Raw genomic sequence first — 72,089 nt, 5'->3', positions numbered from 1 at the left:
AGATAATTTTAGAAGGAAATACGGTAATCTGGAGATCCAGTGATGTAATATTGTTGTGTGGCTTAAAAATACAAAACTGACATGAGTCATTAGTCTTGCTGCTGTCTGAATGCTGTTCCTGTCTGTTGGAGGACTGATTGAATTTCTGCAAAAATCAGGGCTATTTTGCATTTAACAAGTTTTCAATCAGTATATGATTAAATTATTTTTGCAAGGGGAGAATAGGTGAATGCATTTCAAAAATTATTTAAAATATTGTTCTGTTTCAGTTTATTTTACTTACATGAGTTAACCAACCTTGACATTTCCTAACAGAAGGGAAATATTGCTGTCAGACTGGTAAACTGATTAAGGAATACTTTTCTCTTGTGTTTAAAAGAGTTTGGTTTTCCAGTTGTTCAAATGATAATTCTTACCATTTGTGTTTTAAACTTATGCAACAAAAATGTTTAATGAAACAATACACAAAAGCAGGAATAGAACTTAATGCATATAGAGTTAATGATCTGCTAAATAAATCAAACAAAACATGAAGGTGGAATTGTTTAACAGGCTTGTGTCAAAAAGAGTATCATGCAGGGCTGGTTAACACATGAATTTCTTGTTCCTGTACCAGACAATGTGCTGGCATTTCTCTGTTATATACAGTATGGACTGGAAGAGATGGGTGAGGAAGCGGGGCTTGGATAAAATCACAGAGCTCCTCTGGTTTGTCAATGTCCACCTCACTAAAGGTGGTGGTGAAGAGACATTAGGCTGCTTTGTTGTACTCAGTTTCTTTCCCGCTTGTACTCTACACCAGCTTTTCCTAACCTGACTGCCATGGAAGCAATGCAGGTGGGCCTTGGCTGGGCGTGAATGAACCCCCCCCCCACCGCTTATTTAATTCACACTGGCAACATTGCAGGAAAATCGCAGCCAATCCTGGTCAACCTCTCCAACCCCAGCTCTGACAATCATGTTTGATTGACCAAGGAGGAAAATCATTGACATTCGAGTTTGATTCATCTAATTCACTGATGCAATTGTGATCATGCAGGACCATCCCCTCGGCTTTGATGATTGTGCTCAATTCACCCTGGGGGAACCACCCCGTTGGGTCATACTAAATTCAAAGAAGGTGAAATTCCTCCCCCAGCGGGTCGCTAAATTCATAAAGGGGAACTGTTCTCCCAAGTGGGTTGTAAACACACTGGCATGTGAAAAACTAGATCATGACACCCCAAAGTTTGGGAAACACCCTAGACTCCACAAGAGACAAATTATACTCACAAGTGTGACAACTGACACTGTGAAATGATCGGCACTACCGCCTTATATCTACCAGGGAACTGCTGTAAATATCGGATGAGTCACTGTCAGTCTAGAATTTGTTGCCTCATGTTGCTGACTGCTCTAGTTTTCATTTCACAGCAGAAAGACATGTATACTAAATTAATGACAGTAAAATGACACGATGTGTGTGCCCTGTGAAAAACCGATGATCCATCTGGAAATGGCAATAGGAGAGCTTTCAGATCTCTGTGACCCTATAACTGAATTAAGCTGGTTTGGCAAATGGATGAATGGTCAGATATAGACCATTACTTATGAAAATTAAATGTATCATTATGGTGAAGAATAATAATATCAAAGTCTTAATCAATAAAGTAGAAGAAACCACCAACCCATGTACAGAAATGAATTTAGTGGATATCGATATCAAAAATGCATATTAAAAGAATTTTTTATATGTATTATCACTCTAGAGTTACTGTACAGTGTTAAAGATGAAGTCATCTGATGTAGTGATTTTAGGATTGGAGCACAAGGGTTTAGAAAGTGAGTGAGTGTATGATAAAACGATTATAACAGAAAATGCTGAAACATTCTCCTCATTGGTACAGTTTTCACTTCACTGAACTAAAACTTTTTTGGCACCTGAAACATTTTTATCCAGGCTTCTAGAAAGGTAAACTTTTTGGGTAATACTTAAAATTGATTTTTTCCATCAAACATAAACAGGGCAGTTCAGCTGGTGCTTTACCACCTGCATTCCCAACAGCTGGCTGTTTTTTAAAAGTGTATTTTAGTTCAATAAAATATTGATCAGTCTTCATACATTTTCAACTTTAAAAGGGTCAGAGGAGTCATATATTTTCTGACATTAAGAATAAATAACAGAGGCACAAAGATCTGTGAAATAATTTCAAATAAAATCAAGGTCAATTCAACAAATAATCTGCATGTGCATTTTTAATCATTGGAGTCCAGCCGTTAAAAGAGAAATACTCGGCGCAGGCCTCCAACCAGTCTATTGAACCTTAGATCATGTCTTTCATAGAAAAGAAAATGAAAGCATAGCAGACTTTAGACCTAAAAAGGTCACATTGTATACTATAGTAGACAAAAAATTAGTAGATAGATCCCTGTTCCTTTCTTTCAAAGAAATCTAACTAATATGAGGAATGTTGTTATTCTTAGTTTTAATGTCAAATACTGTAGTATTTGCAATCAGATAGCAAATAATAAAGAAGTTTAACCTGTTTCAGGGTCTCTCATAAGCATAATGTCTCATTGACAATATTATTTGTAGCTAAAATAAAATGGTTTTGGAATTGCCAGCACGAAAACCTTTTACTTGTATTAATCTCCTTTCTCTGTCATGTTTAACATTGAATGTTTATTGTTGCAGAGCAGAATAAAATATAATAGATGAGTTTTATGGAACCTGTGTACCTAAACACACAACACATTTCCCCCCTGCTTTTTGTGGTTTTGTATAGTACAATTGCAAATGTCTTATTTTTTAAGACATTTTTGGCATTCTGCTTACGGTTTAACATGACTCCAAAGCAAATGCTGACATTTCACAGGTTGTGAACTAATACTGAGTATGCATTTTAAAATATTAAAATAAACCTATTTGGTAATGTTTTAATTTGCTGTACACTGAGCAGATTAGTGTATTTTAAAAACAGATATTACCTTTGCATATATATATATAAATAAATCAAACCGTACAATATATATATATTGTACGGTTTGCGAGCATAATTCGTTCCGGAAACGTACTCGTAGTCCAAAGCACTCGTATATCAAAGTGAATTTCCCCATAAAAAATAATGGAAACTCAGATGACTTGTTCCAAATGATTAAAAATGATTAATACAAAATATAAAGTATAAATACATAAAACAAATTAACCTGCACTTTACCTTTGAAAAGAATCATGGCTGGTGTGAGTGAGTTTCTAAACTCTTGTGGGATTGCACCCAATGGGACGACACGCGGAAGAGCATCCCAAAGCAATCGCAGTCTCCCAGCGCTGTAGCAGTTCACCGTAAAAGCGAATCCGAAAAGATCGCGGACATGCTATAAGCGCCTGCCATCGATGGGTGATACAAGGAACAAGGAACATTATAAATGCGCAGGGCCTGCCTGACTGCTGTGTCTGTGTATAGGAGAGCGGTAGATCCCGCTACAATAAATAACCGCGCTGTTGCTGTTTCAAGCTGAATAAAGCTGGTGTTGCTAAAGTACTGAGACTCAGCTTTGTGTTTTATGGTGCAAGACGGGGACTCGCACGTCACAGCACACACACACACACACACACACACAAACACAAGCACACGCGTGCACACACACACACACACACATGCGCACACACAGTCACAATCCTAATGCTGCAGTAAACAGTATACGCTTGTACGGATGTTGACTATATGAGTGAGGCACGCCGACTCAAACGGAGAATAGGAGACGATTGCCCACAATTCTGCAGCAAGAGAGAGACAAGAACCATCAGCTCAGTTGTGATCGCATGACGCTCAGCAGACAAAGCGTATACATACTACTCGTACTGCAAGACCTCGCTTGTTTATCAAGTCAAAATTTATTAAAAATTTTTGCTCGTCTTGCAAAACACTTGTAAACCAAGTTACTCACAAACCGAGGTTCTACTGTATATATATATATATATATATATATATATATATATATATATATATATATATATTATATATATATGTATATTTTCTTTATACTTATTTATCAGATGTAAAGTTATTGTGACAAAACAATATGTTATTTGTATATACACTCAGTAGGTACATCTAACCTTTACTGCAAATAGCTCCATTAAGCCAACCATTACATATAATATGCAGACATGTTCAAGAGGTTTACCTTTTTTTTTTAAATTTTATTTGAAGACAATAACATTCCACTGTAGTGTTTAGATCTGGCAGTGCCATGCTGACGGTGTATATGCCCAAAAAGAAGAAGCCTTTGATTTCAGTCTGTAACAGCCGGTGTAAAGTTTGTACCTGTAAAAGATATCACTGAAGGGGTATATCCAGACACACAAACACTGGTGAATCATGTCTTCTTAGTATCTTGTTGTCACTTGAATTTTTTGTTATTCAGTTTTATTCTTGAATAAAAGCATATTTCTCTCTCGCAATTAAAGTCTCCAGCTATTATAATATTGTGAGTGTTTGTTCATATTGGGAATAGATGAAAATACATTTGGATGAAATCTCTGTCATCCACATTAGGTGCATAGATACTTATCAAAATTACTTTATATTTAAATAAATTACCCATCACCATGGCATATTGCCCTTCATGATCAGATTGTATGTCTGATACAAATAAGGTTGTTTAATGTATTAAGATTCCCACACCTCTAGTTTTCTTGGTGTAGTGAAAAATTTGGCCAATCCAATCTCTTTGCAATCAAAACTGGTCCTTACTTATTTAGTGACTCTCCTGTAAAAATACTATCTTGGTATTTAGACCTGTTAGGTGAGATAATACTTTTTATTCTTTATATCGCGATTGAGACCTTTGACATTCTTACATCTTACAAAGTTCACTGTTTGGTCAGTGAGACACTGCTTCTGAACTTTTGAAGACATTTTGTAATTTTAAGTAAAAGTAATAAGCTGTTTTAGAAAATAGCTTTAACCTTGATTTTATATTTTGCTTGGTATTATGGCTTAGGAGCCTATTATTATGTTGGCACTTAAAGTTGTTGGGGTGAAAAAGATAAATGTGCTCTCTCTCAATCGCTAACTTAATGCAATTGCTCAATTGCCCCTGCCTCCCCTTGTGTGGCTAGACCACAGTTCACAGAATTCTAGTCCTCTGACATGCCAAGAGACAGGGCACGTTCAAAAGAAAATAAACCCCCAACAGCGGTGTAGTAAGGATTAAAATGGAGATATCTTATGATAATACAGTCCAGATACAATAAACCTAGGGTATGATGTTTAACAGACCCCTTAGAGAAAAAAGGGACTATTTTTTTAATCTAATGACATTTTAAATTACTAGTTACTTAATGGTTACAAAAATATACATATACTTAATAGAATAAACTTCAATACAGTAACTGAAGAAAAGTGACCAAAAAAGAACTAGAATGTATAGTTACGGCAAATGTTGCAATACAAATAAACCAAGTTGCAAGTAGAATCTCTTTGGACACTAAATATGATTTTATATTCATATTTTAGATGATGTCGGGTTAAATCGTTTTAGCTGTTTTTCTGCTTCTTCAGTAGGACTAAAGAAATAAGAATTGACCATCAACAATCACTTTCAGTTTAACAGGAAACAAGAAGTTCTATCTGATTTCAGCTTGTTGAAGGAGAGAAATCTGGGAAAATATGAATACGGTTATTTTCAAACATATTCTCCTCTTTCTATCTGAGAATCACATAAAATTTTCTTTAATTTGTAATTTGTTGGATCGAACAATCAGTCTTCTTGGTTTTGAGTCATTTGATCCACTTATGCTATAAGCCTCTGAGATCTCAATGTCCAATTTAAAGTCCTCTCTAATAAATTTAGAGTATAATTCAGCTATGAATTTCACTGGGTTTGGACTTTCACAGTTTTTAGTGAGACCTTAGATTCTGATGTACGCAGCAAAAAAATCTACATAACACTGCTACCAGCAGACATGTGATTTGACCAACTTTGGCCATGTTATGACTGTTGGCACCAGATGTGATGGTTCAGGCATCCCTGAAACAGCTACTCTCCTGGGAATTTCACATACTATAATGATTATCATTCACATACAATACCCAGTTAGCAGCAGTTATGTGGGCAACTGCGCCTCATTAATGAGGAAAATGGCAAAAGACATTGAAACTAATAGAAAGGGTACACATATTCAAAATGCATTTTACAACAGAAGTGTGTGGGAATGGATTTATAACTATACATATAACACCATGTTATGTCACTTTCAGAAATTCTCAGATGATTCTGTACTTATGTGGTGTATTGATGCAGGGGATGAAACAGAGTATGGGAGTCAAGTGGAGAACTTGGTTTGTCTGCACTTTAAAATCAGCCAAACCAAAAAACTGATTATTGACTTTTGCCACATCAAAGAGCCCTTATGTCCGATCACTATTCAGGGAGTGGATGTAGAGATGGTGTACTCCGACAAGCACTTTGCAATCCACATCAATGACAGGTTGGACTGGTCTTGTAACACAGAGGATCTATATAAAAAGGACAGAACAGGCTGATTTTTCTTAGGAGACCTTTAATATTGGTAGTAACAGCCTTCACATCTTCTACAGTTCTGTGATGGCCAGTGCAATCTTCTGTGTTGTGGTATGCTGGGCTGGTAACATCACGTCAACAGAGGCCCATTGAATTAACAAGCTGATTAACACTAGAATCCCTAAAGCTTGCAAAAATATTCGTAATGCCGGGCCACCTTAATTTTACTCGCTTACATTAAAATGGCAAGCTCTGTAATAGATGTACTATTGACCCTTTGCGGTAGCAGAGTAGAGAAGTGAACAATGCTTCAGATCATCTCTCTGACACACTCACACTAAGTACTTTTAGTCAACAAATTATTCAGCAGAGATGAGTCAAGAAACATTACTGGGACTCCTTTATACCAACAACAATATGCGTGCATAATGCCTCACTATGAATGTCACAGCCATGTAAGAAGTTTTTTTTTTCTTCTTAATTTCTTCCAATTTTGTCCTTCTTCTTTCTGGTGTGTGTTCAGACTACAGTGTGTGTGTATATATGTATTTTATCTATTTATTTATTTGAAGAGCTTCTGTAAAAAGCCACAATTTCTCCAGGGTACAATTAAAAGTTCTACCTATCTGTCTATCTCCTAAGGCAGGTAATGTGGTGTAGTGATTAAGGCTTTGGACTTCAAACCCAGAGGTTTTCAGTTCAAATCCCATGACCATGGTCTTGACCTGCCTGTGTTCCAATTGCAAAACCAAAAGAAATGTAACCAATTGTATAATAAATGTTGTAAGTCACCTTGAATAAAGGTGTCAGCCAAATAAGTAAATGTAAATGTATCTGTATTTCTCAACACACAAAATGTCAGACTTTGAAGAAGATGGGCAATGAAGACTATGCCAGGTTCCACAGGTTTAATTAAGAACAGTAAATCAAGGGTAGTGTTGGCATGTGTTCACCCAGCTTTGTCACTGAATATTGGAAGAATGTCCCCTTGTCTGATGAATTTTGATTTCTGCTGTGATAAGAAGATGATGAGTCCAAATGTGATATTAATAGCTCAAACAAAATGTATCTATTATTCCTCCATGTCTCATGTCAACAGTGCATGGTGGTGGTGGATATGTAATGGCTTTGAAAATATTTTCTTGGCACACATTAGACATCGCAATACTAGCTCTGAGCCATTTGAATACTTTATTATACTTCGGCACAGTTAATAACCATTTCCATCTCTTTATGGTTGTAGTCAATCCATTTTTAAATGATTATTTCCAGCAGGATGAAGTGACATGTAAAAAGGCTACTGTAGTTCCACAGACATGGCCGTGACTTCAGTTTACTCCACAGATTGTACAGTCCTGTGATCTTTATCTAATACTGCACTTTGAAAATGAGATGAAACAGAAACTGAACAGCATGAAATTGTGACTGTAAAATCTAAAGGATGCTATCAAGATGCATGGAAAAAAATGCCTATGGAATGTTTCCAGCACCTTCATGAATCCATTCTTCAAAGAATTCAGGTTGTTATTTAGGCAGAAGGGGGTCCCACTAAGTACTACACACCTAATAAATTGGTAACTGAATGTGTGTACTCCATTATCTGGTTTATGATTTACACAGAGTTTTGAAGTTTATTTTTAATTTAAAAAAACATCACCCTGAATTGGATTAAGTAGGTTTGAGAATATCTCATTATTTTAGAAATTGTATAATCAATGACTAGAAAAACCTTAACAAAAATACCATGAATTCTGACAGCATGCAGAATATGAACATTTACACATACAAATGTATTATGATAATTAGCCAACAATCACATAATAGGTGAAAAATATAATACAAATAGCTATTGTACAATTTTAACCTATGAAACATAAACAAGGCCTTTCCAGTGTAATGTATACAGTTTTGGTAACAATATTACAAAAAGAAAAAATATAGCAGCAACAGAGAAAGTCCACAGAAGGGTGACTAGGCTGATTCTGGGACTGAGAAGTATGGGTTATGAAGAAAGATCAAAGAAGATTAACCTTTTCTGTTTAAGCAAATAGAGAGTAAGAGGTGACATGACAGAAGTGTTTAAAATTATGAAGGGAATTAATAAAGTAGAGCCCTGCTCTTTTTAAAATAAAATTCTTGAAAATTCTAGGACACAGTTGAAAACTTGTTAAATTCATATTTTGTGCAAAATGTTAGAAAGTTTTTCTTCACACAAAGAACCACTGACACTGATGGAATGCATTGTTTAGTGGCACATTTTGTGAGTCTAAATTTGGCCACGATAAGTGAGTTTGACTTTGTGCCAAGGTGTAGTCAGCAATGGACCAGCATCCTATGTAGGGTTAAAGGATAATTTCAGTTACGTATCCTTACTATCAGAAAACAGGACCAAGAATCTGTGATAAAATGATTGTTTCCAGTTTCCTTCCATTATCACATGGATTCCTCATGAAGGCAGATGGTATGTTTTCTTAAATCAAAACCTTTGCAGCTTCAAAGTGGACATATTTGTTAAGTTTTGAGGCTATTATTTATGGACGTGGGGTTTCATTATTTTTAAAATTTATAAAAAATGATTCACTTCACAACACAATTTTAATGTGGAAAATTAATAGAATATATACCAAGATTGCAAAGAAATGACTCCAACTTGAAAAATATCAAACTCATCACTTAATTTCATTTAGGACCCAGCAATTGAAGAACTGAGTTTAGAACCTGAATGGAGGGATAGACATTTTAATAATTGTTGTAGTCATTATTGTAGTCATTTAATCATTGTTTGTTTATGAGGGGATTAAGATCTGCCATCCACAAAAGGGGCAAATTCAAGCTTTGTCAATTTAAAATGATATTCCTGTGGTGTCTAGAAATGAAATAGCCATTAATGCACAACAAATAAGCTTAGCAATAACATATATAAAAATGTGTTTAATTCTTCTTTTCAGATAAATCAACATGCTCATAAGGAGACTTCAAAGCCTAAGTAAGGGTATTTTCCCACCAAAGGCAATGGGAAGGATAAATCTTCTCTTTTCAAATACTGTATTGTTTTGATTTAGCAAAGGTTGGGTTTCATGTTTTAGAGCAAACATCACTTCTTCATTATCATTGCACAGTGTTTCATTAAATTTCATTATTTGCATGCTCTTTCTTGATCATATTGCTTTCTTTAGTGCTTAGTTATTACTTGAATACAGGCAGGCGATGTAAATTGGCTCAAAGTTTGAAAAGCACACTTAACATTTATTCTTGTAATCAATTCATAGCAAACACACAGCATAAGTATCTTCTCTGAAAAGTTCATTGGTTCAAAACTTTAGCTTGCAAAAGTCACCAGCAAAATTATGAAATGCATTGAATTCTAGAGGGTGTTTGTAAACTTATATAGTAATGAAATTCTATAGTGCCCAGAGTCTAAAAAAATAAGGAGACTACTATTTTTTATTTCTTGTAAAATTTGGATGTGTTTGTTTGTTAATTACTTAAATGTCTTTGTATTTATATTAGACTTTATTGTTAAGCGGTGTAAAGTAATAAATATCATGCCACATAGCACACAGGCCTGCCATCTCATTGCATATGGACCCCAGGCTAGGCCACAGGATCTGGAGTTTAATTGTTTTCTTCTTTGTTGATATGGCCTTTCTTTGGAGACTCTCTAGTTCAAGGCAGAAAAAAAAAAAAACTATTTTATTAGCTGCAGTTACATTCAGGAATTGTTCCTGGTCCTCTGCTGCCATGGCATACTCCAACGCAATATGACACAGAACTGGATAATTAGAATAGAATACAAGTCCAAGTGGATAATGCTCAAAATTACCATTTATTAATAAATGTGATATTATTGCTGAAAGCCAAGATAAATAATTTCTTATAAGACAGTTCTGTCTGGGTATTTAAAAGAGGGACTTGGAAGCACTGTGGATGTTTGTGGAGATTGAGGCACGTAAAGGGCACAGGCTTCGCCAGAGACTGGTAGATGCCAAGTTATGGCAGCTGGGTGTGGGAGTGCAGGACTATCATGAATAAGGAGGATGGAGAACTTCAGCGATTATCCCCATTTTGTTAATTTATCTGAGCAGGTAGTGGACACAGATTGTTTTGCTCCCATTTGGTTATTAACAACATTTTTAGAAGTAACACCAGTTGAGATAAGATTATATAACAGTAAAGAATTGTGATCTCCTTTACTACATTGTTTGTTTTGGTAGAAGAATACTGAACCAATGAGAAAATTGTGTGTTATACAGTACTATTTAAAACCTAAAGAAATGTAATTTAATTTTTAATTATGAAGAATTTAGCATGAATTTAATAATGATGTTCTAAAATAGTCTTCCAGGCCTCTGTTTCTGATTCTTTCTTTTTCTGTGTTGTTTTAATAATCATCTCATAATATGAGTTTCTTGTATATATGGTGCGATAAACTGAGTAGGGTGTTAAGTGTTGATTACGTTTTAATTTATTTACTGTATTTTTTTTTTTTTTTTTAAACTTAAAATTAATAAGATTTATAGTGTGGTGGACCGCTGGGACCCATGCCTGGCCGGGATGTCCCTTGACACTGGGACCGAGGGAGCAGCCATGGGATGCACACTCCATCCCACGGAACGCATGGTGGCAGCCCCCATGGGTTGACTCAAGGGCTCAGCCCTGTTGGGCTCCGTGACCACTACCGGGAGGAGCTGCACGGCTTAACGAGCCTGTGTGGGCTGTAATGCAACCACACCCAGAAGTGCAGCCTGAATTAGGTTAATTATCACCTGAAGCACTTCTGGGTGGGCTATAAGAAGACCCTGCAGCCACTACTCGAGTTGGGAGGTGGAGGACAGAGCTTGAGGTGGAGGTGGAGGTGGAGGTGGAGGTGGAGGCGGAGGCGGAGGCGGAGGCGGCAACGGCGACGACTATGATGATGATGATGACGACAACGATGATGGTGTGTTTTTGGACTTTTGACCTCTGAGTCTGTCTGTGCCCGGGTATGAGGTTCACAATAGTGCACAAGCATTCTCTTCAACACATTGGCAATAATCACTAAGGATAAGAAAATTTTCAGGCTAACTATTAAAATGGCTCTGGCATATCATATAATGAGTCAAAAACAATGAGGCTTGTTGTTGAATACTGAGCTGGCCTCTATATTACTGTATTGCCACGCAAATTATATACAGTTCATGTTCATGAATGTAGCTTGCTTGCCATTGTGCACTTTTGTGAAGTGTCTACAACTTTAACAGAAAATGGTACCTTTTTCATGTGAATTTTGTGTAATAACACAAGGATAATCAATGTTATTCTTCAATAATTTCCATGCATTTTCTACAACTGTTACAATATAATTGTTTAGAACTTTATCTAGTATGGTTGATCAGGTTGGTCATCCGGCACAGTGGTATCTTATTGCAAAACAAAGTCTTTCTCACTGGCTATTTTTGTAGGACTGCCTCAGAGCGTATAGTTTTTCAACAGATGCTGAGAAGCTGGATTAAGATGGTAGTTTTCTTCTTTAAGTCTGGTTTTAATAATCAAATATTTGCTGAGGCTCTTTTCACCAGCACATATTGCAAGTCACTAATATGAGCATTCACATTACATCTACTTTAACAGTTGGCAAATTTTGTTTTAATAACATTACCTAGGAGAGAGAGAGAGAGAACATAAAACTATAAAACCAAAATAATTACTTATTGGCCTTTTCATCATTGTTCACTTATAGACTATAAGGATTCCATTAACAACATTTAATAACATACAAAGATGGCAAATAATTCTTCAGTGCCATAGGATAACTAGGAAATTTCTACAGAATACCGGATACAAAATAAAAATCTGAAGAAAATGTTTTTTTGTTTAATTTTAATACACAGTTTTTAATTAACTAGTAAGTGCAATGGACTATAGTCCTATCCAGGGTTAGTTCCCATCTTGTTTCACTTTCTGCCGGCATAGGCTCTGCACCGCTGAACCTGAAGTGGATAAACTGGTTTTGAAAATGTTCTTCCATGTTATGTTTTAAAACAATTTCTTAAAACATACTAAAAGGTTAATTTCATTATACTGAATCAAAAAACTATGGAAAAAATTTAAACTATCAGAAAACCAATAGGGGTTCTGCACTACACAATATCTAGACCAATATGCTGTAATGTTTGTCTGTATGGGGTTCAACTTTTAGTCTGGGCTCAGGTGTAATAAATTCTGTAACAATCTTACTTTCATACAATAACATAAAGTACCAAACTTCCTGTTATAAATTACTCAATTTTAGAACAAAATATATTAGTTTATTATTTCTGGTAGAATATCATTTTGAAACTTTTTACTAAATTAATTTAACTTGTTTTTTTTCTGTGCACATTCTCCTCGTGCCCATCATATCCCAAAGATGATCATGGTAGGTTAACTATTAATTTGGACTCATTTTAGTTACTGCACCCAATGATTTACTGCATCTCATCCAGAACTCATAAATGACTTGTACAAAATTCTGCCAGATATAGACTTCCCTCTGGTTTGTAATGGAAAAAAATGTATTCAGAAATTGGTGGATAGCTGCTTAAGAAGTAGTAATTGTGTCTTGGCCAGTTAGGCATGGGTGGGCTCTTTCATGCCTCCCTTCTGTCCTGAATCAAAGATGTAGTGTCAATAAGAATCTTCTAACCTATTCTTGTCCAACCCAATGCCATGCTGTAAGGAGTTAAACAGAAATTCTGCAAATTGACATGTCTGAACAATCTGAGGGTAGAGCCACAACATAAAGGTAGGTCTCACAGGGAAGATAAGTCAAAGCATTTACACCATAAAGAAGAGAATCATAAATTGCATGCACTGTACTCATGGTACTCTTCTGTGGACTCACACCATGTTCTGCGGCCCAGGTATGTTTCTGTGTCTCTGAACTTGATGAGCAACTTCAGGAATGGATGGATGTGTACATTTTGAATAGTGTATAGTTGGAATCTTCTGTTTTTTAAACAAAGTATACATGCAAAGTGCTTTCAGAAAAATCTCAGACCCTTTCATTTTTTTCAGTTTTGCAATGTTGCAGCATTATGCTAAATCTTTTAAATTTGGTCTTTTCCCTATTGAAAGTGTAAAGGTGAAAGCAGGATTTTACGAATTTTTGTAAATGTATTGAAAATAAAAAAGTAAAATATCACATTGAAACTACTATTTAAACTATGACACTTGAAATTTGATTTGGTTGCATCCCAATCTATTGATCATCATTAAAATGTTTCTATATCTTTTTCAGAGTCCATTTCAGCTAAATTCAATTGACTGGACATATGACAGACACACATCAGTCTGTATGAGGTCCCACAACTGACAATGTGTACCAGAACAAAAACCAAGCCATGAGCTTGAAGGAAAGGTGGGGCTTAGGGACAGGATTGTGTCAAGGAACAGAATTGGGGAACATAAAAAAAAAACATTGAAGGTTCCCAAGGGCACAATGGCCTCCATAATTGTTAAATGGGATAAGTTTGGAACAGCCATGACTCTTCCTAGAGCTGGCTACCTGGCCAAACTGAGCAATTAAGGACAAGGGCCTGGGTAAGAAAGATGACCAAGACCTCAATGGTCACTCTGGCTAAGCTCTAGTAAACCAGTGTAGAAACTAGAGAAATTTCGAGAAGAACAACTGAAACTGCAACACTCCAGTAAGCTTTATGGCACAGTGTCCCGGCAACACATAAAAGTCCTCTTGAACTTTAGAAAAAGGCACCTGATGGACTCAGGTTATGAGAAACAAGATTCTCTGGTCTGATGAAATCAAGTTTGAACTGTTTAGCCTCAATTCAAAGTGTCATGTCTGGAAGAAGTCAGGTGCTGCTCATCACCAGTGCAATACTGTTCCAATGATGAAGCATGTTGGAGGCTTTAGGAACATGAGATGAGTCAGTGTTAAAGGACCAAGGAATAGATATATCCTTAATGAAAACCTGCTTTAGAGCACTCTGGAACTTGGCAGAAGGTTCACCTTCCAACAGGACAATAACCCTAAGCAGAAAACAAAGGCAACACAGGAGTGGCTGATGGATGACTCTAGGAATGTTCTTCAGTGACCCAGACTTGAACTCAATCAAACTTCTCTGTAGAGACCTGGAAAGGGCTGTCCGCCAATGGTCTTCATTCAGACTGAAAGAGCTTGAGAAAATCTGCAGAGAAAAATGGCAGAAAATTCCCAAATCCTTGTCACATCATACCCAAGAAGAATTGCCACGACAAAGTACTGAGTAAAGGGTTTGAATACTTGTGTCAAAGGGATATTTCAGGTTTTTTTATTATTAATAAATTTGCAAAAAATTCTAAGATATTGTTTTTGTTTTGTCATTGTGGGGTATTAAGTGTTACTTGGTTAAGAGAAAAATTAAATTTAAATGATTTTAGCAGTCTGTGACATTACAAAATGTTGTTTCAATGCATTCAGAAGGCACTGTATGTTTTAGTACAAACTTTTCATCCTTGTTAATACTGGTTGATCTTTTTAAATTTTCTGTTAAAGTGCAGGGATGTCTTATTTTATTGTAGTTTTTAGTCTTAAAACTGTGTATATTTATTCACTTTTTGTTTGTGGTTATAATTTAAGAAGTACATTAAAGACTAAAAGTGCTAAACAATTATTAATGTGATGTGCAAAGCAAATTTACCTGCTGATGATAAAGGGTGTGCTATTTTTTATGAGACCATGATAGTTGGATAGCTTACCTATTAGCTAATCAAATAAATCGTTCGGGGCAACTGGGCGACAGACAACTTGGCGACAGACAACTCGGCGACAGACAACTCAGTGAAAACACAACTTGGTGAAAGACAATTCAGCGAAAACACAACTCGGCGACATCCTTTACCAGTTAGGTAATAGTTAGGTTCAAAGAGATTTTTTAATGATATTTAAATGACAACGTAGGGTGCCGGAAAATCCACAGAATCACCTGCTTTATGACAGTCCCAATACGTTGAGAGTAAAGATATTCCTTAAGCTGTACTCGTAGGTCACCTTTTGTATTCTAAGTAACATTATCATACGATTACAATCAATACAATTTATATAAAGAATTAACAATTTTGGTTACAGAAGATAATGTAAGATAGAGTCTGTTCCATCTGCAGAATAAAGTTCATTCGGCAATTATATAAATTTATTTTCAACATTTTAAATCACGTTGTCATTTAAATATAATTAAAAAATCTCTTTGAACCTAACTATTACCTAACTGGTAAAGGATGTTGCCGAGTTGTATTTCGCCAAGTTGTTTCTTCGCCGAATTGTCTTTCGCTGAGTTGTCTTTTCACCGAGTTGTCTTTCGCCGAGTTAACTGTCGCCCAGTTGCCACCAAACCCAAATAAATGTTATGTGTTGGATGGCCTCCTCATATGTTACTTTATGTTATCTACTAGGATGACACAGATACTGTATTACCATTACTGTTTCATAGCTGTAGAGTCCTGAACACTGTCAGCCTAGAGTTTTGCAAGTTCTCCCTGAGTCAGCATGTGGTCTCCTTTTACGCCGCAAAACAATTTGTATTAGACCAAACGGCAGCCCTGATTTTGGCCCGGGGTGAGGGTTTGTGCATGACTGTGCACAAAAGAAACACAAAAGATGGGCTCTTAATGGAAAATAAATAGCTGGATTAATCTTATTTGTTTGGAATAGTGACACTGTTTAGAACTTCAGTACGTTTCAACTTGTACAACAAAATGGAATAGTTATAAAATATCTATATGTATGTATATGTAACAAACAGAATACCAAAAATATATCAATGACAAGGAGATGTACACTTTACAAAATTACTTTATTATACTGTACCAACAGCAGTGCTCATCAATGAGCCTAACATGAAGGATGAATCTTAAAATAAATGTATAAAACACCTTTGTAAATCAAAATACTGAGGTGATAATTAAACATGTAACATTTTTGTTGAAATTTTTTTGTATAAATGCAGAAAAGGCAGTTTATTAAAAGTGACAAATTGCCCAATGTTTGTTCATGTGATTTTGATTATAATCTAATTATATTATTGTCATATCCCATCCTTCATATTTGGTAATAAATATAAACCTGATTTGACTTAAGCTGTCCAGTGCTGAAACAATGTAATCTTGTATGTTAGAGCTGCCCATTGCCTGTAAGGGTTTGTGGAGATGTATAAAGCTTCTCCAATCTCATTATTCTTTCTCTCAGGCAGCCTGGCCTTTCCACATCAACTGGAGACCTCTGCAACAAATTAAAACTATGTGCTGCCTTATCTACTTGCCTGCTTTCTTGCTGGCAAACGTTTGTCCCTAAGGTACTCCCGGCACACAAAGGTTCTTTGCTCTCTTTTGACAACACAAACCTGGAGCTGATCCACTTTTTAAGATGGCTAAGTATAATGTAGCTAGCCACTAATGCTATAAGAGACTCTTGAGGTGTTCCACAGATATGGTCAGGCTGTTAAACCAATCTACATCTAAAATGAGTATTAGCAATTCACATCAGATAGTGACAAGATGTACTTATTATACTATGCGCATGAAAAAGGCTAAAGCACTGTGCAAAGAATCACACACATCATAAAAACTTTAGTCATTCGGTCATTTTTTTTAAGATTTCCTTTTATTAAATCAAATTTCATCAAGCATTAAATGTAATCATAAATGTATCCACAAAATAAAAGGACTGAAATTCAAAAAGGCTTTTAGAAAGCACTAGTCAGAAAGCATTTCATGAAAGGAAGGCTTGGCAAATAACAACTGAATAATATAAGGTGGCTCATTAAACATCAAATGAAGGAATATGCCTTGAAAATGTGATGCTGATGTATGGTAAAAAATGAATATATTGTTTCTACATTGGCTTTCTGCTTAGAAATGTTATCCCCCCCAGCTTGTTAAAGGTGACAAAATGTGCTCTGCTGTGGTTGACAGGTCACTGAACATTGCTTGCTAGCAGTTCAACAGTCAAGGGTATTGTGGTATTGCAGTTCAAATATCTGTAGTATTCTCCTTTATCCCCTGCAGCAAGTAAGATTAAACTGAAACCTGTTTGGATTTCCCTGTTTGCCATGGATGTTCCTGAAGCAAAGCTGTGTCTCACTGATTTTCACGATGTTTCTGTTTCACTTCATGCTGCTAATATGATGAGGTGATGAAAATATAAAAAAGAATAATGGAAAACAGATGCATGTTCATTCAGTAATGTAAAAGACCAATATAGAAATAACCCCTTCACCAGATATTAATAAATACAGTTTGCACTATACTACTGAGTTAGACTCTAAGTGACTTGTAACAGCAGTCAATAAAAAAACATTGCCGTCAAAAACTATTTCTGCCTGATATCCAATACAGCACCTATCACATACAATTAAGATACATGTTTTTCATTGAAATGTATATCTGTATGATATCTTACAAGGCAAGGCCTCCCACTCTGGTCAAAAGCCTTTTCATTTAATGACATTGTTTGACTGCTGAACCATGAATATGAGAAAGCTCTCTCGCAGGACTCCTTTCGAGGTCAGTAAATTGGAAAAACAATGTTTCAGTGCTTAAAAATTTTCATTCACTTCAAACTTCCAATGAAGTATGTGGAAATACTCATGTAAGCAGTGTTATTAATGCAGTATTATACATTTTCTACAATACATTTAACATACACATTTTAAAAGTTAAAGCTTGTTATTTACTTATGCAAAATGCATTACCAATGCTTATGTTGACATACAAAGCTACTACGAAAATGCACAAAAGTTAACATCGCTGGCTATAAAGCAATAATAATGTAGTAGGTATGTAAAATGTTTTATATATACTGTATAATACATATATATATATATATATATATATATATATATATATATATATATATATATATATATATATATATATATGCATACACACGTGCACAAAAACACACATATATGTATAAAAGAAAATAAACAAAAACATAAAATAAGCTGGGGTTCTACAGCAGATTACCCTGTTTAATACCATCTAGCGCATGATAATTTTTTACAAATAGTTTACAAAACGACAAAGCTCATTGTTTTATAATGACACAAATGGTACAAAGGTGCTTTTCTTAATGAGAATAGGAAGAAATGTCAAAACTTGTAAATTATATTTTTTGCAGCAAAAACCTTAACAGCAAATATACAGTGTTACAAAGAGTTATACAAGCTGGGCGTCTTAACTTATAGTTCAGCCCAAATTGAAGTTAGTAAGATGATGACAACCCAGATAGCTTCTTTTCTTGTAGACTATGTGTTCTCAAGCAAAGCAAATATATACTATAGGAAGAAAGAGATCAAGAACTGTTTGGCAGTTGGGGGGTATGAAGGGCTTCCCTGAAAACTGACTACTTTCACAACATCAACAGCCTGCAAACTTCTTGCCCAAAAATAAACAAACACACTGGTACCTGAGTATGTTGACATTATTTTTGCAGTTTCCCACAGCAAAGGAAAATGTTTCAGACATTATTATCAGAAAGCTCAAGGCTAATTCTCTGAAAGATACATTAAGTAAGTGCAAAGTATTTTTAAAAGTATGCATCATGTTCTAACTTTCCCAGTAGGCATTGCACTCCTGTTCAGACTTCAGAAAAGGCTTATTACCTGTACAGTTTAAAGTATCTCAAGGTGGGGGTTGAATTCTGTTTTGTTAAGTTCGACTTGCTTGTATCTAATGTTCTTTTCTTCACTGTGTACATTTCACTTGATTGTATGGAATGTTATTTTCTTCAAATACAATTTATACAAAAAGAAAGAATTAAAAAAACAAAGTATCTCCTGGACACTGACACTTCAGCTACCCTGGTCTGCCTCCTTCACTTTTTTCAACTGGTGCATTCTTGGTTGATGTTCAGGGCTAAATCCTGTAAACATTGAAAAAGGTGGATGTACTAGTAGGTCAGAGGTAAGGTCACAGGAGTTCTTCCATTGTCACAGCTGTAGATAGAGCCCACTTAGACAATGGGAAAGAAATTCAGGGCATGTATATTTTGTCTTCAGTAAAGTAACAGCAGAGTATCCCACCTTACATATGTAGGATGTACTGTAGCAAAAGGAAGAAGAATTCCCACAACCATGAGAATGTCTGGGTGCTTCCAAACTGTTGAATGCTAGTATATATAGTGTAGGGTACAGGGTAAAATCAGAATTTTGCCAGGAATAGTGAACACTAAAGTTGAGCACTAAAGTTGACAAAAATAATATTCATCCAAACATCATTTTTTTAGATCTGCTTATCCAGAGAATATTTAAGCAGCTGTATTATGTTTCTCTCTAACTTGTTTTAAATATTCTTTAGTCTTCATTTTTACAGCTATCTATCGCTAAAAGACTTCAAGATTTACTAGTGCAAAAGGAGCCCTACAACAGTTTCCCAACTTTTTTGGTTACATGACTTAGTTTTTCAAATGGCAGTGTATATATATATATATGTATGTATACACTATATATACACATTGTAATCTAAGTTTAGAGTTTGCTGATATCAAAAAAGCAATAAACTCTGCTTTTTAAGCATCAAAATCTTGTTAAGTGGACTTATGCAACAAACTTCAAAGGAATATAGGAAAATGAATTTAAAACATGTCAGCCTAGATTTAATAGTAGCTCCACCAGCTATTGCTCTGCTAATGTGATTTCTACTTATTCTGTAAAATATATGAAGGTCACTGGAAAAAGGAACAATGCAACAGCTCTTTTTTTCAAATGGCATGATAGTGCAGGATAAACCAGAAAATAACTCCTAAATTATTCTCCTTATTATCCTTGTTGACTCTGCCTTCTGCTCCTTTCATAGCCTTCTGACAAGGATTCTGATTAGGTATAATAAAGCATAATATTGTGCCCAATTTTGCTCTCTTCACCTTAAAAGAGCCATATGCTTTCCAGTCTCTGATATTCACAGGCAGAAGTTGGAGTGTGTCAAACACCATAAACGGCAGATGCATATTGTTGTCAAATTCTAGAAATTTCAAACAATTGGCCGGAATACTGGGGATGTCATAAAGGGACAATCACCAGCACTATTTTGGGAATTAGGAGAAGATAGAAGTAATGAATGAAAATCATTTTGGAATTACTATTGGAAATAAAAGATGAGTAAAGCTTTATTTGACAATAAAAAATATATACAGTTAGGTCATAAATATTTGGACTGAGACAACTTTTTTCTAATTTTGGTTCTGTATGTTACCACAATGAATTTTAAATGAAACAACTCAGATGCAGTTGAAGTGCAGACTTTCAGCTGTAATTCAGTGGGGTGAACAAAACGATTGCATAAAAATGTGAGGTAACTAAAGCATTTCTTTAACACAATCCCTTCATTTCAGGGGCTCAAAAGAAATTGGACAAATTAAATAACTGGAAATAAAATGTTCATTTCTAATACTTGGTTGAAAACCCTTTACTGGCAATGACAGCCTGAAGTCTTGAACTCATGGACATCACCAGATGCTGGGTTTCCTCCTTTTTAATGCTCTGCCAGGCCTTTACTGCAGCGGCTTTCAGTTGCTGTTTGTTTGTGGGCCTTTCTGTCCGAAATTTAGGCTTCAACAAGTGAAATGCATGCTCAATTGGGTTAAGATCAGGTGACTGACTTGGCCATTCAAGAATTTTCCACTTCTTTGCTTTAATAAACTCCTGGGTTGCTTTGGCTGTATGTTTTGGGTCATTGTCCATCTGTATCATGTAACGGCGCCCAATCAATTTGACTGCATTTAGCTGGATTTGAGCAGACAGTATGTCTCTGAACACCTCAGAATTCATTCGGCTGCTTCTGTCCTGTGTCACATCATCAATAAACACTAGTGTCCCAGTGCCACTGGCAGCCATGCACGCCCAAGCCATCACACTGCCTCCACCGTGTTTTACAGATGAAGTGGTATGCTTTAGATAATGAGCTGTTCCACGCCTTCTCCATACTTTTTTCTTGCCATCATTCTGGTAGAGGTTGATCTTGGTTTCATCTGTCCAAAGAACGTTTTTCCAGAACTGTGCTGGCTTTTTTAGATGTTCTTTAGCAAAGTCCAATCTAGCCTTTCTATTCTTGAGGCTTATGAGTGGCTTACACCTTGCAGTGCACCCTCTGTATTTACGTTCATGCAGTCTTCTCTTTATGGTGGACTTGTATATTGATACGCCTACCCCCTGGAGAGTGTTGTTCACTTGGTTGGCTGTTGTGAAGGCGTTTCTCTTCACCATGGAAATGATTCTGCGATCATCCACCACTGTTGTCTTCCGTGGACGTCCAGGTCTTTTTGCGTTGCTGAGTTCACCAGTGCTTGCTTTCTTTCTCAGGATGTACCAAACTGTAGATTTTGCCACTCGTAATATTGTAGCAATTTTTCTGTTTTTGCAGCTTAAGGATGGCTTCTTTCACTTGCATGGAGAGCTCCTTTGACTGCATGTTGTCTGTTCACAGCAAAATCTTCCACATGCAAGCACCACATCTCAAATCAACTCCAGGCCTTTTATCTGCTTAATTGATAATGACATAACGACGGACTTGCCCACACCTGCCAATGAAATAGCCTTTGAGTCAATTGTCCAATTACTTTTGAGCCCCTGAAATAAAGAGATTGTGTTAAAAAAATGCTTTAGTTGCCTCACATTTTTATGCAATCGTTTTGTTCACCCCACTGAATTAAAGCTGAAAGTCTGCACTTCAACTGCATCTGAGTTGTTTCATTTAAAATTCATTGTGGTAATGTACAGCACCAAAATTAGAAAAAAGTTGTCTCTGTCCAAATATTTATGGACTTAACTGTATGCATATGATATTTATAGGGATGACTTTACATACATACTGTATACTATATATATATATATATATATATATATATATACTGTATATATATATATATATATATATATATATATATATATATACATATATATATATATATATATATATATATATATATATATATATACACCAGGCTGAGAGGTTGGAGTCCTAGGTGTTAATCCTATGGGCTTGATCAGCCAGGAATAACGATTTTTTTAGTTTTCCATAAGGTAGAATACAGTTAGGTCAGGTCATACATTTTCTCCTCAAAGGGTGATTGAGAAGCAGGTACATGTCATACTCGTTGACCTAGCTATACCCTTCATCCTCTTAATTTAAGTTACCATAAGCAAAACAGCATGACTACACTCATAATAATAGTAAAAAAAAGGAAGGCACCTTCCTGGCTTGCCTCCACCCCTGAGATAATGTGAAGAAACCTAAATTCGCTCAAGTTGAATGTTTGTTTTGAATTAAAAATCCATTTTATAAACAACACAAAATAACAAAGAAATTCATGAAGAGCATACCATTTCAGTTGAACAGCTTTGCAGGCTTGCTATCTGCCATTTTATTACCTCATATGTACCACCAAACACTGACCTCCTCAGACCTACACTATGTTGAAATAAGTGATGTGCTGTGAACAAACTTCACAATTATGTGATGCTGATTTGAAGTGGGGAGTTGAACCCACCACAGGTGCCCAATTAAACAGACAATGAAAAGTCTTTGGTGCAACTTGGTTATTTTCATTACAATTTCATACCTCCGTTCAACAAGTAAATTATGAACAATTCAGTAGTTGTTACTTATATATTTGTAATAATACATACGTACATGAGTGTGAATGTGTGTGTGTGTGTGTGTGTATATACACTACTGGTGAAAAGTTTTATAACACACCTTGGGGGTATTTTCCGTACGTCGCTTAAATCATCCGAGATCAGATGCCTCATCTTGGATGAGTTAATGCTGGTGAAACTCATCCGGGATAAGTCGGTTTTTCAAACGCAGCTGTGTAGTAGATTAGGTTTAGCTGGATCTAATCATCTGAGATGAATGCGCGTGCCCGTGCTAATTGAAAAGCCCATATATATTGAGTCTAGAAAACATGATCAGCAAGTCTTTGATAGGCTGTAACAAAATGACGAAAGAACGAGCGCATTTTTTTTTCACACAAGCGGAGCAAGACCTTTCATTCGAAGAACATGAAGAATTTCAAGATTTAATATGCACAAGGGGTAACACTGCAAAAGCAGCCCAAACCAGAAAAGACGGCTGGCAAAAAGTGGCCGGCAAATTAAATGCGTGTGCATTGTACTTACTGAAAGCAGCATTTCATTTCCTATGTGTCAGATTAATTATTATTTAATTTGTCATAATTCCAGATCAAATGTGAGCACAAGGAGAACACGGGAACAGGTTAAAGTGAATTACAAGAATATACTTCAAACTAGTAAATATTGGTATATAACTATTTAAAGAATTGATGACATAAAGAATCATATATAATGTAAAGAACATTAATTTTAAAGCTAATAAGAAGGCAGACAAGCAGAAAACAGGTGGAGGTCCACGCGGTCCAGACCTAACCCCTGCAGAAGAGTTGGCTCTCCAGCAAAATGCCCATCGCCCTGTTTCTGAGGGCATTCCACGGGGAAGCTCCTCCTCAGAACCAATGGCAGGATGCAGTGGTCACTTCATTTCAGGTAAAGTATGGTCATTGCATATATTTGTCCTCAATGTGTGCCATAGGTATGTTCCATATAGCCCTCTGTTGGGTCAGTTGCAGGGAATGTCATATCCCTAGAACCTGTGTCTGACCAACGAGATATTGACGAAGGTCAAATATTTGATGAAGACACTGTGTCTGATTATTCATCAGGAGAAGAGGTACATTTTCTAAATAATGTTTGATCAAACTCCACTGTGATCAGTGCCATGTGCCCCAATCACATTTGGAAATCCTAGGTAATGAGAATGTTAGGCTGATTGTGAGATTCTTTATGGAACTGTGGGTGTTTTTGCCTGTGTATTACCTACCTGCAATGGCATGAAACGTCTCTTTTATTGTCTGCACACGCAGGTGTCCAGGAAACACAATGAAAACCCGAAGGAAATCTTTCAGAGCCAAACAGACTTTACGACTTGCCTGGCAAACTGTACTTTTAGATAGATTTTGCCTACAGTATATAAAAAAAGTGCCACTTGCAAAAAACCTCAAAGCAATGCATACTGTCTGTGTGGTTGTGAGAGCCTGACTTCACCGAGTTTGACTTTGAATATAAGGTCCTAATACATTTTTGAGGTACAATATTCCCCCTCGGCTAAAGTGGTATCTTTCGAAAAGAATTTCCTCCGGGAGCAATAAAGGATCTTGCCGATCACGCAAACCTCTCTCTATATGAAATTCTCTTCTTGTAATTTGGGTACCGATATCAATTGGTCGCTTATTCATGAACGGCGAAGTCATGACTGAATGAATTCCACGCACGGACACTGATTAAGTGTGTGAGCTAATCCTTGTTTACATCGAACAAACCTGCTCCGAGCAGGTTTGAGGATTAGGATGTGTTGCTATGACAACACTTCCAGCAAGAATTTCGAAAAAAAACGACAGATCCAGGATCACATCAAATCGTCAACAATTACATCCGGATAAACGAGTAATCCACGTACGAAAAATACCCCCCTTGTCTTCAATTGAAATGTGTGCAGTTCAAGTTAGTAAATAATCTGAAATGGTACAAAGGTAAGCAGTAAATTGGCAGAGATTAAGAAAAAAAGTTTAGGTCACTAAAAACTGAAAAACAGTTCTGTAATTTCAGAGTTAGAAAAAAAGGACTATTTGAAGATAATTAAACCACTAAAGCTGATGCAATCAGTTCCTGTAAGTATCCATACTTTTGTTGATTACTTGCAAAGCCTCTGCCAGTGTTGGAACAAACTGTGTTGCTACACCCTCTGAAGCATTATTTGGACAGTATTGCACTGTATAATGCTATTATAATGGCGAGCAAAAACACAATAAACTATGGCAAAAAACTAAATGGAGGTAAACTTCAATATGTTAACCTACATAACAATAGATAAATACTAGAAATATTTGCTTGCTTTCAACTCACCACATACTGTAGTTATATACTCTAAATAGACTATAACATTAACTGGTGACACTACATAACCTCTACATGGCAGGCACATGTCAATTACCTGCCTCTTAAGAATTTACTCAACAGCTCTAAAAGTAGGCACCCGGTCTCATCTGAATAATAAATCAAACAAAAAGTGAAATTTACGCTGTGTCATTTATGTCACAAGACTCGTCAACAGCTATTGATAAAGCTGAAACCAATTTAAGATCTTCGATTTGCTGATTGGTTATATTCGAAGACATTTTGACTGTCCTATCTTTTACTGTTTTAGCAGACAGTGGCAACTCTTTAATTTTTTTAAGAATTTCTGCCTTGTTCTTAAAATCCCGGAATAGCTCTTCGGATGCATTTATAAAACAACTTTTAATGTACTCACCGTCTGTGTATGGTTTGCCTCTCTTAGCAATCTCTTCACTAACAATAAAGCTTGCAATATTAACATTGTTGGAAGATTGCACCCAATAATTAAATACAGAACTTGATTTTTCTTGACTCTTCTGAAGTTCCTCAACTGCTTTCTTCCTCGCATCACCGGCTGGATATTTACTGCCAAATGACGCGTGTTTAGTTGTAAAGTGTCTCTCCAAATTTGATTTCTTGTTATGCGCCAATTTTTCTTGACAAATAAGACAGGTCGGAAGGCCATTTGAGTTTTGTATAAACGCGAACGATTCGGTCCATTCAACTTTAAATTCACGGTTTTCGTCTTCCGTTTTTCTTTGCTTCTTCTTTGTAGCCATGTCAAATAAGTGGCACCTAAAAACATGTTTTGTTTTATAACAAAAAAAGCAGCAACACAAAAAGCTAGAACAACTAATTAAATTGATGCCAAAAATACCTGTGAGATCTGCAGCTGGTTGAAAGATACAAGTAGCTTAATGCACTTAAGGTACTCTCGTCACTCGCGTGAGACTTTTCGGCACGCCAGGCACTGACCACTGTACACACTGACGGACAAGATGTGACTGGCTCGCTCTCGCTCAACTCGTGTGTTAGTCGCGGGTGCCTCATCCGCGCCGCATACCCCGTGCCCACTTGTGCTACGTCAACCCGACTGACACCCCGCTTGCCCGCACGTAGTCGAAATAAATTCGTGGCAGAGCTGCACTCAAGTGGCTAAAGAGCCGCATGCGGCTTGCGAGCCGCAGTTTGCCGACCACTGACTTAATGAACTATTTGTTCATGAAATCAGCAGTGAGAGTTTGCAGACCCTATAAATCATGGGGCTACTATTTACCTTAGTTAAGCAGACATAATTCATTACTTTTTCTACTGCAGCAAGATTTTAAACTAGGTCCTATCTGATATTTCATGCCACCAAAAATTAATTTTTTACTAACCTTCAAAAAGAGCATCATAAAACCTCCATAAATATATCGGAAGTGTTTTATTCTGTTGGGTTGGGTATTATTAAAATATTATCAGTAGCAAAATACTCCCTAAGCTAAGATAAATAAGGTCTAAGGGCTTGTGTATTGAATGTAATATTACTTTGGAACATGAAAGGGTACTGTCATTTACACATTCTCCTGTTCCATCTGTAGACCAGAGTATCCGAGAGTTGAGGATAATTGAAGACACGCCAACCTCCGCACTAAGCACCTCCCCTTCCGGGGTAAAGCACATACTGTAGTCACCACCACTTCCTGAAATGACTGGTCTGATGGAGGGACTCGTAGCATGCCAATTTTATATATATATGAATATATATAACTATATCCCACGGTTTAATTAAATAAAGAGCAATCAAAAGTACAAAGTTTTTAATGTGATTTTATTTAAAGTCCAGATGTCAACAAAGAAGAAACCTATCCTCTGACTGGAATACTAGAAAGTAATTTCTGGGCTTTCTTTGATTAAATTTTACAGAGCAGTCTTTAGATTCTGACTATTCAATTGCATATTCAGTTTGACCAGATTTTCAAACCAAGAAATCTGGCTGGGCCAGACATTTTCACTGCCATTAAGCAGCAGGTAATGGTAAATTTTAAACCAACACAAATGAAAGTATTGAAAAACTAGTGATGGTTGGTCATTTTTTTTCACTTTTAAATTTGGTCACATCTGACACAGGCACATCAAAAAATGTATAAGAAACAATAAAAAGCTGTAACTGAACAGAATCTGAGGTAGTAGCATTACTTTTTTTCCACTTTTGAAAAAAAAAAAAAAACATTTTTGTCATATCAGATATGACCTAAGTACATCTCAAAGTGCATAAATTTAAAAAAAGTGCACAGTATTAGCAATAACATTTGTTTCTCTTTTGAATTAAAATAAATATTTTGGACATATAATAATTCTTTACATGGTATTTGTCTCACTACTTAAGGCACTATGTACCCCATGCAGGATGTGAACCCATGCCTTTTTTAATGGGAGGCAGCAGCACTACGTTTGCACCACTATCTATATATGTGATCCAGTTACATTCAAAGTGGATTTAACACAATAAAAAAAATGTCAGCACTATCAAAGCTATCAGTGCACAAACCAATAACAAGTGATAATAGTAGCTAACACATATGAATATAACATCTATGGCACACTGAGGGAACATAGGTTTGTTTTAAATCATCACATGTGTGTTGATATTGTGACATGTTTCACTACTGCATCAGCTGTGGGGGGTGAAGTCTTGGGGGGAAAACACTTTATGAGCGCTCAGGGCACCTCACTAGTGAGAGCTGAGTGACAGGATCAGGGTGAAGGGAGCAAGAGAGGAGAGTAGGAAGAGATTCCCCCAGAGAGACCTTCAGTAGGTCGTCACAGTATCATAGACTACTACCACCACACAACAACGGAGTATTGCATTCATGGTCTGTACAGTACTACTGAAGTCATTTCTATAGGCTCGAAAATGTGTTGTTTTCAGTTCTTCTCTGTGTTTCTGGTGGGACATTGTGCTGGGTCACTCGGAAGTTGCTTCTGGGCTGCATGTGATCTGCTGGCCTCCATTTGAATAGGCTGGCTTTAGATGGAGCAAATGATCTTCAGAGTATGAGTATTAGGGAGTATGAAACAATGTAAAAAAATACACAACAATTCTGTTGTCTTTGATCTGGTAATACTATTGAAAACTTTGTGGAGGAGGGTCTCAATTGAATAACTTGCAGAAAATAAATTTAACAGGCCACAGAAAAGACATAAAACAACCTTTCAGCTAAGAATCTATTTCTCTAGCTTCTCAGTTAATCTGGGGACTATCCTGAATTAACTTTACAATGAGTGAAAAAAAACATAGTGGTTAAATTACTGGTTTAATCAAAGTGGCAGAAGTGTAAAATATGAAGTGTGATGTGCCACACCTCCTGTGATGTTATGAAGCCACCGTCATCTTAAAGTAAAAGAAGATCACCAGAAACAGAAAACAAACAGAAAAGAAAACAAATATAAGCAACAGTTATTTTGCTATACTTCATTATATACTGTACCCTGTTTTGTGCCCCAGTAAACACTAACTTTTGGCAGAATACCCATAATCCAACCATCCGCCAGTCACTCAGAATAGGGAACCAATGCAAGACGCACTTCAAGGCAGAAAAGCTTTTATTTGTTGCGTCTACACGATAATCACCTTTTTCAACCTTTTAAAACTGACACAATATCTAGTCTTTGGAAATCGCTCCGGATTAAGACACTTAGAGAACTGTATATAAATAATGTATTTGCATCTTATGAACAATTATGCTTCAAATATAATTTTCCAGTAACACAATTTTTCAATTAGAAATTTTGTTAAAAGAAATGTTCCCAATTTTCCAGATTTCCCACCCTCTTCTATTCCAGAGGCAATACTAATCAGTCTTGAACACTCAGATAGCATCTCAGCAATACATCAAAATTATGTTAACACTAATGGTACTGCTATGTACAGTATATACTTATATACAAATTTTGTGGACAATTTATGTGCCACTTATGGTATAAGTGTTGAACATGATGGCAAACAGGTTGAGACATTCCTGTAAATCATCTTGCACATATGAAGTATGTTTTGTGAATAAATTGTTTCCACCATTCAAACATTAACATAATTTTGACTCACCCTGTATATAAAAAGCATCTCAAAGAATCTTCCCTTCAATGATTGTAGGGAATGGTGGGAAAAGGACCTTTCAATTAACTCAGAAAAGGAGTGGAAGTCAGCCATAAATAGAATTCACTCTAGCATCATATGCGCCAAGCACTCAATAATTCAGCTTGAAATCTTTATTCAATCACACTTATCTCAATATAAATTGTGCAAAATGTATCGAGGGCAAAATCCAACAAGTGAGCATTGCCATCTAGCTCCTGGATCACAAGGCTGTATGTTTTGTAAATGTACCAAATTAACATCATTCTGGACAAAAATCTTTGAATACTTCTCTGACAACCTTAGTGTCACAATCACTCCTTATCCATGAACAGCTATATTTGGTGTACTCCCAGATGGTCTAAAAGTGGATTAGGACAAATTAATTGTAATTGCCTAATCTACACTACCAGCACGTAGACTTATCTTGCTTAACTGGAAAAATCCCAACCCACCTTTTATAACTCAGTGGGTAACTGATGTTTTATATTATCTCAAATTAGAAAAGTTGTAATTCCTGCATAGAGGATCTGTCCGAAACGTTTGAAAAATATGGCAAGGTTTAATTAATAAAATTTTAGAATAAGCATTCATATAAGGGAAGAAAAGGTGTTTTTTCCCACTGTTCTTCACTCTCCTCTCTTTCTCTTTCTTTCAGATGGGGCTTGAATACTTGTATTGTTTTTTCTATGTTTTATTTAGCTTTTAGATTAATTGTGAAATTATTTATTGTATACATTATGCAGATTGTATCTGCTTGATTGTATGCAATGTCCCTTTCTTAAAATAAAACTAATAAAAAAATAATAAAATCTCAAAAACACATTTAATCATCTACACGTTTGTGGGCTATTACTAGTTTGTGAGCCTGCAAACTTTAGATTAGAAAAGAATAAAAACCCTTAACTGATGAGAATTGTGATTGGTTTGCTACTGAAAAATAAAGTGTTACCCCTGAAACATTCAGAGTCAGAGAGCTGCTGTTCTTCCATCCCGCCAGTGTATAGAACTGTGATAAAGAACAGAGAGAACACACGCATTGAGCTGGTGTCAGCTTCACACAGGAGGATTTATTCTTCCTCTGTTTGCTGTACTCTGCTCTATACTGCCCGCACAAGGAGTGCCCATCTAACAACACGGAGGTGGAATAGCACTTAACTCATTTAAGCCACAATGAAATCGAACAAAATCCTTAAAATAAATAAACAGGATAAATAGGGGTGCTTCTTTTCTCTCTGTCTCATTTTAACCTTTGAAGTCTCTTTTACCTTGTCATCCTTTTCTTAATTTATTTCTGAGTTAAGTTTTTTTTTTCAACTCTCTACAAAAGCAGCCACTAGTTGGGAAAAAAAGACTTTATAGAATCGTGTGACACTCCCTAGTGGCCACAATCGACACAGAGAATGGAGTTGTTAAATTGTTGTTTTCAACCATCTCAAAACTTATACATAATAACCTTTAAAAACAAAAGAACTTGTGACCTGATGCCTTTCTGATATATGCAGCATCAAAAAAACTAGATGTGTTGCTTCTCATGGTTTCCAAAACTGGTTAAAGCTGCCAAAATGAACATGGTGAGCTCGACTAGACAGGAAACTAAAGCAAAATAAAAGCCCTGCAGATGACTGACATAAAAAAAAAAAATAAGCCAAAATTGTTTCTTATGTTGTGTTTATCATTTTTCTTTATGGCTAACCACCAGAAAGGTAGTTGTACTCTTGTCCCAAACTAATAAGATGGCTTCAGTGATGTTATATGTGGGCATTAATATGCATCCATATGTGTGCATGTGTGTGACAATGTCATCACACCATACCAATGCATACTAAAAGTGCATGTTAATAACATAAAATAGAAATAAGCAATCATAAAGCATTTTCACAAACTGCACACAACTATGGAAGTTTTGACAGAACAAAGTAGTTTAATATAAAATCTATTATTTGCATACTAAAGGTATATGTAATATAAACTGACAATTTATTTTAATATTTATTTCATTTAGAACCAGATCTCTAGCTCTCAAAACTGACAAAATCTTCCTTAATTGTTTCATTACTTCCTCAATATTTCTATGCCTATTTTTGTGTAATTAGCAAATTTCAATACAGTACCTACAGCAGTTTCACAGTATATCTCAATGTACTGTATGTGTTTAAATAAAGAATATCACTCCAGGCATAAATCTTCAAGCATTTTCTGCTAAAAAGCTAACACCAGGTAGCACATTCTTCTCGTATCTGTGCTCTCTGTATCCTACCTGTTAATCAGTGAATTTTTAAAAGTTAATGTTCATGCCAGGATTACTCCTCCACATGAAATGCTCTCAAGTACTTTATGATGGTCTAAGTAAACTATGTCATATGGATACCCAATGATGTGTGAAATTAGAAATTCTCTGTACAATGCAACATTTCTCAGACCCAGTCACTTTTCTGTTTTAAAAAAGCTTGTGTCCCAGGCCAGTTACCACAGTCCATAAATATGCTGGTAGGTCAACTTGTGATTCTAAATTGCCCTCGTGTGAGGATGTCTGGGCAACTGTAGTGTGGGTGCCATGTGAAAGTTCAGTCTATTACTGCTGTCTGCCCATTGCTGCTTTCTAGGCCCCAAATAAGTCTGATATAGGTAAAAGTTAAAAACAGTAGCAGAACGAGGTATATCATCAGGTAGAAACATAACACATGGAGGAAGATTTATCTCTATAAATTAATGTAAAAGATTTTTAAAAAACTCAAAGTGTAATTAAGCTATGCTGCCTCCAAGCAAATACTCTTCCTTGTATATACCTTGTGTAGCCCCTTGACTTTCAATAACTAATTTAATGTGACCATGCAGATAAAAAAGTGTCAAAGCATAAGTGGAAAGATGATTGTTGATCTTTTTAAATACCCAGTGAAGTATGAAATTGGTAAATGTCTCTCTGCAATGCAAGATCTCCCAGGCCTAGTCAATAATAAATATAGTTCAACCATTCAATAATGGGAGGCATGTTCATCATTCTAGTACTATTAACTCACAAAGGCCTGCCAAGTTTTGTTTAGCATTTATCAAGAGTCTCTCTCCATCTTCTGACGTTGATAAATAACTAATAGTTTTTTTTTCTTGTTGACATGGTGGAATAGTGGTTAGACATACTTCCTCAGATTTCTAGGGAGCAGGTATACAATTTCCCTGTGTCTGCAAAGGTTTTCTGTGGGTACTGCAATTTCATGCCACAATCCAAGGGTTTACAGTTTTAAGTTGTCTACTGAGGTAGCTCAGAGTGTGCATGATTGTCAGTGTGCCCTGTTATATACTCGTGTTTTATTTAGGGATATCTCGTGCCTTGGGTCTTAAAATGTCAGAATAGAGTCAGAGAGGGACATTTTTTTGTACACTGGGTGGTTCCATTTCTCTCTTAGGCAAAGGAACATGTAAATATTACATTTAAAACACAGCAGATGAAGAGGCAATAGGCACCCATTGTTGGGACTGGGGTGAGAAGTTAAAATGGCAAATTTCCTGGGTAATCCTGTAGTACTAGGGTGTTGTACTGTGTTAGCCATTATGAATGTAGTGAACATCAAGCAAAATGACACCTTTTATTGGCTCACTAAAATGATTACAATATGCAAGCTTTTGAGGCAACTCAGGCCCCTTCTTCAGGCAAAGTGTAATATAGAAACTGGAGTTCTCTGTGTTTATATACACACTAGGACAAGAAACAACATTGGTAAATCTTTAAGTGAGAAATCTTAAATGTAAAAAGTTAATAGACTCCTTCAGGCTAGGGTTCATTTAACAAGAGAGAAGAACAATGTATGGTCAAGATCTTTGGATAAGATAACTGTCCAACAAAGTCTTTTGAAGTTTCTAAAGAGTTTTTCAATACAATGTGGATCTGTAGTCAGGTTGTCTGTGTCAGTCTGAGAGATACAAACAATCCTCATACCTGGCCATAAAACTCTTCTCTATTCAAACCATGTTGCAATGTGTTAAATTTTAGCATGAGTTTAACTTCCCATTCTTTTCTCTCTTGCTATGTTCTGAAGTTGCCCATAAGCACTGTGACTTTAAAGTCCTTCTTACAGTGTCCATGGCTGTTAAAGTGGGCCGCTACAGGAACATCTGTGTTGCCATGCTTGATGTGGAACCTGTGGAAATTCATTCTGTGGTGGAGTGTTTGTCCAGTTTCTCCCACATAGAGTGCAGTGTCAGGACATTTCATACAGAGAATTAGGTACACCACATTAGATGATCTGCAGGAGAATGATCCCTTTATGCGACGTTCTAGTCGGCAGTGTGGTATAACTATACGGTCTGTATCATAAATGTGAGCGCAGGTTTTACATCTTTTCTGTAGTCAGGGAGATGTGCCATTTTCTGTTGGTTCACTTAGGGAGCTTCAGACAATTAGTTGCTGCAGGTTCAGTGGTTGTCTGTATGCCAGGAGGGGAGGTTCAGGAAATACATTTTTCAGTGTTTGGTCATTGTTTAGCATTGGCTGAAGTTCTTTTATAATTTTTCGAAGTGCTTCAAGATTTAGAGATTTAAACTTCTGGGAAAGAGAATGCAGGGGTGGACGGACGGTCCAGTGAGAACACTGCCAAGACACTCACACATAGCACAGGGGCTCGCAGGCAGACTTGGGTACGTGGCTGGTATGACGTGAGGCACAAGGACAGCAAGACTTACCTCCAGGGAGGAAGAGACAGCTCCACAAGAAGACGCCAGTTGTGGGCCCAGCCAAAGAGGGAAGCTCCATGAAAGGACTGAGCAAAGATAGCAGACGAGAAGCGAGGCGTGCCTAGGTCGCAACAACACAAGGAGCCCTGAGCAGAAAAAAAACAATGATGAAGAAATGTTGACAGGGATTCAATGATTTGACAAGACTTCTGTTAGGAAACGAGTGTCTGGTGAACACAGTGCATCCGTGGATAGTTGGATGATTAATTGATGGGATAACACAGTACGCAAACTGGACTCTGCACCACTAAAGGTTGTATCCTGCAATTCTTGTCTTTAATGGACTTTTAGAGTGTGGACTGTGTGTTTTCCTTTTAAAAAAAAGGAATTTCGTTCCTGATATTTTCAGATTTTGTTATGTTCATTTATCTTTTTAATGTATTTTATATTGTCTTGTGTAATAGAAGTTACTGTTGCTTTTCCTGAAATTACAGTTGTGTCTTTCATTGTGTGTTTACTCACCGCCCAATTTAAAGAAACCTGTATTCTATTATCAGTAAATTTCAAGAGTTCCCAGTCTCTTAATAAAACTGGGTGGCCTAGTAGGATATTTTAACAGTGTCTGGGTTAGATTTTTTTTTTTTTTTTGTTTATTTCGCCTTATACAGTTTCTTGTATTAGGAATTTGTTAGTTTTCGCATACCCCTTGGGGTCTGAGCACAGGGTCAGCCATTGTACAGTGCCCCTGGAGCAATTACAGGTTAAGGGTCTTGCTCAAGGGCCCAGCAGAGTAGGATCTCTTTTGGCAGTGACGGGGATTCGAACCGGCAACATTCGGGATACCAGCGCAGATCCTTAGCCTCAGAGCCACCACTCCGCCCTGTAATAGATTACCGGTAAGTGTGACCAGACACCTGTCACAATAGGGTCCAGTTTGTAATGACCCATTTGTAAAATGGATCGAATGGATTGATGGATGGATTCTTATGTAATTTTGTTCCATTCACAAGTATATATTATGTAAAGATTCTTTGTTGAAAAATGCTAGTAGCTGAATGATAATATAGAAATATAATAAAAGAGCAAATTAAAAAAGGCCAAATGGTAGTGGATGACTACAAGATTTCTAGTTAATTACGATCATAAGCAAGATCTTTGTGACAAGTCTAATAAGTTAGATAAAGATGTCACCACTAAATTTATGTTTTGATAATTTGATTACTGCAAGATTTTGTATTTTTAAAATACTATTTAATATCAACAGTGTGACCTTATGTCTTAAACATATTATTGTCAAATGAAATATTTTTATATTAAAAACTGAACTTGTTCAAAGTTTTTCTTACCTGCTTTTAACAGTCAATTTGTAAATGTGTTAAATACCTTTGAACCTATTTTTAAAAAGAGGATCTGATGCAAATTCCTTTAATTGCCATTACCCACACATCAAGGATAGATCTCACTGCCAGCTGTCACCCTCCAGGACATAATGGTTTTCACCAAAGATGATGTGACTCACAAGTATTGAAATATTAGGTTTGTTTTTGGAGACGGAAATATAATTCTTAGTTGGATAGGCAGAAATAACATAAATAGAGAAGGACAAATTAGAACTAATAAAATCACCAAGATTACAAAAATGTGTTATTTTAAGTTTTTTTTAAACTATTATACAGTATATTTAAAGGTTTTCAATGCTCCAAGCTTCTTAATTGAAAATATATTACTGACACATTGCAAACAGTTAATGTTTAAAATAAAATAAAATTTGGTGAACCTGAAGATTTACCACCCCTCCCTGATGCCATTATGAGGTGGCTTCCATTGTAAACTGAGACTTCAAATGAGCTTAAGCAGGTTAGCAGCTTGAACCCGGAGGCATTGATAGTTCTAACTAAGGATAAGCTGGACAAATGAGAACACACAGACAATTAAGAGGTAGGTGTAAAGTGCATTAGAGCTTTTTATTTTCAATAAACAAGTGTTCAAACAGTGCAGTGCTCCTTCAATAAATACTTAAATAATCCTTAAAAACTGGTGCCCTTCCATGAGTTACAGTAAAATTCACTAAATAACCCAATGATAAAAACCAGAATAAAACCATGCAGTCATTGGGTCCTTTCTTTCTATCTCTCAGTCAAACCCAAAGTGTCTTTCTCATTTTGTCTCCTTGGCTCACCCTTTTGGGTCTTACAGCTGTGGTTCCAACCGCCGGCATTTGTCCCAGATGCATCCTTTGGCGGCTGCCGAACTCCACAGAGCCACCCCTCTGGCTTCCACTGTTCCTCTATAATTACACAGCAGGGGATGATCCACCCCTGGAACGTCAATTGCTCACTCCTCTGCAGGACTATACAACCACTCTGCCTCCTCTCCAACATGCTGGTTCGAACACCCCTGATGCCACCTTCTCACTCTCATGGATCTCTCCCTGTCTCTTGCCCAGGCCTTCTTTTAAACTGTGGCCAGGCATGGGAAACCGCAGTCACCAACTCTGAGGCGTGAACGAGGCACTTGACTGACCTGCTTGCCTCTGCACTGGTGTCCAAGGTCAGTATCATTACCTGTCTGCATTATACTAAAACAAATACATCTCTTCTTCTCATCCTTTCAGGATCAGCCAGGTGCAGTTAACCGCTAAAATCTGGCTCAGGTCTCCATCACCAGTCCTTCTGCATTCATGGGGAAAGACAGTCCTTTGCTGTCTGTGGGAAACAATGCATAACAGGCCATTCCTACTCCACAGCATCGCTAAATAGAAGTGCCCTCTTCAGCCCTGTCGAGCATTTGCCCCACACTCCTCACTGTCAGGTTCACTCCTGACTACTTGCCTTCATTCCTCACTGCATGGACTCTCCCAATCCCGACTCTTGCTTCTTTCTTAACCTCCATTCTCCTTTTCATTCTTCATCTTCTTTTCTTTTAAGCTGTGGCCAGGTGCAGATGCCGCAATCACCAACTCTGTGACGTGAATGAAGCACTTGACTGATCCACTTGCATCTGTACATGAATGCACAATCACCCAAGCATCTCAATCAACCTTGGAGTGGCATTTGCATGTTTTCATGTTCAACCTGCCTGAAGCATGCACAGTTTAATTATTATTTAATTTAAAAATGCCACAAACATTTCTCATCACAATTTCCGAGTATAATAAGTTGATCCATGAGAAAAGTGTTCTCAAAATATATCACCTAGAGGGACAGGCAAGTAACATCATTCATAGTGTGGATCCTGTCCTAGATAGATTTTACACAATTTTAGATGAGGTAGGTGTGTGCATTATACATTGTTTTACCTATATTATACCATACTTTGCTCATTTTGATGAGAAGTGTGTCTTGTAGATTCTAATTGAGAGATCTTATCACTGCCTAAAAATATCTTGGGGTGAACTGCATAAATTATATTGATGGATTCCAAAAGTACTGTATTTTCATTACTATGTTATTAATATATTACTTACAGTACATACAGCTATTATTACTTCAGAGACAGGTATTGATGCAAAATTAGGGAAGCTGATCAGTTTCATTTTGACAAAGGCTGCTGTTCTCGATTTTAGACAACAGACCACATTTGACAAGATGATAGAAATAGAGCTGCCAACCGTTCCTCATTTTTTACGTGCCACGGACTGTCCAGAATGAATTTATAAAATTTTGAAAATGGCGGGAATTTTGGCTCCTAAAATTTGAAAATCTCCTTATCCTTATCATTGGTAAAATTTGAAAGCCATACATCAATCAGCTTTTGCAGAAGTAGTGCTCACACTTTTTTCTCAGAATCTTCACTTCCGTTCCAGTAGTAAACAACGCAGATACTGATGAGAGTAGAAACAACCGTTCAAGTTCTTGGCTTTTGTCTGTCCAACTTGGCTTTTTCACTTCATCTTTTGAATTCAGTTTTATCTTCTTGATGAGTAGACAGTTCATTATAAATGTTGTTCCTTTCCTTAATTATTTGTAATCATAATTCACTGTAACTAAATGAATTTATTCAAAATCGAAATTACAATTTCACGTTTTGTATATGAGATCTTATTTTCGATTCTTCTTTCAGCAGCTTGGTTAAACAAGAAATTTCATACAACTAGGTACAGTCTGTCATATTTAAGTGCGAGTAAGTACTGCTTTGTAATATTTTAATGGAAAATATTTTTATTACCACCCGTTGTTCCAAAATTGATTTATAATTGTAAATGAATGAGTCAACTATTAACGTTTCAGTTAATTAAAAAAAATCACACATTTATTCTGGCATATAAATGCCATATCTTTTTAGTTATCAGTTGATCAAGTAAAAAGTCGCTTCTTCAAATAATTTAATAATATTTTCATAATTCTTTCATTTACATAAATTCAGGAATATCCATTATGCCCAAAAGAAAGTGCAAGTTCACAGACTACTTGAACAACAAATATCCTTATTTTATCAGATTTATCACATTATCAGATTATATCAGATTTACTGAGAAAAATAGCTTCAATGGAAAAATATAAAAGAATGTAGATAAATGCAAATAAACTAAATTGAAAAGAGTAAAATTAATATTTTTTTTTTTACTAGAAGTGAATTTACCATCATTTTTTACAGGTTTGCGACAATTAAGCTATTCAAATAAGAATGGAAGGAATGAAGTCTGTTAATTTAAGAGGCTTGACATATTCAAAATATTTAATGGGTGATTAGTTTGCCAGTGACTGTGATTGTGCCCATCATATCATAATTATAGTGATAAACCTTTGTACTTTGTTACTAAAGGTTTATATTATTTAAAAAAACACATAAGACAGTATAAAGGCGTATTGTGGCATATTTGGGAAAGGAGATCTCAAAATTTCTCATTTTTAGACCCTCATTTCCAGAGAAAGAGTTGGCAGCCCTAGACAGAAAAAATATTTTGAGTTCAAGACCAGACTCGAGTACTAGAGCCTTGCAACCACCCTTTACCTCGCAAAATGTATTAGCTATGAACTGAAATTGAAACAGCAACACCTCAAGTTAGAATTGAATGGCTTTGAGGTGCATCTGGACAAGCCACAATAACAAAGAAAGACTGTGCACACTACGTATTGCATGATTTGAACACAAGACCCTTTGGCTTCCAGGCAGTAGGTTTAGCTACTGTGCAGCCAGGTTTTTGAAGGAAAGTGCAGATAAACAATTGAAAGGCTAACAAACAAGTGAAAAAAAATTTTCTGTGTATTTGTACTTTGAACATCAGGACTTTGTGCTTCTTTTAAACAGGAACATCACACTCTTGATTCCTTTAGCTTGATGTGGAGGTAGCACACTTATAGCCCTTCTTGGTGGCTTTTTAAAATAATTTAACATTTTAATTTTAAAATATTCCTCTTGTGCTTGATGGCTTCCTGATATTAAGATGATTTTTAATTATTGTGGCTACCTTTCGAAAAGCAAATGGTATTTGACTTTTTGTACTTCTTCATTGGCTTTCACTGCATATCCTTGACAAACGAAAGCTTGAACCAAATTAAAACGGGTGATTAAAAAAGACATTCCATGTCCAATACAGTGAATAAGTGGCTGTGGCCTTCAAGTCCTACCGCTAAACTGATTCAGGTTACACTTGTGCACATACATACTCAAGGATATGAAGAACACTGGACAGCCAATTGGTGCAGTTGCATCAGCCAGAAACAGACTTGTAGCACCTCGGACAAAGACAATCTCACAAGCTACCAAAACAACAATATTTTTCTAGATAAGAAATTAATTTAGAATACAAATTTAAGAGTTGTTATTAAGATTTTTAATAATAAGTTCAATTAATGAGGAAAGCATATTATTTTGCACATCTTTTGGGGCTGTTACCCCCGGCCCTTAATGCAGAGATGCCATTGTTTATATCTACTGTCAAATAGCAGCAATGTTAGCTTTTGTATATAAATAAACTATTACTGACAATTGCATTCTTAAAAAATCTTAAAAGTTTTAAAACTGCTTTATTTCAGTTGAATTTATTTTTAAGTCAAAATAAGACTGAATTAAGGAGCAGACCAGTGTGCAGTAAGATACTAAAATACCATTCAATGCATGTAATATATACAGTAGAACCTAAAAAACAGCATTAAGTACAGCAGGAATTCAAAGAACAAAACTGGCCTAAACACAGGAAGCAAGTTGTAGTGCAGAAAATCCAGCTGAATTTACTGAATTCAGTGCTTAAAAATGGGGTATCTAAGAGATCAGTACCACGATTTGTGCTATTCATAAGCTTCTAGTCATCATTAAGCACAAAATTCTGACATTTCCATTTTTGAAATAATTTGGTAGAAGTGATCAAGGCTGGTAGAACCAAATGGCTAGCACTGATTCATTTTTGGGGTGTTCATATACAAACTAACCACCAGCTAAAGATTCAAACTGGCATTGTTATTAATGAGAAATGTTGGCAGAGTATTTTTATAAATTTTGACTAAATGCAATTTTCTGCTAAAAAGCTAAAAACACACATTTGTTTTACAGATTATTTATGATATCCTTTTATAAAGTGGTTGCTATTAGCATTATTCCATCTAATATGTTTTGTCATTTATATGAAAACTGGATTTCACTCATAATATAAAGGTTTTGACAGAGTTTGCTACCCCATAATAAAGAGAGATTTCAAAACTATAAACCCTCCCAAAATTTTCTGTTTCTTCCATTAGACTTATATACTCACTTAAATATTCTTATATGAAATTCTTGCTTGCAATCAGCTTCAACTACCTGCTTCTTCCTAGTGCTTTTTTGGGTGAATGCCTCTGATTGCATTCTGGACAAAACTGGAGCACCTACACTGTTTTGCAAATGAATACATGGTTATCATACAGAAATCCATTTATGTTTGACCTGTATGCATTAACCAAATCAATTATGGTTACATTGCAATCAAATATCTTTGATTAGGAGGTGAATAATTTACAAAATCATCCCTCTGCCAAACGCCAGGATGACCTTGTGCCTGATCACAACAATTCACTAGAGACAAATTCCAGGAGAAACCAATTTTGAGTAAGAAACTCGAGCAATTTACTATTGGTTGATGTTTTATTAAAGGAAATGTAGGCAGTTATATTCGGAAACAAAATGTAGTGGAAACCGCTGGGATCAATTATAGTTAAGGACCTGCAATTTCATTTCAGCAATAGAATGATTGTTCTCTAACATTTCAGCAAAATGTAATCTTAAACAAATTGTGACTCAGTTTTTGAAAATGTTTTTGAAAAGTATTTGTCATTGTTTTATATATATATATATTTTTTTTTTTTTTTTTTTTTTTTTTTTTTTTGCTGATAAGAGAAAGTAAATGTCCGTAAGCCAATCCCATTGAGCATGGAGTGTTCTTTTAGGTAACTGTAGAACTTATCTTCATAAAATTTGCAATTATATCATGATGTAACTATACTTCTTAAGGTAATGACTTCAGATTTAAACTTAATAAACAGCAGATCTTTTACCGGTAAAGTAAATGTAAACTTTACATTTAGAAAAAATCTTAGGCATTATTTGCTTGTTATAGTAAAAATAATGATACAAAAGTAATATAACGATCTTTGTCATTTTCAGTGTAACTGGGGGACTACCTATTCGTGCAATGTCATGCACAAGACAGAAGCCTGTCTGTTGCAGGGGCCATGACATGGACAGACTCCATTCTTGCACAGGTGCATTGTCTGTTATTTTGACATACACATCATTTAAATGTGTAAAGTAAACTATAGCACCTGGAGAAGAACCCATGAATGCATGATTAAAACCAATGCAAACTCCACATAGACAACAAGACATAGGATGTACCATTTTTGTTAAAATACAATCATCTCTTACAGTCAGCAAAAAGATGGCTGTGTGTCTTCCTCATTTCACTGTGTACAGTCCTATAGGCATAAGCTTTGGATTGTAACCCATTGTAGCAGTTGATGACTGAATAACATCTGGCATTTTCAAGATTTGTGTTCCTGCATTCATTAGTAAATTACATGTCAGTATGGTATACAATAATTAAGACCAATTCAAAACAGATCAGATATCTCCTCTAGCCTGAGAGACAAAAAAGAAAGAAGACATCAAAGAAGAAGAAAAGCTATAGTTAATAAGCTTGTGAAATTCATAGATGACACTAAAACTGAAGGCCTAGCGGATACCAAGGAGGCAAATAAAATGTCTAGCTGTATTGTAAAAACATTTGAATATATATGCAGGGCTGTTCTTCTCAGGCTATATAATGATCTACTGAAAATGCTTTTGGAGTACAGAGTGCAGTTTTGGTTACTACCTTTGTAGAAAAAGACAGTAGCCTACAAGCCATCCTTGGACCAAATTACATATCCTACTCTGGCAATCTAAAGAAATTAAATCTCTTTAGCCTTGAATAGAGAAGGCTACACAGAGACCTACAGTAATCAAGGTCTTCAAAATTCGATAATATTAATGCAGCAGAATGTTTTTCAATTAATTAAGCCAACACTGGAAGTGTATTTAAGACTGAAGCTACTTCAAGTTAATATTACAAAATGTTAGCAATGTTTCATTATTTTCAGCTAATTGAGGACAACATTAATATAAATGCCTTCCATATTCTAAATAACTTTGGCAATGTATCTCATGAAGGTATTTGAATGTTTTCTAAGTTTAAGTAAAATTTGATATCCCTTTCCTTTGAGTGGATTAAGATTGATAGGATGATGTCTTTACAGTGGAGTGTACTTTATCTTAATAGATAAGTGCTGTAAGTGAATTAGAATTGCCTGCTTATCAAAACAGTGCGGGAATAATGAAGTGTTTATTCCAATAATGTCTGAGTTGGGTATTTTTGTAAAAAAGAGTAACCAGTTTAAGCAGAGAAGCTGAAAGATCCTGTACCTAAATTAAATGATCCAATTCCCAGCACCACTTCAGAATGCACGTGTAATGAGCTTGAAGGCAAAAAAATAAGGAAGAAAATAATGATTAAGAATTACAACTGACCAAAAAGGATTAGCAAATGTCAAGGAGGAAGGAGTGAAGATCATTAGTCAAAACCAAATGCAAAAAGTGCCAGCTTCCTAAAAATCCTTTCCATAGCTAAATTACTACCCAAATAGAGCATTTCATTTTAAAAATGTCCATAAATGTGGATATTGAGCATACTGCACTGCCATGATGCTGTTGCTCTGAAAAAAATGGCCACAGTTGGAAAACTGTGTGTGAATTGCTGATTTTCACAATAAAATCACGACTGAAAATGGCAAAACGGTATTGTCACTTCATAACAGTGAAATAAACAATATGAGAAGGTATAGAATAGTATACAAAACAAATAAAAAAATTACAGAACATAACCAAAAATGAATGTTCACAATAAAATCATGATAACACTATTTTGACAAGAGTGGTATAATTTACACATTAGTTTAGTGAAAAGAAAAGTTTAAAAGAATATATATGAGGCACAATAGGCTATATGTGCATGGTAGTGCTGACATACTTCCGGTGAAATCTCAGTCACTTCCATTGTCCATACTACCGTTGTGATTTTTGTTTAGTGGCTTGAATGTTCAAGAAAAAGAAGTTTAAGTTTTGGTGTACAGATAGTTCTACAGATGAGCATTATTTTGTCCCTTTGTGTCAAGGTTCTAGTAAGTACAGCAAGCTACTTAGTTTTCATACATTTCCCTCCGATGCAGAAACCCAATCTAAATGGATCATCGCTATCTAGAGAGAGAACATTATGGTTAGTCCCCATACCCAAGTTTGTAGTCAACATTTTAAAAAAGAAGATTTTTGCAAGATAGGTTCAGAGATGACTGTTAAAGAAGGGTGCGGTTCCTGCTTTGTTTAAGTGGAAAAATTTCTCCTTTCCACTTTCAAGACCAGAGTTTTGGGGAGAGAAAAACTGACCAACAGAGGATGACACTCTGGGCAAGGAGGAAGAGGATAATAAAATCCTCAAAGACCACGACTATACTATGGTTCCGGATCTCGCAGTTGGAGATTAGTGCTTGATGAAAACATATCTCTCAGAAAGGAGATCCTCCACCTGAGGAAACAAACTGAGATCCTTAAAATGAAGCAGCACTTTGGCATTCACCATTTTGCTGGCTCAAATAGAAACATTCGCTTTTTTCTAAGGTAAGATGTCCAGCAGACTCATGTTATTATATATTAAGCTTATGTACATATTCACCTGTACCTGAATAAAGCTTAATGACTAATTATTGAAATTATATTTCTTTAAATAAGCCTAATGTAATCACATATTTGTTCCAAGTAAGTTCATAGCAGATGCAAGTTTTTAATACATCTGGATCTTACCTTCGTAATTGTGGATGTAGCTTGAAATGTATAGTTTGAAGCTCTTCTTCTTTTTAGCTCCTAAGATTTGGGACAATGTTTGAATATTGTGACTTTTGTCATTTACCGTAAGTCTGGGCACGTCTTGAAGTGATCGAGTGAAAAACGCAATAGCTAGTCCTTTTTGATATCAGCACTGGCTGATGCAGAATCTGGAAGACAGTGTGCATATAGTTAATTGCTTAATGGAGGCAAATACTGTATATTCTCAGTGTACACATCTGTAAACTTGCCATGCAATGTATCACTACCATAATCTGAGTGTCCAATCACTGGACTTACTCATGGGTAATTAGTGAAGTGATGGGCAAAGCAAACCTTACTAGGGAATATCAGGGCAGGATTTCCTCATCACGTTAGTTTCTCTTTGGTGCCATTGATAATCTCACAATATCTATAGTATAATCACAACCTAGTAGTACACTAAATTAGGTAAAGCCAATATTTCAAATCTTTAAAGAATCACTTTTATTATTTTTTTAAACAATGACATATTTATGCTCCAAATAAAAGCAGCTGCAGTTTCATCCAGTTTTTTTAAAGAAGACTTGTTAACAGATATTAGAATGCATTAGAAAAGGTACACACATTTTGGGCAAATATTAACTTGAACAACGTTAATTGTTCTAACTGATGCAAGAGGAAAACGGGGCCAATTAAAAATGTCGTTTTTACCACTTTACAATAGTAGATTCTACAATAGTAGGTCTTTAACATAACAAAACAAATTTTAAACATAATAAAAAAAAACTGTCACACTGCAGTTATGGGCATGTAGGTTTAAAGCTGTACCTACATAATCCTAAATAAAAACACAAATCAAGTATTGCGAGTCATATAAAACAGAAATCAAGTATTACGAATCATATATAGCTGTAAAAGCACATTTTTTAAACGATATTACAGCTGTACTCTGAGGACACGTTCTTCTTTGCTCAGATCATCCTTGTTATATGGTTTCTCTCAGTTTTATAAGCTGTGTGTCACTCAGTCTCTATTCAGATTTGTTTCAGCTTTGTGCCACTCACCCAGTGTATACCTGCATATGCATTTCTGCAGTAAGGCTAATATCTTTCTCTGACAATGACTTCCATAACAGCATAGTTCCAATGGGAATTCCATTACCCAGTTGAAGATGACTGACAGGTGGTACATTTGTTGCTGAAATATCATCCTCTGTAGCCTACATGGCACTTTTAAAAAGTGGTATTCACATGATAGGTTTGAAGAGCTGTAGCTGCTCTCCACAGCAAAGTGATGTTCATACTGTATACTGATGAAAACATATAGCATTTGTCCCCCTCAATTAAAGTATAGTTTGTTTAACTGTCTGTATGGATTATGAACAGCTTAAGTATTAGATAGCTTACCTCCATTTTGGTATTGTCAGGAAATGCAGCAGGAAGCCATTTTCTGTCTCTCTCTCTCTGACTCTGTCTCTTTTTGTTTTTTTATGAACTACAGCTAAGGTTTTACTTTGAGGTCAGTGCTTACACCTGTATAATTTTAGCAATGTACATTGAGGCTTTTTTGTTCTACTTTTGGAAGTCCACATTACATAGCTGTTGCAAACAGTAACATTTAGGATACCAAATGCTCAAAGAGAACTGTTTATTGATGACACTAGGAATATGTGCTGAGAAGTATAGTATACAGGAACACAAGATGGTTTTGAGAAGAACTGACCATTCAGTCCAACAAACTGCATAAATTCATATTACAAAATAGATTTCTTCTTGACCAAAACCAAAGATTAGTGATATTAAGAATTTTCAGCTTCTTCACAAATAAAAAATATGCAAAAAATATTAATTCGCAGCATTGTCTATCTCACTTTCTGTATATTGTTTTTTCTGTTCATTATACCTGTACACTGTACTGGATTACATTGTGTCTGTGGGACTGACAAGCAGAAAAAGCTGACAGAGGGCAGAAATTGGCTCCACAAGGCCTTAACAGTGTAGGAAAATAGGCACTGAGCCCCAAACTATCACTTCTTCCCTGTTTCTTAGGGTAGGTTCAGAGGTGTTCTTATGGGGGGGCCCTTAGTACATAAAAAAAAAATCCTTCCATTTGCTAAGCCTGCTATTTTTGATAAGTGTTATAAGAAGATGATCCTCAGAACAGCAGGTGGAAGACAGGAACCACTATGGTCACACAATTGTAGGGCCCACTCTTGCCCACATCATGCTAATTACATTGATGGATTAAAGGCCAGAAGTCCATATGACCATCATCATCAAGTTCTTCCATGAGAACCCTGAATACAATAAGGACTGATTGAGGTCATTTATGTTAGGTAGAATGCCTAGAGGGGGCTGGGTGGTCTCGTGGCCTGGAACCCCTGCAGATTTTAGTTTTTTCTCCAGCCGTCTGGAGTTTTTTTTTTGTTTGTTTTTTCTGTCCTCCCTGGCCATCAGACCTTACTTTTATTCTATGTTAATTAGTGTTCCCTTATTTTAATTCTCTGTGGTGGGCTGGCGCCCTGCCTGGGGTTTGTTTCCTGCCTTGCGCCCTGTTTTGGCTGGGATTGGCTCCAGCAGACCCCCATGACCCTGTGGTTAGGATAATGGATGGATGGATGGATTATTTTAATTCTTATTTATTTTACCTTTTTTCTCTTTCTTCATCATGTAAAGCACTTTGAGCTGGATTATTTGTATGAAAATGTGCAATATAAATAAATGTTGTTGTTGTAATTTTAAAGTCACTAATTACCTTAAAAGTACATCTTTGAAATTTATAATGAAGCTGGATGTCTACTGGAACTACACACAAATATGGGGAGGACATGTAAACTTCATAGACGAGTCATACGAACATGATATGAAACCTAATTTTAAGTGGTATGAAGTGGTAAAGATGTCTGATGATGAGGAAGCCACAAAGAAATTAAGACAAGTTATGTCAGCTCTCTGTTTATTTAGTCTTGTGAGGACAGAAGTCATCTAATTAAATCCAATTTAAGAAAAAAAAAATTTTTTAAGTCCAATTGGACACAATTTGCAGAACCTGACTATAATGTATACCTGCAAACATGAATATGTGGCTAGGGTAAATAAACTTACATTTTATTTTTCATATAGATATTCTTTTTTTTTTTGGTTAAGTGACTAGGCAGAGATAAAAGAGAAAAAAATTTAATATTTGAGCCTACTTTATCCAATAAATTGACAGTGAAAGAATAGACAGCTGAAATTCTGGCAGTTAGCATCGAAATTCCTTTTCCCTTTTAAGCAAGTGTTTTACACCAGTGGTGCAATGTGAGCTAGCTCTCAAAGCAGCAATAATATGATCAGGTATACTGTAGGAGATCCCCAAGGTAAATGTTAATTAGACTTACTACCACTAGCTGGGGCCTTCTCACATTTTGACAAGCACATTTCAGAGCATAATAATTGCATAATTGTATAATGTCAAGGGACATTCAGCACTCAGATATTGAGAAGCTTTGTTATGCAAATTAAAAATATTCAAGGTTATCCAGAGGTACAGTTCCTTGCTGGCAAAAAGACAGTTTCATCAAGGGTTTTTTTTAGTCATAACCACTGAAGACAGCACAGGACAGTATTTACTTACTAAGTACACATAGAGTTTAAAGATAACAGGTCATAATAATAATTTAAAAAAAAAAAAAAAAGGTGTCTTGTTAATCAAAAATTAAAGTGGCCATAGAGATTTGATCTATAGAAGAAGTCAATTATGCACCTCTCTGATATTCAACACCAGAAAGTCTTTTTTTTTTTTTTGGAAAAATAAAAAGTGTGCGATGGCAGGACTTTTTTTGCTAGGATTCAATATAACAGTTCTTAGAAGACAGTGATCATTGCAGACAGAAGCCATTTATAGAGTGTTTGTTTCAATAGACAGAAGACATCATATTTTATGTGCCTTAATAGACTAGAGTTATTTCATCATATATCAAACAGTTTTCAAAGGCAGTGGCAATAATATTCACTGTAAACCTGACCAGATGCAATCTTCAGAGAGCTGCTTCTCACTGATTTTCCAAACACGCTATTATTCAGATAGACAGGCCTGATTATATTACAGCTCACATGTCAATATAAAGCACTGTAAGGAATGTGTTCAATTATTTAATAAATATTAAATGAAGGTACATTTTTTCAGTGAAGCATCTAATTATAGATTTTCAGTACATCTTCTCTAGAGATATAAACAAGGATATTTAGCATAGGTTTTCAATTTGTGCTTTTCTTAACTTATTATGAAGTAACACATTCCAACTTGATAACAATATCATAATAACAAGTTGGAAAAATATCTAAGTTTTTTTTTTCTTTTTACAGATCTTCTTTAAAAATTTCCTCTTGAGACATTATGTAGAGAAATGAGTAGGGGCAAAGGCTTGACTGATGGACAAGCATGCAGTTTGGACAGAGATGGAGACAATGTGAATGTGGGAGAAAGTCAAAGATGGAGGGAAGATGTTAGTCCTGTGGGAGAACTGTAATGCTTGAGGCACTGAGGTTTGATGTTGGTCAATCAAACCCTGTGCAGTAAGTTGGCTCAGTTGGGCATCTGGGACTAGTTTCTTTTCTGTTTATGAAACACATTATTTTCTCCCTTTGATAAGAAATGTATTGTTTTTCATGTAATGAACAACAAAAGTATGTGCCTTTGAGTTCAAAGGGACTCCTTGTTGCAAGTCAAATTCCATCAGCCCTAACTTAATTAATCAAAAACAAGTTTCTGGAAGATCAAACATACTGTCCTTTAAGAAAGTAATGAAGCTATTTGGCATTATGTTTCTGGACCACTTCCTTTGTGTTTTTGTCCTTGAGGCTCTGCAGTATCAGTTTTCTTTTGGAGCATGGGTTTAAAGGTATTTTCAAAAGAATTTCACTTTACAATAGCCTTTTAATGAAACTTGTAACAGATAATCATGTCTTCTCTGCCAAGGGAAAAAGAAGAGGGAGTAGTTGTTAACATTTTTGTAAAATCGGTGATTCTCTTTTTTATGCAGCAGCATCAAGTGACGCAGTAAAAGTACATGAAAAAGCACTGCACGCCACAAGAGCTGTTCTAAAATTGTTCATTTAAGCTTTACTATTTAAATGCCTTTAAATTAGTGATTGTAATTTTAAAATTCTTTGTAAAGAATGTGTGTTCTCTGATCTTCTACTTACAACCACTCTGTATATATTCACTTTTAAATCTGCCATTCACTGACCTCCATTGGTCAAGACACCTGTATAAGTTACAGATGTTCCCAGAATTTGTTTATAAATGGTGGCTTGTATAATGTAATTGTCACTGAGCCTAAAACAATTGGACAGCAGCACACACACTGAAAACCAATTCCATGGTGCACATGTGGTCTGATGTTAGTGATGATGGGCTACTGGCTTTCTTGTAGATCAAGATATTTAAAAATCTGAAGTTGAAATGTGCAGGCTAGCAAAACCTTTATTTAAAACTCATTATGGACTGCTGGTGTTCCCAGCTGTTTGCACTTTATTAAATGTCACTTCACACGTTAATAAGAAATACTTTTAAAGATAAAACTTTCTTTTGAGGTACAAATTATTAAACTCAAAATAAGTTGGCATTGTACCATATACAATTTGAAAGATATAGAAACAAATGAAACTGAGATGTAGTCTTATTACGTGCAATTGTTGCAATTAACATTAGTGCAATGGCTAATTCTGGATTAGAATATACCATATATTGAAAGTCCCCAAAACTCATTAAGTATATAATCAAATATGTAATTCCTGCTTACAGCTAAATTAATATAAAACAACAGAATAAGAAGTTTTCGCTCAAAATGTGTTGGCCTTAAAAAACACAATAAAACACGTACAAAATTAGACTAAATGTATGAAAACTTATTTCTGTTTGCAATGCACAGTATAGGATTAACTTTGGACTTTTCTTGAATTGAGTAGCGGGCTGCCAGTTAGGGCGTTTTCTGTGTTTACTTAGATTCAGTGGACATTTGAAAACCTATTTTTGCAATCTTTTTTTCCCCTTTTCTACCTCTTTATCACCTCTGTACTACTTTGTTTATTATTACTATGTTTACATTAATTCTAGCATATTGTATATGTGTATGTTTTGAATTATGCTTTTTCTGTTGATTGTTTATGTTTAAGCATGCTGTTTACTTTGCATTTTGCTTTTTTATTTAACTTTTTTATCAATTATTTTTTCATTAACTGTTTTATTTTACCATTTATACATATTTTAAGCACAGTTTTGATATCTTATTGATTTACTTATAAAGTTTACTTCACTTGTGTAATTGTTAATTTTAAATAAAATTCTATATTTGTCTCTTTTCTTTTGATTATCATCATCACTGGTGTGACCGTTTTGTTATCTATGTAACACTATACTTGTGAGACTGACTGCAAATTATATAAAAAGTTACATTTTTTGTTATTACAATTTTAAAATTATGCATTATCATTCTTCATTGTATTTGGGTTTTTTTTCTACAAACTTACTTATTCTGTTCTTTTATATTAATTCTAATTAGAACAGATCAAAAAAGTTATTAATGTGTCATATAAAACTATTTACTATTATCTTAACTGATACAACACATTATTAAAGTGTGTATCAGTGTTCTACTTTGTTTTAAGGATTTATGAAAACATTTAAATCAGAGTTTTGTATTTGCTGTGTCCTAACCAGAACATCTTGCTAGCTTTCACTTTTTTAACCTATAAACTGCCACATACTTGGAGGTTTAATACTTTTTTGCTGCACTTTTTAAGGAAACATCACAATTCAAGAAAAAGTGAAATTTTAATGGAACACATAATTTTTTTCAGGTAGAGAGTATCACAATTACTGCAACACTGATCATTTTACACACTGCCAATGAACTGTAAAAACTATAAAAAAACTAGTGCAACAATATATTATTATATGTACGAGGTGCAACTGATGCCATTGATGAAATTCAGTAAATCACTGAGCCAACTGCACTTGAACTGGCTGCACGCAAGCACACAGAGGCCAACGCTGATGCTTGCAGGCTAGTCTAGTGCAGCGGCTGAATCCCAGGGACAGTGATGCTGCAGTGCTGCAGGAATCGACTGTGGTCATAATAAATGTACGGCACAGACTGATCAGCTCCAGAGTGCTGGCAAATTGCATTGGGAACCGACTATAGCCAGCTGTGGTGGTTTAACACTAGAATTACCAGAGCCTACGAGAAAACTTGTAAATCCGGCCCACCTTAAATCTGTTTGCACCTCTCCGTCAGCGTCTTTTGTCCTGTAAATGTGCCAATTAAGACAAGCAGCAAGCAGCCGGCTATTCCATCCCCCACCGTTGCAAAACGTTCACTAAGTTCTTCCAGCTCATGCCTTGTTTGATTGTCTGTAAGTGAACTACAGTGAGTTTTAGAGTGGAAATAATAGATCTTTATTTGGAACACATGCATTTCATGTATGTTCCGTTTCCACAGTAATCTGTGTAAACACATTGTTAAAACAGAAACTTTTTCATATTTTAGTAATAAATGTTACAAAATGTAGGCATAAACTATAGAATGTGTGAAGCCTGAAGTCCAAAGATGAAATAAACACTTTCACAAAAGGTTCAAGGATGATACAACAGCTTCTGTGGTGTAGCGGTAAGATTTACTGACTTGTAATCATGAGGCAACCAGTTTGATCCCCACTGCCTCCTATATTTGCCATTTTCAGTAGTGAGCTGCTTTTATTGTTAATATTATACAGTACACACATACATTTGGTTTGCGTCTGTAACAGACCGTGTACATTTATAGTACTGTACTTGTAAAAGTTACCTTTTTTTCACTTTTATTCTCTCACTCATGATCACGATACATACTACCACCCTAGGGATCTGATGCTGTTAGTTTTTATTTGAAACTGGGAATCACTGTAGATGTGAGTAGTGTTTTGAGGCAATAGAACTGGACATTCTCTGATGTGGAGGGATAAAAGCTGACACACAGACGCTGGTGAATCTGCCTTCTTCGTATCTCACCATCACTTTATTTTTTTTTATTCAGTTTTATTGAGTGTTCCTGCTCATGCAGAATTAGTATGCACCTTATGGTGTATGATGTCAAAAAAAAAAAAACAGACGTAGGTATATATGATATTTTGAAGAAATCATTTTATGATCTGAATAGTACCAATCAGAAAACATCATCGCACTAATGCAATATTATTTGAAAACGAACAGTGTCAGATCAAGTGTGAATTTACGCTGGAGCTGTTACTTAGAGTCAGATCAGGAGAGGTGGGGCGGGGGGGTTGTTAGAGCGTCATCGTCTTTTCTGGTAAGAGATTAGATAACAAAAAACTTCAATTTACCCACAATGTAAGCACTATAGTGATGACCCTCTAACATACGGTTGCCACTTTTGTGTAGAAATAAGGGACATTAATGTGATGCTATAATACGAAATATGAAAGACAATACATGGGCATTGGGGGGGGGGGTGCCCCTTGAGGTTTTGGTGTGTGTCATTTGAAGTGCAATGCATATGAAAGTACAGAACAAATCACGTTCTGCATTCATCCAATATGAACCACATCTTTTCCTTTCTGATTCCGGGACAATGGGCAACACAACTCTGTTGATTGTCGAATTTCGCCAAAACATTTTTCACAGTGAATATGCTGTGTTCACCAGTGACCTTGTTTGCTGAATATTTTCTTGGGGATTCGCTGTGTGGCCTGGCTTAGGTGAATATATCTTTTCCAAGTGCCCCATGAAGCTTTGTGAGGCCTCACCTCCGCCTTTTCCTGTCTCTAACCGCACTCATTTCTTCCACTTGCGGTCATTTCAGCCTCCTGGGTTCTTCAATTGCTGTATGTGGTTATCAGTGAACTTATAAAGGTTAAAAAAAAACTGGCAGATTTCCATTTTGCAAATATTTAAACAAAACACAAAAAAAAAACCTAGCAGTATTACTAGTACTGCCAATGGATATATAACACTGATCCCTACATGCCAGCACCACATGGCTAATTATACATGCAAATTAGCCATGTGCTCAGCAAGACCTTAAAACAAGCCTTAAAGGAGCACTCCCCCTCCCTCTCTTCTCATCAGAAAACACAGGACACCCTGTGAAAGAATAAAAACAAAAGATTTATTACTTTTTACAAGGTGTTTCTTTATTCTTGATAGAAGTGTGAAGCAACTCTACAGATATATGTGAAACAAAAGAGATGTTTCCTCTGCATCCGGAGTCGCCAGTTCAATAAATGGAATGAGTTAGTCCCGCGCTACTGCTTATGGGCAAGGCTAATGTGTGCCCCAAAATTGCAACTGTCTCAGTGCAATGATGTTTATTTTATTTATTTAATGCTAATTTGTAGCCATTTTTAGTATTTTATTTGTAATTTGTTCTGTCTGCATCTTTTGTTGTTTGAGGCATGGTGGCGTAGTGTTTAACACTGCTGCCACACAGCTCACATCACATATTTTTCCACAATAATTGGTCCAAAATTGTTGACAGACTTTTCCAGAGCCCTCAGGGACACTAAAAAAAACCATTGCTCCATTATAATCATCTCCAAACTAGTTTAGTTTCTCCTTCCCCATTGACTTCAATTCATTTTGTGGAGTTCTGCAAAGTTCTCAAACATTTCCATGATTTCACCGAACTTGAGGTGAAGCAAATTCAGTAGGGTTCACTCATCACTAATAACTATGCACAGAATATTACATCAGTGAAAATGCATAAAGATACAAGTGGAGGAGATTCATACTAATTGATTAGAATGCATCCTTTCTAAAGCTTGCTTTAAGAAAAAAAATCTATTCTTTTTTGGAGGTTTTATAAAAGTGAAAAAGAATGGTAAATACTGTGACAAATGCAAGTTTAACTTGGCACAGTGGTATCGATCCAGCAATGTTAACGTTGCCAATTTCACCAAAGTAGCTGCAGTATGCTGTTCTTGTTAAAGTATTTGTCAGTAAAAACTGTTTTATGAAGTAGAAGGACTTTTGTGTAATTCATATTTGTATGTCTGACCAACATGCAGTACATCAGCACTCTGGTACCATGATAAACAAGAATGTATTACCATCCACTACTTGGCCAACTCTCAGGCAGAGGCTTTCTCTCTGTCTGGCTGCTCACCCGGCATTTCTGTGGAGGCCTTATATTTGTCTAGCCTGCCAATCTCCATTATTACAGTTTCCATTGTGCAAAATGTGAGAACAGGAAAGGATCAGGGTGAGATACCATGGCAAAACACATGTACAGTTACATTACACTATTTGTCATGAACAGCCAGTATGCTAAAATAACTAAATGTATTAATAAGCAAAAAATATGTCCTAATTGTCATGCTTTTTATAGCAAAGGGGATAAAAAAATGTAAGAAAACAGTACATAGTGGAAAAGCCCTGCTAGTTTCTATCACATTATAAAATAAGGTGTTAAAGTGTGGGAAGAAAAAGTCAATGTGCTCCTTCTACACAGAGACACAAACTTGCAAACAGCATATCTAAAAGTGGAAATAATAAATGACTGTGAAAATAGCCGGAGCATAAGTAAAACAATAGAAAAATAGAACATACCATTTAAAAGGTTTTTTCTGTGCCATTTTCCATTTGTTCACATTTGCAAATTTGATTACATGCAATTACGAATAGTGGATAGTTGTTTTACAGTTGTTTTGTTTAAAGCTCAAAAATCTAGACATAGTGTACGGCACCAATATTTCTTCCCAGTAAAAAAAAACTGTGCTGACTCTACTACTAGAAAGGCTATAAAGCAGGGGTCTCCAACCTTTTTTCCCCCTGAGAGCTACTTTTACAAAATGAAAATGGCCAAGAGCTGCTCATGTTTTGTAACGTTAATTCTCATAGCTTATTTCAACCCAAACAAACTGAATAAGCTTGTTTTGCCAGAACATTTTCAAAATGTTGCTGTCCACAGCTCACATTTTGCATTAAAACATCACAAAAAACATTTAGTTCACCTGGAAGTGCATTTTGTATGTCTGTATGCATTTTCTAGTGTATCTCACACTATTGAATTAAAACATGAATGCTGTCAAAACAAAACAATGCAATTACAAATACAGATATAATGTAGATATTATATAATATAGATATTACTTATTCATTAGTAATTTTGTTACATGTCACTGTTTCACTTCACAAGAGTATTCACATGTCCAGTTGCATGTGTGATGTGTTTTTTAGTTGAGATGAGATGACTGGCACTGCATGGAGTCAACAAGAGAGGTGATTGGTGGAGTGTAGCCACTTAGGTTCACTCTTATGGAGTCATTTAAATGTTCATCTGAAATGTTGTTCTGAAATTTGGTTTCATGACATTCACGTCAGAAAAGGCAGACTCACAGAGGTATGTAGACCCAAACAAAGCAGACATTTTCAAAGCTGCTTGGTGAAGATTCTTATAGTTATCTACTAAGCTCCAGAAATGCTGAGAATGCTGTTTAGATTTCAACTGCACATTATTTTGAAGGTTTACTAATATATAATATATAAAATCCAATGTCTCTCTGTCTGTATGTCTGTCCGTTTTTCACGAGAGAAATACTTAACAGATTTAGATCGGGTTTTTTTCTATAATTTGCTTGAACATTCTGGTTGATTTTCTGTCCTCTCTCCTTTCAATATGTATCATCGTTCACTTGTGGTACCTATTTGCGCGAATCCGAGATCCACACAACGGGTCAAGGGGAGAGGGGCCTTGGGGCGTGTTCCTTAACTCCGCTTAGCTAGCGAATGAGAGAACAATTGAATTCAACTTTGTTTGATATTTAAAATAAAGTGTTGCATAGGTCTTGATGAGTTTGAGTCCGGATATTCTCTGAAGTGTATGCCACATTGAAAAGATAGATAACAATTCAGATTGTGGATCGTGATTTTGTGTTAAAAGGATATGATTTTTTGGAAAGATCTCCCACACCTAATTTGCACAATTCTGTGCATTATTGCTACGAGCCAGTCATAAGTTGCTAGGTAATGTCACCCTGAAGTTGCGTCTAGTGACATCATCAATGCCACAATATACAGTAAAAGTTGGCAATGCAAGCCATTCATCACCCAAGTATTGGAACCGATGTTGTACATTTTGAAAGTGTTGGTGATTAAGGTCTTTAAGGCTCAAATTAGCTACATTGATTCAGAAGACAAGTTTTGGATAACATTTACTATATTGACAAAATGATGAGAACTGATTTGAAGACAATTTATTATGGCAGGTGGTCCAGACCTGTCTAAAGAGAATAGGACAACCTGGAGAAGCTGTCATAAAAGCAGCTCCATGATCTCTCTGTTGCAGACACAGCAATTAGAGCACTTTGGGTATGTCTCCTGGCTGATAGAGTCCCTTTGCTGCTTTTTTTACTGTCTTTTCCGGTAGTCCTGCCTCTTCAGATAATTACAATTGAGCACGTGGAAGAGATCTAATGTGTTTGTGGTTAGTAGAACAGAGGTGTGCCTTGGGGTTTATTTTATTACAAAACGTGTGCCACCACAGGAAAAAGTTTTTAAAACACAGCTCTAGGTCACTAAAGGGATATAAATGTTTTTCGATAATGAGTTATAAGGCAATAAATCTATTGGGAAATAATATGGCCTTTGCAGGGTAAAACCAGGTTTTTCTTTTATTGAACAAATCCATAAAATTAGAATATGAACTTCCAAGGATAATACAGAGAATCAAATACTTTGGCTAATCAAACATACATCGAAATAAGAATGTCCACTTGATGCAAAACAAAATGTAATTAGGTTTTCAATTAAATTATTGTACATAAAGTTATTACTACTTTATTTACAAACATGAAGTATTGTTTTCTGATCTGTTAGCCTTGCTTTGGATAACATGGGCAAACATGTGGGCTAAAGAATGCAACTTAGGGGTTTATGTTGACACAACATTATCATTGTCTAAGCAATGTGAAAAAGCTATTAAAAAGGCATATAAAATTTAAGGGTATAGCATAAAAACTTTTGAATATAAATCAATGGACATAATTCTCACTCTATATAACACACTACTGAGGTCACATGTGGAGTATTGTTTGTTGTCCTGGTCATTACACCACAAGAAAAAACATAGCAGCATGTGGAACTATAGACAGGAGAACAACCAGATGGATCCCAGGATTTAAGGGCATGTCCTACTCCAACAGACTCAGAGAATTAAACCTTGCCGTGAATGTCTATATTCTATTATACATTTTTCATAGCTAGTATTTGCTTGTGGCTTTTACTTTTGGAAAATTATATTATTGAAGGACAAGAAGTTATGTATTTTTCATGCTTTTTTCCTGCTGGAACCCTAATCCTTTACCTTCATTATAAAATGCAAAAGCAGGCTATGTATTTGTAACATTTGAAAAATATGCTTACATTTAGTACACAGTTTCATGTGGCAAATTAATATATGCAAAGACTGTGAAGAAATAGCTTTGATTTTAAATATACCAAACTTGCTGTTTAATTGTTTCTTCCAGCATCTTTTAAGGCAGTGTTTTTCAAGTTTAGTCCTGGGGGTCCCTATAGCTGCAAGTTTTTATTCAAGTTAATTTCACAATCTGTGCATCATTGTTACTTTTAACTTATTTCATTGTTTAGTTATCCAGCCTACAAATAATTCCTAACTATTTGCAATGTTTTACATTTTTTTGTAATGTACTCTTTTCTATAGAGTTTTCTCCCATAGTTGTGGCTTAATTCTGAATATTAGCAGTGAATAAGTATAAATAGCATTGACTGAAAAATGGTGCACTGATTGTGAAACTGGTCTGAATAAAAACTATCAGCCAAGGGGATCTCCTGAAATGAACTTGGGAATGTCTATTCTAAAGTAATCTTCATTTGGTTTCATACAAGCTTCTTTTGACATAATTGTTTTCCAACTGCAGCATGGGCTCTCAATTCTATAAATACAATGTGCTTCTATCAAAAAAATGTATGTAATAATAGCTGAGAGATTATTTTATTTTTTAACACAGTAGTATTATTTGTTGAACGGTTTACAGCTTTATTCGTTTCTGAATGATTTTGGAATAAAATTGTTTTGAATCTAAAGCAGAACATTTCAGAAATTGTGACATTTATTTTTAATAGTCTCTATGATTTTATCAAGCTCCTTTACTCTTTTTAGGTGATTCTTCATTCTCTAAAGCTTTAAATTGGTTTTGCTGTTACAAGTCTGTGTGTCACTCTGCTATTAAAAGCAAGTTCAGAACCACATTTAATGCTTCTGTTTGGATATCCTCTCACTAAGCTAAGCAGTCTCAAAAGGCAAAGAATTTAAGTGAACAGATTGACTGGAATTAGTCTGAAGGGATCCTGTTAGAGGAATTATTCAGTAGCAGAGAACTTCATTTGCTTTGCATAGTGTATGAGAATCAGACTGCTGCCTGAAACTCTTGGGAATGCTATATAATGTAATGTTTTACTAGGACTTCCCGTGGATCACTCTAACTACGAGTACTGTAGCAAAGAGGTATTCTGGTCCTTAAAAATATTTATCCCAAAACTAAAAGAAATTAAATATAAAGATGCATTTAGTAAATCATGTGATTAATTTTTGAAAGAAAAAAATATTGATTTTTTTTCTTTTTTTATATGTAATGAGGATTTAAAGATTTATTCTTTAATTACTAAAGAACAGATAAATAGAATAGATAGGATTATGAACAATTTAAGTAAATACTTAAACTTAATCCATGCCAGGTTGTATTTGGTGTGGATCTTAATTTGAAAAAGAATCTACTGTTGTAAATAACTGTTCCTTAGTATTTACTTTCTTTTGTAACTGTAATTGAAAAGGTGCTATGTAAATAAATGTTAATGGGAGAACTTCAAAGATTCAGGATACATTTTAGAACTCATTTGTAAAGACTGAACTAGGTTTGATGTTTTTTGTATTCTTTATATTGTCATCATCATCATCGATTTAATGGCCATTTCCAGAGGTGTTCTCCACAAATCTTTTTCTTCCATTCTCTGTGATTTTTAACATTCTTTGGTGTGAGACCCATTCTTCTCATGTCACCCAGCACAACCATGTCTTTTTCAGCCTTCTGGGCCTAATACCTTCTATCTCCTTCACAATGCATCTCTTCACTCAGTCATCCTCTGATTTCTTCTCCATATGCCCAAACTACCTTAGACTGTTAATGTGGCATTTGTCTTCCTTTTATTCTGTGACACTCCATACATCCACCTAATCATTCTCAAGCTTTACTTCATGTTCCACCTTCATTAGCCATGTCTCATGCAGTATACTTCTGCTCACACAGCTTTCATAAACTATTTCCCATTAATGCTAGAAACACTCCTTCAGGAGTCAAAATGACAGAATTTCTGCCTTGCACATCTCATCTCTGCTGTGACTCCACCATCATCTGCACTCAGAATGTTATCAAAGTAGCAGAACTTTCCTACTTTCTTCAAAAAAACTCCATTACTAATATCTACATTTACACTCCTTACTTGATCATTATGCACACATACTTTCTACAAACAAAGATCACACTACTCATTACACCACTGCATTATTTATGCTCCTGCTGCCCATGTGATCAAGAGTAGAATAAGTTTACCATCCCTCTTGTGTGATGCCAAAGACAAATGAAGGAAGTTGGTGAAAGGAAGGACATCCAAACTTATCCAATATTCATTTGATGAACAGATTATTTATATTGCCATACATTGTTAAAATCATTTAGCAATGTGAATTTTTACTTAAGTTCACTTTGTGCCATGTAATACTTCTCTGTGCATTGGATCATTCTGGAAAATGAAGGGTAAAACATTAAAGCTGGAGGTCAAACTGTTATCTCAGTGGTGTTCGGTATTAAAGGCATAAAATGAAAGGATTGTAATTTGAAAATAGAACAGATTTCTAGTGATAAACATGTGTATCTATTGAACATATATTTGCATTAATGTTGATCTTTCATCTCCATCTACTTAACATTTTAGGCACTTTCTCAGACTACTGCCAATGTGGCATGAATGTTCATTCATTTCTAATCCTTTTTCTTAAATATGAAAAAAGTCCTTGCTCTGAACCTAAGGTATAATAAAAATGTTTCTAAGTAAACAATGAATAACTGGGGAATACTAAGTGTGCCTGGCCAACTTCTATATTATGTTGTGACAGCTGGAGCACTAACTGATCTCTCACTTTTTTGATGACATTCTTTCAGTAGTGGTTGGAGTTAGCAAGCTAAAACCAGACTTTCATGATTTAATGAAATATGTGGCTATGTTGATTTCTATTATAGTGCATATTCTGTCTTTATATTAGTGTGTTTCTGTTTAAAATTTTAATTATGAAAATAAATTAAGAGAGCATATGTGTTATATTAAATGCATTCATAAATTAGTTCTTCTTTTCACTGTACTGAACAGTTGGAACAGCTGGTGCTCGGTTGCAGTATAGAAAGTCCTGCTGCCTTAAAGCTACAAGGACCTTGACTGGATTTCGAGTATACTAACTGAATGGATGTTTCATATTCCTTTGGTGTTCATCTGGTTTACTTTTGGTATTCTAGTTTTATTCGCTATACCAAAGACCTGAACGTTAGGTTAATTGGCAACTCTAAAATAGCCTTAATATAAATAATGTGTATGGATACAAGTATAACTTAATGTTTTGTTTTTCATACCTTATACCAATGGTAACTTTATTATGTTAAAAAAGTATTTAATGTACTATATAAGGAGAAGGCTATTGCAGCTTAAGCATGTTGCTTTGTCTTACTTTCTGTTTTAACGTAGAAGGGTTTTAGGGTGACCGTATCCTAAAACAGATTATTTTACCTCTATGCCCAGACACATATGTCCTCTGCCCCAAGTCTTGTTTTCTTTTACTTGCGCACACATGGGCTAGATGGAGAAATGGCCTGTAGGCCTAATACATCTGGGACTGCAGATCTGCTCTGTGTTTCACTTTCCTTATTACAATATAATACAATACAATTTATTTTTTGTATAGCCCAAAATCACACAAGAAGTGCCGCAATGGGCTTTAACAGGCCCTGCCTCTTGACAGCCCCCCAGCCTTGACTCTCTAAGAAGACCAGAAAAAACTCCCAAAAAAACCCTTGTAGGGAAAAAATGGAAGAAACCTTGGGAAAAGCAGTTCAAAGAGAGATCCCTTTCCAGGTAGGTTGGGCGTGCAGTGGGTGTCACAAAGAAGGGGGTCAATACAATACAATACAGTACACAGAACAGAACAAATCCTCAATACAGTATAAAAATAAAAATTTTAGAAGTACGGAGTAGAATTTAACAGTAGATGATATCACATAATATGATTTGGATGTGTTTAGAGTCCTGGAGACCTCATTCATCAAGCTGCCTCCCCCATTTGGCCATTCCACAGCTGAAATAGCGCTAATCCGATGAAAGTACCCCTCTTTCCCATGATTCCTGCGATCCTTCATCAGGGATGACTTTACCTTAGGCAGGCAAAACAACTTGGCAGGTGGGCCGTGGCACCAAGTGCCACATTTGAGTACCGAGAAGAGAAACAGAATAGGTGAGGGTTAGTAACAAATTATAACTATCATGTTACTTATCGTTTTAGTGCTAATGACTAACAAAAGAGATGCAGTCTGTACAGTTAATCAGCAGCTCTATCAGGATATGCTAAACTGAAGTAGTGAGTCTTCAGCCAGGATTTAAAAGCTGAGACCGAAGGGGCACCACTTATAGTAGCAGGCAGATCATTCCACAGTTTAGGGGCCCTGTAACTAAAAGCTCAACCTCCCACCGTTATTTTATTAATTCTTGGAATCATAAGCAGACCGGCATCTTGAGATCTTAATGTGCGCTAAGGTTTTTAAGTCATGATAAGTTCAGACAAGTAAGCCGGACTTTGGCCGTTTAATGCTTTATATGTTAAAAGGAGGATTTTGAAATCTGCCCTAAACTTAACCGGGAGCCAGTGTAAGGATTTAAGAACTGGAGTTATGTGTTCGTATTTTCTTGTTCTTGTAATAATTCTTGCAGCAGCATTTTGGATTAACTGGAGGCTGTATAAAGAACAGTTTGAACATCCTGTGAACACCGCATTGCAGTAGTCAATCCTACTAGAAATAAATGCATGAATTCATTTCTCAGAATCCTGTTTATTTAGAAAGCGCCTTAACTTCCCAACATTTTTAAGATGGAAGAAACATGCTTTGGACAACTTTGTAATGTGCGCTTTACATGACATGCTAGAGTCAAAGATAACTCCTAGATTGCGGGCTGATTCAGTAAAATTAATGGTGATTCCAACTGAGTTAAATGATGACAGAATATTGTTGTGATCAGCATCATTCCCTTCAACAATTAACATCTTTGTTTTATCTGTGTTTATAGACAAGTAGTTCTCATCCATCCACTCCTTTAATTCACTAACACAACTAATTAAAGACAACATCGGAGAAACTTCACTTGATCTAAATGAAAGGAATAACTGGGTGTCATCTGCATACAAGTGAAAATTAACATTATGTTTCCTAATGATAGATCCCAGTGGAAGCATGTAAATTGAGAACAGTAAAGGTCCCAGTACTGAGCCCTTTCCTGACACCATATCTCACTTCTGTGTATAATGATGGAGTACTGTCAGCACATTTCTGTACATATTGGAATTTGTTATTTCTTATTATCGATTTGATAAATAAGAACTAAACCATGCGAGCACAGTGCCTGTAACCCCAACATTATTTTATAGCTTGTGCAGTAAAATAGAATAGTCAATGGTGTCAAATGCTGCACTTAAGTCTAACAACATAATTACAGTGGAGTTTCCTTCATCAGAGGATATCAGAATGTCATTTACAACCCGCGTTAGTGCTGTTTCTGTACTATGACCAGTGCGGAAACCAGACTGGAATTTCTCAACTAAATTGTAATGTGTAAGGTGTGACTGAAGCTGATTGGCGACAACTTTTTCTAGTATTTTAGAGAGAAAGGGTAAATATGAAATAAGCCTATAATTACTGTATTTAGTACTGTATGTGTGGGTCTAGGTCTGACTTTTTAAGTAATGGTTTAATGACTGACACTTTTAGTGCATCAAGTACTGTGCCATGCAATAATGACTTACTGATAATGTTTAGAATAGGCACTGCAAGAACATCCATTGAACTTTTTACTAGTTTTGTTGGCACTGGATCTAGGGAACAAGTAGTGGGCTTCATTTTAGAAATTAAAGTTAAGACTTCCTGCTCAGTTACAGGATTAAAATTACTAACGTGCTGAATGCAATATGAGGCAGGGTCTGCTAAACTAGTATTTGGTTTGTACTGTGATGCTGAAATCTGGGATCTTATATTTTTAATTTTCTCATTGAAGAAGTTCATAAAGTCTGTACTGCTAATATCTTTTGGTATTTTGCACTGTAGATCTGAATTTCCATTTGTTAATTTAGCCACTGTTCTAAACAGTACCCGAGGATTTTTATTATTGCTATCTATTATTGTAGAATAGTATTCTGAGCGAGCTTTAAAGAGAACTTTTTTATATTTTTTTAATACTCTCCGTCCATGCAATTTAAAAGACATGTAGCTTTGTTGTTCTCCATCTACGCTCCAGTTTTCAACACTCTAATTTAAGAGCTCGAGTGTTTTCATTAAACCAGGGAGAGTTTCTATGTGCTTTGATCACTTTTGTTTTAAGGGGAGCCACTGTGTCCAGAGCATCTCTCAAGGTCACATTATAATGTGATGTTAGCTGATCTAAATTGTTTTCCACGTTTACATTTGATGTTAACTGATCTAAATGGTTTTCCACATTTACACTCGACTTACTCAAAGTATCTATAAATTTTGAAACAGAATTAAAATCTAGATGTCGCACTGTCTTTGTTTTAATCTGTAAGTGCATTGGCAAGGGCAGGACTAAATCAAATGTAATTAAGTAGTGTTTGGAAATAACTTCATTTAATGGAGTAATATTTAAATTTTGAATTTCAACTTTGTAAGTTATAATTAAATCTAATGTGTGGTTATGATTATGAGTTGGACCTTTTATTAAAGGACATATCCTTTTTATTCCTTTATATCCCAGGTGCAGGTTAAAAGTATAGTAATCCCTCCTCCATCGCGGGGGTTGCATTCCAGAACCTCCCGCGAAAGGTGAAAATCCGCGAAGTAGAAACCATATGTTTATATGGTTATTTTTATATTGTCATGCTTGGGTCACAGATTTGCGCAGAAACACAGGAGGTTGTAGAGAGACAGGAACGTTATTCAAACACTGCAAACAAACATTTGTCTCTTTTTCAAAAGTTTAAACTGTGCTCCATGACAAGACAGAGATGACAGTTCCGTCTCACAATTAAAAGAATGCAAACATATCTTCCTCTTCAAAGGAGTGCACATCAGGAGCAGATAATGTCAGAGAGATAGAGAGAAAAGCAAACAAATCAATAGGGCTGTTTGGCTTTTAAGTATGCGAAGCACCGCAGCACAAAGCTGTTGAAGGCGGCAGCGCACACCCCCTCCGTCAGGAGCAGAGAAAGAGAGGGAGAGAGAGACAGATAAAAACAAACAATCAAAAATCAATACGTGCCCTTCGTGCGAAGCACCGTGCAGCATGTCGCTTCACAAAGCAGCTGCACAGAAGGGAGCAACGTGAAGATAATCTTTCAGCATTTTTAGACAAGCGTCCGTATCGTCTAGGTGTGTGAACAGCCCCTCTGCTCAATTCCCCTACATCAGGATCAGAGATTGTCAGCGGAAGAGAGAGAGAGAGAAAAGTAATTTGGGTAGCTTCTCAGCCATCTGCCAATAGCGTCCCTTGTATGAAATCAACTGGGCAAACTAACTGAGGAAGCATGTACCAGAAATTAAAAGACCCATTGTCCGCAGAAATCCGCGAACCAGTAAAAAATCCACGATATATATTTAAATATGCTTACATATAAAATCCGCGATAGAGTGAAGCCGCGAAAGGCGAACCGCGATATAGCGAGGGATTACTGTAAATATTAAATGCAGGTTAGGGGAGCAGAAAAAAATCATAAGCTTCAGGGATTCTAGTGTTAATACTGTGTATGGCAGATGAATTCAATTTAAGGAACTTAACGGATAAGTAAATAATGCAGGTTCTCAAATTTTATTTTTATGAAACATATACAGCATAAATAACAAGTTATCTCTGCTTTTTGCCAAATGTGCAGATCGATTTTTGAGTTCCACATCAAGAGAAGGAGGCGCGTTTCCTATGCATGCGTAATTAGCCACATGGAGAATGAAAACAAATCTTGAAAGAGCCTGACCCCTGCCTGCCCGCCCAGAAAAGGAGACTTTATGAAATTGTAATAATAACGAAAGATTCATTACTATTTACAAGGCATTTTTATCTTTTTGATGGAAAAAAAAGTGCAAAGAATCAACACAGACAGTTTGGACAGCCTTCAGCATGACTTCAAAAAATAAAATTAGCCAGCGGCTTCAATCATGGCACGCCACTTTTAATTTTCTTCCTTTAACTGTTTATGGCTGATTTACTTATTTTTTTTTCTTCCAGGTCTGAATATTTTTACATAAAACAAAGTTTTCTGAAAAGCACACAAAGCAATACTTTCTCTCATAAATCAACATAAAATATCTGTTGCTGCATGTATTGCCTTGTGCGCTACCACAGCAGTGGCGGAGTGTAAATGTGTATGTTTGTGTGTGTGTGTGTGTGTGTGTGTGTGTGTGTGTATGTGCGTGCGTGCGTGTGTGTGTGTGGGGTTGGGGTTAGGTTAGGACATGGGGAGGGTTGGCAATGCAGAGGCAGCGAGAAGCATTCTACTTGTCAGGCTGTTTTCTGAAACAACACACAAAGCAATAGTTTCTCACATTAATCAACATAAAACGGCCTACGTATTTTTTCTGTCGGTTGACTATGATTTTGGCATTTGTTTTGATGAAGTATGTTTGCGCGTCTCTGACTGTGTTCTTTCTTCTTTAATCTCACGAAGGCACGGTTGTGCGGTAGTTGACAGCTCAGGTCACGATAAGTGGTCCAGTATTGTTGGCAGACATTTCCCTAGGCCTCAAGGACGCTTTAAAGTTGATTGCACCATTATAATCCAGTCAAATCTAGTTTAGTTAGTCCATCCCCATTAACCTCGATGCATTCACCATTTGACGATATTTGCAAACACTTCTGTGATTTCTCTGAACTCGAGGCAAATCGAACAACGTGAAGTTCGCTCATCACTATTGTATAAGAAATTAAACTGTACCTGTAAACCTTCTCAACACTTTAAAGCACAAGGATAAAATAACATACCCCTACACTTCCTAAACATTTACAATATACTGTATCTTTTTATTAACTTGTCTTGCACCAATTCTCTTCAAGACTAATGAGGTTTGATTATTTTAGTCTGTTGCAGCAAACCATGCTTTATAGTCCTATGGTGTACGGTGACCCAAACTGGACACAGTATTCACTATCAAATTATATGGTCTTAACATAACGTTACATGATATATACACAAATGTTTTTGGAATATAACCTGACATTCTGTTTGCCTTTTTAATTGAATCTGCATATTGCCTTGATAATAAGCATACTGCATCAATATAACCCCGTAAATTAATTTCCGGGTTGCTTCCTGTGATCCATCTTGTACGTTGCACTTTTTTAGATTAAACTGCAATATTCAAATGTTTGCCTAGTTTTGAATTGTTCGTGTCATTTTGAACTGTTTTTCCTGCTTCATGCTCTAATACCAGTTATACATTTTTGAGCTCATAGTCATGCAACTACAGCAATGTGCCGTATAACATCCATTCAGACAATATCTGACCACATATCTGCTGTGGTCCCATAAGATTCTAAGAGTGTTCAGAAGTCCCAATTAGAGTATGGGATGTATCAGATGTAACCTGATACAGCAAACACGACAGCTTCCCTCATACTATACTGTACTTTGTTATTTTAATGGGAACTTTCCCTACTTCCAAATAAAAATTTTACTGTATGACAGTGTATGTTTTGACTTGTAGGCAGCAGTACCCAATCTAGCATATTGTGCGTCTCTGGAATCAAATCACAGACATTAACATTAACCCTGTTGTGCTTAAGGACATCATGGATTACATTTATAAACACTTAAAGGTGATAGCCATTAGGAGCAATGCTGGACATGACCGACTGTACCACTTTATCACTAAGTAATTTTAGCCAAGGGCTCCTTCATACTAATGGCATTTCAACCTTATAATGCCTAATGGTTACATGGCCATGTCAAAAAATATCTTCCCTTTTTAACTCTCGTGTGTATCTGAAAGAGGTTGCTGTTGTCTGTTATAATATCTCACATGCTTCTATAAAATGCTAAATTTCCACCAAAAAAGTACTATCTATGCATCGTTTTCAGAGATCACTGGCCACTGGAAAAAATTCTAAAGACTGGAAGCTAGAAAATTTCTCATAAAATCACAGTTATCCCAGTAACTATGGACTAGTAAGAGTAACACCTATCGTAAGAATGGAAGCAATTATTAATAAAGAGATTGAACCACACTTGTGAAGAATTAAAATATGAGTGACCTGTCAACAGAGGTATACATAGGCAAATCATGTTAAACTAATGTGCTTAAATTCTTTGACAAAACAAGAACACATGCCCGTAGTGGCGCATATCATGTATACTCATGATTTTTAAAGTGCCGCATCAGAGGATAGCCATCAAACTAAAAGATTTGGAAGTTGAAGGCACAATATATAGATGGGTAAAAAGCTGGCTAAAACAGAGAAACTAAAAGGTTATGGTGTGAAGATTTTTTTCTGAATTAGGTGATGTTAAAAAGGTTACCTTTTAGGGCCAGTGCTGGGGTCAAGTTTTTTTTAATGTAGGTGAATTAATTAATTAAGCTTGCTGATGACATTAAAATGGATAGAACACTGGATACTCTAGCATAAGGAAAATCATTACATATGGATCTGGTCAGAAAAAAAGAAGAGTAACTGGACTGATGACAAAACTGCAGAGTATGCACTATAATGAAAGACTGGAACAGTTAATTCCTTTCAGTTTAAGTAAACAGATGAACAGGACATATGTAGGGTGGTCTAAATGATAAAACTGTACATTTTTAGTGTGTGAGGTACAAAAGTAAATTAAATGCTAGAATGATCAGAGGTGCAAGCAAGGATATGTGGGCTACTTTTTGTTTGGCATTCATTTTATTTAGACCACTGTGGCTTTAGGAGGTGTACAAATAATATCTGGTCTGTTCAGATAGTCAGCAGGCAAGAATGAACTTCTTAAAGAGAAGTATGCTTAAAGTGCACTCAGTCCTTCATTACACTACATCAATGCTCTCGGTCTCAAGCTCAGTGCCTTCAAAATTAAAATATTATCAAAACAAGCAGGGCACAAGGGGACAAAATTCTGATTGTGGGCCTGAGAGAGGTGACAGTTTTATCTCCATCTTTTCCAACACTGTGTTGCAGCCAGGGATTTTCTCTCTGGCTTATGTTTACTTTTTGGTTTATTATTATTTTTGCTATGTTTGAATTATTATTTTTCACATTTTCATGCTATTTCTGTGACATCTGTTTATTATTTGTTAATTAAGTACTGTTTCTTCTTAAGAGTCATCCATTCTGTCTGTTTTGTGGGTGGAATTCCAAAAGGCAGGGTCACCCTGACGTCAATAATTCCTGTTTAGATCAGCCTGAGAAAAGGATCCAGTAGTGAATCTTTGAATGCTGTAGGAGTCTTTTGGTGTGAGTATTGCTTTCTTTCTGGTTTACTGACTTTTTCTTAGCTTTGTTTCCTTGATGTTGCCTTTAGTTAGGTGTACTGGGATTTGTTTGCCTCAGATTGCCTTTTAGGCAAATCCTTTTTAGCTCCTTAGAGCAGTTTGCTCTATTTTTCAATTTTGTTAAATAAAGCTTCCATTTATAAAGATTCTTTGCAGGACTTGTCTCCGCAAGGCAGATAATGATGGTTTCTCTCCCTTGTGAGGTATTTTTGAGTTATATTTTGGGACTTTCTTTATATTTTTAACTATTAAAGCCATCTCCCTCTTTTAGGCCTGTGTAAACCAAAACTAGCAAGTAGTAACTGAGGATTGGCTGATTTTGAGTGAGCCTGTTCCAAGCATGTCAATGAAGGTCCAGGTTTGCTTTGTGGTTTTTATGGAGGCATTATACACCCCTTTCACCATGTCTGACACTCCAACACACAATATCCAAGATGACCCAAATGGTTCCCAAACCCTTCTAATTTCATGCACAAGATAATGAGGACACACAGGTTATGCATTGGGTGCACTGTCTAGTCCTCTAATCATTAAGGTCTTTAAGATTTATGAACCATCAGCTCATCCTGAAAGAAGTTCATTTTGTTCAGTTATTTCACATGAAGTATCATGCTTTTGCTTGTAGGACAGACATTGGTTCATTACAACTATATTCACTGTAGAATTTTAAAATACTGGCATATTTCAGTTAGTGCCAAACTTACAAAAATCCCACACTCTCTTCTTTTTCTTGCAGCCTGAACATAAGATACATTTGTAGTCCAGACTTCTGACTTGACTCCCATGTTTTAATCTTCGGAGACAGTTCTTTAAGTTGTGTTACTTTCCATACTTGCAGAACAGCTCCTGTGTTAAAGGTTCCAAAGCTGAACATTTTCCTGTCATTAAAAAACAAATCAAAAGGGTTGATTTATCTGCTTTTTTGCCCGTGTTCACTATATTAGACATAATGAACACAAACATTTAGCAACACAAGAGTAAAATCCAAACCAAATCTTTAGAATTCTATTCTCATTTAGATCTGAAATTTACCCTATGAATGTCGTTTATGAACATTCTCATACGTCCTTTTAAACTTTTAATTTAAACATCTTATTGGCCATTGACTTAAACAACTTACATGACTTACTGTTTTTTGTTTTCTTTTAGATTTTTTAAAAATGATGCATTATTCCATTTTAAGGTAGTTTGTTGGTTTATGCCCAAGTCACTCTCTGATTGTGGTAATGCGAGGCATTACCAGACACTAAATAAAGTTAGCTTTGTGTCCTCTGCAGTGTGAAGAGTGGCAAAAAATGGAAAAAAGGATAAAAAGTATAAAGAACAAGTCATTTAGCCCGTTACAATAATGGGCGCTAGAACAGTAGTGCATAAACATTAGTAGGAACAGTCTATATTAAATGGCAAGGGACTTTGACCTCATTCTTTTTGTTGGTCGCATTTTTCTTTCTTTCAGCCTTTCTTTTGTTGATGTTTACTTGCTGAGCTGACTGTTCTTCGTGGGCTGCCGCCGTGTATTGTGTGTCTTTAATTTTCTGTGACAGTAATACTGTCTTGTACGGCTCTATTCAATAAGGGCGCGTAGATAATTTAGTTCAAATGGCTCTGGAATATGTGAAGAGCAACAGGTGCAGATGTTTATTTACGCGCGCCTTTATTCGCTGCGCCCAATTGAGGTCATCCTTTTGAGGCTCGCCTTTTTGTGCGCGCCCTTATTGAAGGATGCCTGTGCGCGCCCTTATTGAAGGATACCGTCTTGTACGTCCGTAATATACGTCCGTAATATACCTTTAATTTTCTCTGGCGGTAATACAGGCGTGCGCGTCGGTAATAAGCCTTTAATCTCCTCTGACAGTAATACTGGCTTGTATGTGGCTGTAATATGCGTCACTGTATTGTGTACCTTTAATTTCCTCTCGCAGTAATACTGGTTTGTATTTCCGTAAAACCCCTCTAACTTTCTCTGACAGTAATATCGCGCATAGCACCATGCCCCACGCATGCGCACTTCACCAGAAGACACCCACACACGGACACCTGGACGCACATAGGGATTTTATATATATAGATTAAACCATGCCTCTTTGTCCATTTACAAAGTGCAGAAAGACGTCTTCGCTGACGATATGAGCGCCTTCTTGGGGGCGTCGTGGCTGTTCTCATGTAGGAGTGCCATTGTCTGGCCGGAGTGGCATTGTCCGACTCCCATTCGTGCCGTGCCTCCCACGACCTCAAAACGCTAGAAGAGTAAGAGAAAGTGCAAAGTGTCTTAGTATTGGTTTGCCACGGCTTTTAAAAGGGATCCCATATCGGCAGCTGTCTGGGCAATAGCTTGGGTAAGAGAAGAAAAAAGGCATACTTTTACTTTTATGAGAGAAGAGCAGTTTGAGTCTACAAGGCCTGCAGAGCTACGCACGCGAGAAGGGTCTAGCTGCAGCCCGCAATACCTATGATGTCAAACACGGAACACCCTTCATATCACAGAATGCCCCTAACGTCATTCACGGAACGCCCTCTGATGTCAGTTTCGATATGTCCATCATTGTTTTTGTCGGTGCTTGAAGGAATGGTGGACTTTGAATAAATCTTTATGAAAGCTTTTGTGGAAAAAAGAACAAGACAGAGTTTGAGTTTGGAAATAGAGATGACAGTGAGTTTGTTGCAAGTTTTATTAATATTAGGTAACATCATACTTTACTGGAAGGGTACGTTAAACCATAGTATATTAAAGATGTTAGTTGATTCGACTTTCAGGTGACGTGCAATATTAAGCACTCTTAGAAAGTATTA

The sequence above is a fragment of the Erpetoichthys calabaricus genome, chromosome 1 (genome assembly GCF_900747795.2).
Source record: "Erpetoichthys calabaricus chromosome 1, fErpCal1.3, whole genome shotgun sequence".
NCBI classification, from domain to species: domain Eukaryota; kingdom Metazoa; phylum Chordata; class Cladistia; order Polypteriformes; family Polypteridae; genus Erpetoichthys; species Erpetoichthys calabaricus.
Note: the sequence above shows the minus strand (reverse complement) of the source record.